Source organism: Oncorhynchus tshawytscha, linkage group LG25 (assembly GCF_018296145.1).
Source record: "Oncorhynchus tshawytscha isolate Ot180627B linkage group LG25, Otsh_v2.0, whole genome shotgun sequence".
Lineage (NCBI taxonomy): Eukaryota > Metazoa > Chordata > Actinopteri > Salmoniformes > Salmonidae > Oncorhynchus > Oncorhynchus tshawytscha.
In genome coordinates, this window is record NC_056453.1 from 26,717,135 (window position 1) to 26,778,082 (window position 60,948).

General features: G+C 43.1%; 3 protein-coding genes across 3 annotated transcripts; 1 reads left to right on the plus strand and 2 right to left on the minus strand.

Annotated features, from left to right (window-relative positions):
• Nucleotides 1-13,704: 13,704 nt before the first annotated feature.
• acta1b (actin alpha 1, skeletal muscle b) lies at nt 13,705-15,804 on the minus strand. The gene is made up of 6 exons (XM_024388142.2): nt 15,674-15,804; nt 15,187-15,511; nt 14,899-15,060; nt 14,571-14,762; nt 14,291-14,472; nt 13,705-14,159 (listed from the first exon to the last, which is right to left on the minus strand). The coding sequence occupies exons 1-6, from the start codon at nt 15,800-15,802 to the stop codon at nt 14,016-14,018; spliced, it is 1,134 nt and encodes a 377-aa protein (XP_024243910.1). The 5' UTR covers nt 15,803-15,804; the 3' UTR covers nt 13,705-14,015.
• Nucleotides 15,805-30,491: 14,687 nt separating this feature from the next.
• Nucleotides 30,492-38,091, minus strand: abcb10 (ATP-binding cassette, sub-family B (MDR/TAP), member 10). Its single transcript, XM_024388143.2, has 13 exons — nt 37,126-38,091; nt 36,690-36,890; nt 36,335-36,537; nt 35,616-35,750; nt 35,303-35,449; nt 34,938-35,073; nt 34,675-34,770; nt 34,324-34,533; nt 34,139-34,218; nt 33,846-34,026; nt 33,574-33,617; nt 33,443-33,477; nt 30,492-33,267 (listed from the first exon to the last, which is right to left on the minus strand). Exons 1-13 carry the CDS (start codon nt 37,556-37,558, stop codon nt 33,015-33,017), a joined length of 2,154 nt encoding a protein of 717 aa, XP_024243911.1. The 5' UTR covers nt 37,559-38,091; the 3' UTR covers nt 30,492-33,014.
• A 781-nt stretch (nt 38,092-38,872) lies between these two features.
• On the plus strand, nt 38,873-60,219 carry urb2 (URB2 ribosome biogenesis homolog). The gene is made up of 10 exons (XM_024388144.2): nt 38,873-39,016; nt 39,717-39,856; nt 39,971-40,147; nt 40,753-44,092; nt 44,481-44,641; nt 44,966-45,076; nt 47,292-47,534; nt 54,622-54,718; nt 56,517-56,656; nt 57,716-60,219. The coding sequence occupies exons 2-10, from the start codon at nt 39,731-39,733 to the stop codon at nt 57,911-57,913; spliced, it is 4,593 nt and encodes a 1,530-aa protein (XP_024243912.1). The 5' UTR covers nt 38,873-39,016; nt 39,717-39,730; the 3' UTR covers nt 57,914-60,219.
• The last annotated feature ends 729 nt before the right edge of the window (nt 60,220-60,948 follow it).

Below are 60,948 nucleotides of genomic sequence, written 5' to 3' on the forward strand. Positions count from 1 at the left end.
CTGTCCCCAGTCCACCTTGTCGTACTGCTGCTCGTTTCAACTGTTCACCGGACATGCTACCGTGTCCCGGAACTGCTGTTTTACAACTCTCCCTCTCTCGCTCTCTCTACCGCACCTGCTGTCTCGACCTCTGAATGCTCGATGTTGAAACTTTAACTCCTGAGGTGCTGACCTGTTGCACCCTCAACAACCACTGTGATTATTAATTGACCCTGCTGGTCATCTATGAAAGTTTGAACATCTTGAAGAACGATTTGGCCTTAATGGCCAGGTACTCTTGAAATGCTTCTACATCTGCATTGCTTGCTGTTCGGGGTTTAAGACTGGGTTTCTGTAAAAGCCCTTTGAGACATCTGCTGATTTAAAAAGGGCTGTATAAATACATTTGATTGATTGATTGATTGATTGATTGATGGACCCACATTGTGGGTATTCTTGCTAGCCATCTCAGCCTGCCTTTCACCCCATCCATACATGGCAAATGGGTGCCTGTTTTCCTTGTCGGTTTCTTTGGGCTTCTGTAGCTGGCTCCTCGCCCTGGGGGACTTTCTGGACTGTTTGGCTTTAGTTTGAGCCTCTGGCTTCCTCCCTGGCTCAGAAGCAGTTCATCCTTTTCTAAGCTTCTCTTCCTCTGACTCTGCGCAGCCTCCGTCCACAGCACCCTGAACATCTAGGAAGGGATGAGGAATACTTAAGAGTTCTATAATTTAATTAGTATACCTTGTGATTTTTATATGTGCAAGTGTTGTAGAAACTGTCAACAGACAGTGAGGCCTGATCACAGACAACGACGAGACAGCCTATAGGGAGGAGGTCAGAGACCTGGCCTTGTGGTGCCAGAATAACAACCTATCCCCCAACGTAGCCAAGACTAAGGAGATGATTGTGGACTATAGGAAAAGGAGGACCAAGCACACCCCCATTCTCATCGACTGGGCTGTAGTGGAGCAGGTTGAGTGCTTCAAGTTCCTCGGTGTCCACATCAACAACAAACTAGCATGGTCCAAACACACCAAGACATTCGTGAAGAGGGCACGACAAAGCCTAGTTTCCCCTCAGGAAACTAAAAAGATTTTGCATGGGTCCTGAGATCCTCAAAAGGTTCTATAGCTGCATAGAAGAGCATCCTGACTGGTGGCATCACTGCCTGGTACGGCAATTGCTCAGCCTCTGACCACAAGGCACTACAGAGGGTAGTGCGTACGGCCCAGTACATCACTGGTTAAGCTGCCTGCCATCCAGGACCTCTACACCAGGCGGTGTCAGAGGAAGGCCCTAAAAATTGTCAAAGACCCCAGCCACCCCAGTCATAGAATGTTCTCTCGCATGGCAAGCGGTACCGGAGTGCCAAGTCTAGGACAAAAAGGCTTCTCAACAGTTTTTACCCCAGAGCCATAAGATTCCTGAACAGGTAATCAAATGGCTACCCGGACTATTTGCATTGTGTGCCTCCCCCCAACCCCTCTTTTTACGCTGCTGCTACTCTCTGTTTATTATATATGCATAGTCACTTTATACATTCATGTACATACTACCTCAATTTGTCATGAACCGGACCTGACATCCATTCCCTGCCGGATCGTTAGCCATGAACAGTATGTTGTGCCATAGTATCAGCCTCAAGTTGGATAGAATTTGTTTTGTTGTTTTTTACGTATTGCTTGCCTTAAACTTACCTCCGTTTGTTCTGTCTTCAGTTACTCACCCGGATCATTTACCCCATTCCCGCCTGGTCGTCGGAGGATTCCGCTTCCCCATTGGATCCACCTATTTACTCCCATCAACTCACCACCGCTGCCCGCTACGCCACCTGGATATATCTACCCATTCACATTCACTTGTAAATAAATACTCACCTTCTTCCTACTCTCATTGTCCTGGTCTGCTTCTGGGTTCGATTTTGAAGAAACGTGACAGAACGATCCGGCCAAGGATGAACCCAGCGGACCTGGATTCCGTTTGCCATGCCATTACCCAGCAGGGGAAGACATTGGGACAACACAAGACGGCGCTACAGGAGATAGCGGGTGCAATGCAGAACTTATCTGCTAGCTTGACACAAATCCAGGATCAGCTCAGGTTGCTGGCGATTCATTCACCACCTGTTTCACCAATCTCACCTGCCGTGTCTGATGCGGTTTCCTTCCGTGAACCCAAGGTACCGACGCCTGATAAATATGAAGAGGATTTGGGAAGATGCCGTTCGTTTCTTATGCAGTGTGGGTTAGTGTTTGATCTGCAGCCCCATTCTTACGCCACTGACAAGGCTAGGATAGCCTTTGTTATTGAACTGCTGAGTGGAAGAGCTCTGGAATGGGCTTCAGCCGTTTGGGAACGACAGGAGACCTGCATGGCTTCATACCAGGAATTCACGGGAGAGATGAGAAGGCTTTTTGACCATCCAGTCCGAGGTAAGGACGCAGCTAAACGTTTGTTCACTCTTCGCCAAGGAGCTCGCAGTGTGGCAGACTTTATGATCGAGTTCAGGACATTGTCTGTGGAGAGTGGTTGGAATGAGGAGTCACTACAAGCAGCTTTTTACCAGGGGTTGTCGGAGCAACTCAAGGACGAGCTAATATCCTATCCAGAGCCTAGTGACCTAGACAGCTTGGTCACTTTATCTATTCGGGTAGATAATAGAGTCCGAGAGAGAAGGAGGGAGAAGCAGTGGGGCCCATCCAATCAATCAGCAACTCGGTTACCATTCGGTTCAGGAAGTGAACCAGAACGTATTGATCGTTATTCCCCACACGGGATTAGTGGAGGGGTCTTGCCACCAGATCCTGAACCAATGCAAGTGGGGCGACACGTTCTAACTAAGGAAGAGCGCCAACGTAGACGTGAGACCAACAGCTGTCTCTACTGTGGTAGCTCAGGACATTACATCTCTGCTTGTCCACAGCGCTCGTTAAACTGCCCGGCTCGCTAGTTTTGGGAGGAATTTTAGCGAGCCAGTTTCAACCTCTCAAGAATCCTGTCAGACCCCGTTTTCCTGCGACCCTTATGAATAAGGATCAGAGCTTAGAGATGAACGCTTTTATCGATTCAGGTGCCGATGGCAGCTTTATTGATGCCGACTTGGTGGAACAGCTGGGGCTTTCCAAGGAGCAATTGCCGGAAGCCATTGAAGCAACCACTCTGAACGGCAGTAGTCTGGCACGGATCACTATGAGGACTGAACCGGTTAAGATGTTGTTGTCGGGGAATCATTCAGAGTTTATCTCCTTCTTCATTCTGTCCTCGCCCCATGTTCCTCTGGTTCTTGGTTACCCCTGGCTGAAGGAACACAATCCCTCGTTTGATTGGGTGACGGGTAAGGTAACTAGTTGGAGCATTGATTGTCATGCTAACTGTCTTAGGACTGCCTGTTCTCCTGCCGTTTCCAGTCAGGTCAGTGACTCTGCTCCTCCTGATTCGTCCCTGGTTCCAGAAACATATCACGAGTTGGGTGAAGTATTCAGTAAACAGAAGGCTCAGTCCCTTCCTCCCCACCGACCTTATGACTGTGCGATTAATCTGTTTCCTGGAGCCGCCTTTCCCAAGGGACGGTTATACAGTATCTCTCGACCTGAACGTGAGGCCTTGGAGACCTACATCAAGGAGTCTCTAGCTGCAAGTCTCATTCGGCCCTCGTCATCATCTCTGGGAGCAGGATTTTTTTTTGTGAGCAAGAAGGATGGCTCTCTTCGACCGTGTATTGATTATCGGGGTTTGAATGATATTACGGTCAAGAACAAGTATCCCCTGCCCTTGATGAGCTCGGCTTTCGATTCTTTACAGGGTGCTACGGTTTTTACGAAGCTTGATTTACGTAATGCTTATCATTTGGTTCGGATCAAAGAGGGGGACGAGTGGTTGACTGGGTTCAATACTCCGATGGGACATTTCGAGTACCAGGTGATGCCGTTTGGACTGACCAACGCTCCTGCTGTGTTCCAAAGTATGGTGAATGATGTTCTGAGAGATGTGATTGGTATTTTTGTGTTCGTTTACCTGGATGATATCCTCATCTTCTCGAAGGAGCTTTCTAGCCACGTTCAGCATGTCAAGCAGGTCCTGCTGCGGTTATTGGAGAACCGTCTGTTCGTGAAGGCTGAGAAGTGCGATTTTCAAGCCCACACGACGTCCTTCCTCGGGTACATCATCTCCAGGGGAGAGATCAAGATGGACCAAGAGAAGGTTCGGGCAGTTCGGGATTGGGTCCAGCCCGGTACGAGATTGCAGCTCCAGAGATTCCTGGGGTTTGCGAATTTTTATCGGGGGTTTATCCGTGATTACAGCCGGGTGGCCGCCCCTTTAACTGTACTGACGTCTTGCACCAGAAAGTTCTGTTGGTCTCCTGAGGCAGACCGAGCATTTCTAGATTTGAAGAGCCGATTCACCAACGCCCCGATTCTCTCTCAACCTGACACTTCCCGTCAGTTCGTTGTGGAGGTGGATGCGTCTGATGTGGGGGTGGGCGCCATCCTGTCCCAGCGTAGCTCCACTGACGGTAAACTCCATCCCTGCGCCTTCTACTCTTGTCGTCTTTCTCCAGCTGAAAGAAACTACGATGTGGGTAACCTGGAGCTTCTCGCTGTGAAGCTTGCCTTGGAGGAGTGGTGTCACTGGTTGGAGGGAGCGGAGCAACCGTTTGTGGTCTGGACTGACCACAAGAATCTGGCTTACGTGCAATCGGATAAACGTCTCAACGCCCGTCAGGCCCGGTGGGCTTTGTTTTTTGGACGCTTCAATTTTTCCCTGACGTTCCGACCTGGGTCGAAGAACGGCAAGGCGGACGCCCTGTCCCGGATGTTCTCCAAGACGGAGGAGAGTGGGGCCAAGACTGAGACGATTCTTCCCCCAGAACGTTGTCGTGGGAGCCGTTACATGGAGGATTGAGGAGGAGGTGATGGCGGCTCTTCGGACACAGCCCGGGCCCGATAACGGTCCACCCGGTCGGTTGTTCGTGCCTGAGTCGGTTCGTTCTGCTGTCCTTCAGTGGTCCCACGCCAGCAAGATAGCTTGTCACCCTGGTGTTGCTCGGACTATGGCATTACTGCGCAGACGATTTTGGTGGCCTGCCATGGGAGAAGATACCCGGAGGTTTGTTGCCGCTTGTCCTGTTTGTGCGCAGAATAAGAGTACCAATCGGGCCAGCTCTGGGCTTCTTCACCCCCTACCTATTCCCCGGCGACCTTGGTCGCATCTGGCCCTGGATTTTGTCACGGGGTTGCCCTCTTCTGTTGGTAACACGGTTATTCTGACCATTGTGGATAGATTCAGCAAGTTTGCCCACTTTGTTCCCCTCTCCAAGCTGCCTTCTGCCACTGAGACGTCCGAGATCCTGGTTAGGGAGGTGTTCAGTGTCCACGGGTTGCCCTGTGACATTGTTTCTGACCGTGGTCCTCAGTTAACCTCTGCTGTCTGGAAATCCTTCTGTTTGGCCATTGGAGCTACAGTCAGTCTCACATCTGGATTTTACCCCCAATCTAATGGTCAGGCGGAGAGAGCCAACCAGAAGATGGAGTCCACGCTGCGCTGTCTTGTTTCCTCTGATCCCACCTCTTGGTCCTCTCAATTACCCTGGGTCGAGTATGCTCATAATACTCTCCCTTCATCTGCCACTGGGATGTCTCCCTTCCAGTGCCTGTACGGTTACCAACCTCCCTTGTTTCCTTCTCAGGAGCGGGATCTCTCGGTTCCTTCTGTCCAGACCCACATTCGTCGTTGCCACCGCACCTGGCATCGGGCCAGGAAGGCCCTCCTTAAGGTTTCTGAGCGGTATCAGATCCAGGCGAATCGTCGCCGTATTCGAATCGTCGCCCCCGCTTATACCGTTGAAGATAGGGTTTGGTTGGCTACACGGGATCTTCCTCTACGGACTGAGTCGAGGAAACTGTCACCGAAGTTCATTGGTCCGTTTGTAGTGGAGAGGATCATTAATCCTGTTGTGGTCCGACTCAAGTTGCCTGCTACACTAAGAGTACATCCCACCTTTCATGTCTCCTGCCTCAAGCCGGTTCTCCTCAGTCCTCTGTTGCCCCCTCCTCCTCGTCCTCCTCCTCCTCGGATGATCGGTGGTGGTCCTGTCTACACGGTGCGCCGCATCATGGACTCCAGACGGCGGGGTCGAGGGTTCCAGTATTTAGTGGATTGGGAAGGATATGGTCCTGAGGAGAGGAGTTGGATTCCTCGGCGTCAGATCCTTGACGATGACCTGCTTCGTGACTTTTACCGCCTCCACCCTGGCGCTCCATGAACAGTATGTTGTGCCATAGTATCAGCCTCAAGTTGGATAGAATTTGTTTTGTTGTTTTTTACGTATTGCTTGCCTTAAACTTACCTCCGTTTGTTCTGTCTTCAGTTACTCACCCGGATCATTTACCCCATTCCCGCCTGGTCGTCGGAGGATTCCGCTTCCCCATTGGATCCACCTATTTACTCCCATCAACTCACCACCGCTGCCCGCTACGCCACCTGGATATATCTACCCATTCACATTCACTTGTAAAGAAATACTCACCTTCTTCCTACTCTCCTTGTCCTGGTCTGCTTCTGGGTTTGATTTTGAAGAAACGTGACACAATTGGGCCAACCAAACAGTGCTCCCGCACATTGGCTAACCCGCCAACCCCTCTTTTACGCTACTGCTACTCTCTGTTCATCATATATGCATAGTGACTTTAACCATATCTACATGTACATACTACCTCAATCAGCCTGACTAACCGGTGTCTGTATGTAGCCTCGCTACTTTTATAGCCTCGCAACGGTATATAGCCTGTCTTTTTACTGTTTTATTTCTTTACTTACCTATTGTTCACCTAACACCTTTTTTGCACTATTGGTTAGAGCCTGTAAGTAAGCATTTCACTGTAAAGTCTACACCTGTTGTATTTGGCACACGTGACAAATACACTTTGATTTGATTTGAGAGGGATACAAAGATTGATATAATGTAATGTTAACTTATCAAATAACATAACAGTTTTATAGTATAAATATTTGTTATTTTATTAACTTTATTTGACCAGGGACGGTGTACAACAAAAACATAAGTCTCAGCAGGGCTGGTCCTTGCCATTCTGCCGAAATAGGGAAACCAAAAAATGCACCCGCAAAACTAGAATAAGAAAAATTATATTGAATTTAAGTTTCATTTAGGTTCTGAATGAAAGCTGAAAAGGTATTTTCTGTATGTTTAAAATACATCTTTTCCAGGACATTGAAAAGGCATCTTTTCCGGACATTGAAATCAGCTTATTTTCCGGATGTTGAAATCAGCTTATTTTTTTGTTCTGGATGAAAGTTTAAAATACTTATTTTCCAGATGTTGAAAATAATTATATTTTCCAGATGTTGAAAATAATTATATTTTACAGATGTTGAGATATGTTTTTCCCTGGTGTTGAAATCAGTCAAATTTTTGGTTCTGAATGGAAATAAGTAATTTATAGTCTATGCTGGGCCAAATTAAGGCCGGTCTGGACCACACCAAATCTGAACTAAACCTAGACGTCCGGACCAAAAACCAATGTCTGTGAATATGGAAATCACCCAAAAAATATGTTGAAAAGGCGTCGACGTCGGCCCGTGCTTACTAAGGTCTAGCCTACAGTGTTGCCTGAAATAGAATTTTAGGAATGCCTATCCATGTGGTAAGCCTACTGTAAACACCAAAAAAAGATGTCCAGATGACATTGGCTCGTACTTACTGGGGTGTAGCCTTCCATGTCGGCCAGCAATGGAATATTATGAATGCCCATCCATGTGGTAGGCCCACCTTTTGTAAAACAGGCAGTTGCTATTGCTTTATTAGTCCTGATTCCTGTGACTAATCGATTTGTCTATTTAAGCGCTGAATATCAGGCACCCAACTTTATCAGGAGTTATCTCAAGCCTATTTGCAATGTGTTTACTTTACACAGCGAGAAATGCAGAAGTATTTTCTTTTTCACTATGATCAGATTGTCAAAAAATGTACAGATACAAACTTGAAACCACTGATCATGACAATGGGGTGAAACTCCTGGACAACAATTGTGATTTCTTTCTTTATTTGTATTTAACATTTATTTAACTTGACAAGTCAGTTAAGAACAAATTATTATTTACAGTGACGGCCTACCAAAAGGCCTCCTGCTGGGATAAAAAATGCAGTAGATATCTCAGATTGGGGGGAGTGAGGCCTAAGAGGGTTTTATAAATAAGCATCAACCAGTGGGTCTTGCGATGGGTATACAGAGATGACCAGTTTACAGAGGAGTATAGAGTGCAGTGATGTATCCTATAAGGAGCATTGGTTGCAAATCTGATGGCCCGAATGGTAAAGAACATCTCGCCACTCGAGAGCACCCTTACCTGCCGATCTATAAATTATGTCTCCGTAATCTAGCATGGGTAGAATGGTCATCTGAATCAGGGTTAGTTTGGCAGCTGGGTGAAAGTGGAGCGATTACGATAGTGGAAACCAAGTCTAGATTTAACTTTAGCCTGCAGCTTTGATATGTGCTAAGAGAAGGACAGTGTCCTGTCTAGCCATATTCCCAAGTACTTGAATGAGGTGACTACCTCAAGCTCTAAACCCTCAGAGGTAGTAATCACACCTGTGGGGAGAGGGGCATTCTTCTTACCAAACTACATGACCTTTGTTTTGGAGGTGTTCAGAACAAGGTTAAGGGGAGTGAAAGCTTGCTGGACACTAAGAAAGGTTTGTTGTAGAGCATTTAACACAAAATACTGGGAGGGGCCAGTTGAGTATAAGACTGTATCATCTGCATACAAATGGATGAGAGAGCTTCCTATTTCCTGAGCTATGTTGCTGATGTAAATTGAGAAGAGTGTGGGGCCTATGATTGCGCCTTGGGGTACTCCTTTGGTGACAGGCATGACCATTCCATATTGTCCATTTTACTTTGACCTGTCCTGGTTTTTATGAAATGTTGTTTGTTAACATGACAGCTCATTTTTGGGGGGATTGAGTGCCGTTTAGGTTAGGCTATTTGATGGAGAAACCTACATGATTAAAAAGTGTCTGTCTCATTACATTGTCATTATCTACAGCCTGTAGGCTACAGAAAATGCCAGATACTCTTTCTACCATATCCTATATCTGGCAGAGCGCTGCAGAGATGTCTCTCCAACAGCATCCTGGAGGGGCGTGTTGGGAAAAGACAAGCAAAATATTTTGCTCCTCCTGCATTTGACAAAGTGGGCACTGCTTATCATCAGAGCTCACCTAAAAAGCCCATATGCCACTGGTTGAGAGACATTGTCAATAAATGTTGTCTTAAACAAAATATAACGGCAGAGAAAAGTTTTTTTTCTTTTTTTCTTTTCTTTTTTTAGAAACTCACATTTATTTTTAAAAATGTGCCTCTCGCCAACGTAAAAAATAGTAAATAGTAATGTACAGTGAGTTTTTAATTATATATTTTATTTTTTTGATTTATAATACAAAAATCAACAACCTACATCGCGACATCAAACATGTCTAACAAAACAAAAACACAGGTATTAACAACAAAATACTAAAACATACAAAAAATATATCTAGGATTTTTGCCCATTCTTCAAGGCAAAACTGCTCCAGCTCCTTCAAGTTGGATGGTTTCCGCTGGTGTACAGCAATCTTTAAGTCATACCACAGATTCTCAGTTGGATTGAGGTCTGGGCTTTGACTAGGCCATTCCAAGACATTTCAATGTTTCCCTTTAAACCACTTGAGTGTTGCTTTAGCAGTATGCTTAGAGTCATTGTCTTGAGGGAAGGTGAACCTCCATCCCAGTCTCAAATCTCTGGAAGACTGAAACAGGTTTCCCTCAAGAATTCCCTGTATTTAGCGCAATCCATCATTCATCCATTCTGACCAGTTTCCCAGTCCCTGCCGATTAAAAACATCTCCACAGCATGATGCTGCCACCACAATGCTTCACTGTGGGGATAGGGTTCTCAGGGTGATGAGAGGTTTTGGGTTTGTGCCAGACATAGCGTTTTCCTTGATGGTCAAAAAGCTCAATTTTAGACTCATCTGATCAGAGTACCTTCTTCCATATGTTTGGGGAGTCTCCCTCATGCCTTTAAGTAAACACCAAACGTGTTTGTTTATTTTTTTCTTTTAGTAATGGCTTTTTTCTGACCACTCTTCCGTAAAGCCCAGCTCTATGGAGTATACGGCTTAAAGTGGTCCAATGGACAGATACTCCAATCTCTTTGATACTGGTCATAGAGACCAAAGATAACCCTGAAGGAGCTGCAAAGAGATACTCCAATCTCTTTGCAGCTCCTTCAGGGTTATCTTTGGTCTCTTTGTTGTCTCTCTGATTAATGACCTCCTTGCCTGGTCTGTGAGTTTTGGTGGGCGGCCCTCTTTTGGCAGGTTTGTTGTAGTGCCATATTCTTTCCATTTTTTAATAATGGATTTAATGGTGCTCTGTGGGATGTTCAAAGTTTCTGATATTTTTTTATAACCCAACCCTGATCTGTACTTCTCCACAACTTTGTCCCTGACCTGTTTGGAGCGCTCCTTGGTCTTCATGATGGCACTTGCTTGGTGGTGCCCCTTGCTTAGTGGTGTTGCAGATTCTGGGGCCTTTCAGAACAGGTATATCTATACTGAGATCATGTGACAGATCATGTCTTTATCTTTATCTTGGCCACCAGGTCGCAGTTGCAAATGAGAACTTGTTCTCAACTAGCCTACCTGGTTAAATAAAGGTGAAATAAAAACAATAATAAAAAATGTGACACTTAGATTCCACACAGGTGGACTTTATTTAACTAATTATGTGACTTCTGATGGTAATTGGTTGCACCAGATCTTATTTAGGGGCTTCATAGCAAAGGGGGTGAATACATATGCACGCACCAATTTTACATTTAAAAACATTTATTAAGTTATTTTTTTCACTTCACCAATTTTGACTATTTTGCGTATGTCCATTACATGAAATCCAAATAAAAATCAATTTAAATTACAGGTTGTAAATGCAACAAAATACGAAAAACGCCAAGGGCAATGAATACTTTGCAAGGCACTGTACTACTGTGCGCCTCCCATAGTCTGTTCTGGACTTATGAAGGATTGTGACGAGACCTCTGGTCTTGTGGTGCATGTGTGTCCGTGCTGTGTGCTAGTAGTTTAAACAGACACCTCGGTCCATTTTGCATGTCAACATGATGAAGTCAATCTCTCCTCCTCTTTGAGCCATGAGAGATTTACATGCATATTATGAATGTTAGCTCTCCATGTATATCTAAGGGCCAGCTGTTCTGCCCTGTTCTGAGCCAATTGCAATTTTCCAAGGTCTTTCTTTGTGTTACCTGACCACACGACTGAACAGTAGTCCGGGTGCGACAAAACCAGAGCCTGTAGGACCTTCCTTGTTGATAGTGTTGTTAAAAAGGCAGAGTAGTGCTTTATTATGGACGGACTATTCCCCATCTTGGCTACTGTTGTATGATCATGTTTTGACTATGACAGTATACAATTCAGGGTTACTCCAAGCAATTTACTCACCTCAACTTGCTGCTCAATTTCCACATTATTTAATACAAGATCTAGATGAGGTTTAGGGTTTAGTGAATGATTTGTCCCAAATACAATGCTTTTAGTTTTGGAAATATTTAGTACTAACTTATTCCTTGCCACCCATTCTGAAACTAACTGCTGGTCTTTGTTAAGTGTTGCAGTGATTTCACTCGCTGTAGTAGCTGCCTTGTATAGTGTTGAGTCACCCGCATACATCAATAGACATACTGGCTTTACTCAAGGCCAGTGGCATCTCATTAGTAAAGATTGAAAAAAGTAAGGGGCCTAGACAGTTGTCATGGGGAATTCCTGATTCTACCTGGATTATGTTGGAGAGGATTCCATTAAAGAACACCCTCTGTGTTCTGTTACAGGTAACTCTTTATCTACATTATAGCAGGGGGTGTAAAGCCAAAACAAATATATTTTTCCAGCAGCAGACTATGATGACAATGTCAAAAGCCTCACTGAAGTCTAACAAAATAGCTCCCACAATCTTTTTATCATCAATTTCTCTCAGCCAATCATCAGCAATTTGTGTAAGTGCTGTGCTTGTTGAGTGTCCTTCCCTTATAAGCATGCTGAAAGTCTGTTGTCAATTTGTTTAACACAATTTTTTCCAAAAGTTTACTAAGAGTTGGTAACAGGCTGATTGGTAGGCTATTTGAGCCAGTAAAGGGGGCTTTACTATTCTTGGGTAGCAGAATAACTTTTGCTTCCCTCCAAGCCTACACACTCTCTAGTTGGCTTAGATTGAAGATATGGAAAATAGGAGTGGAAATATTCTCCGCTATTATCCTCAGTAATTTCCCACACAAGTTATCAGACCCCGGTGACTTGTCATTGTTGATAGTCAACAATATTTTAAAAACTTCTTCCACACTCGCTTTACGAAATTCTATATTTATAATGCTTGTCTTTCATAATTTGATCAGATATACTTGGATGTGTAGTGTTGATTGATTATTAAATGATTATTAAACTGTTATGACATGAGTATTATTGTAACATGATGCTGTCATAGGCCTACTATTTAAGTGATAGCATATCAATCTTCATATTCTATTGTCAGAATATACTATGTAAGACAATTAAACGAATATGTAGCCTAATGTCTACACTGCAATGAATGCAAAATGTGGAAGAGAACCAGATTATGCAGTGTAGCCTATATCCGATTTTAATCTGCATAGAACTAGAGAATGTGTGTCTGAAAATGTATTGCAAATCGCAGGTTTGAACATTCTGTCTTATACTTACAGCATATATATTTACTGGCTCGGTTTTCACGGAAGCAAAACACAACAGATGGTGTTTCGTGTGCAGTAATCCTAGGCTGGCTACATTTTAACCCCGCCCATAGTTGAGATGCATTTAAAAGTACATTTCCTCCTAACAGGTGTTTGAAAGGAACTTAAATATTTTGTCTTGCTCATTAACCTTCTGAATTTCACACATACACAATCCATGTCTCAATTGTCTCAATGCTGAAAAATCCTCATATAACCTGCCCCCTCCCCCCCTTCATCTACACTGATTGAAGTTGATTTAACAGAAGACATCAATAAGGGATTATAGCGTTCACCTAGATTCACCTGGTCAGTCTATGTCATGGAAAGAGCAAGTATTCCTAATGTTTTGTACATTCAGATGGTAAATGTAAATGTTGGTTAGAATACAATAATCTGTTTGTTAAAATGTATGTCAGAAGAATGCTCCAACCCTGCTCTAACAAGATCCTGGTGAGCAGCTACTATTACCCTAGACTCAGTGTGCAAGGTGGTTATTTGCCCATGCAATACATTCTATACAAGGCTTCTTCAGGCTGTCCATGGAATATGAGATTGGTATCAAATGTCAAATCTGTGTTGTTGCGAAGTTTAAAGTAGACATGAAGGAGCAAGCATGGCACATTCCAGCGAAGTCATGCCCGACAGTCACCTTTCACTCTCGCCATGCCAAATCAAGAGTCAAATCTCTTGTAGTAGACTCGACGCAAATCAGGATGCACTATAGCAGGAGCCTATTATAATTCTGCATTTGTGTAAATTGATGGCAATGTTTGAATGGTTTGATAAATCCTTTGCATTTACTATAGAGTATTATCTCTAACGTTATCCTACAGTACCATACCATATTCAGCATGGAAATCCTCAACATACCATGCATTCGAGTGACCACGACTATTAGACTGAAGGCCTATTGGTTTATTGTGTGATGATCATGTTATGTGCTTTACAACATAGGCCTACATATTGCGGCATTATGATTATAAAACAGACATATATGAAAATACCAAATAATGGACTTTAATAACTTAGTATTTATGTACATTTACATTCACATGTTGAATAATAACATGTCATGTCTCGTTCTTGTTGATGCTGGTTCACATTTGCAGATTTTCTTTCCAGATAACACATGGTTACAAAAACATTCCAGTGACAACACTGTGTTGTTCCTCTTGGGGATCCAGAGCAAACAGACGCAGGAGATGATACATTTAGAAGCACTTGCGGTGGACAATGCTGGGGCCTGCCTCGTCGTATTCCTGCTTGGTGATCCACATAGCCTGGAAAGTGGACAGGGAAGCCAGGATGGAGCCACCGATCCAGACGGAGTATTTACGCTCAGGTGGGGCAATGATCTATAGAGAAAGAAGTTGAGTATGAGTAAAAACCATGACATATTTTTATGAAGGTTTTATTGTTGACAAATAAATGTTTATTGGAAGGTATAAATACGAATAGTGTTATTGGGTTGTCATGTATGTCATACCTTGATCTTCATGGTGCTGGGAGCCAAGGCGGTGATCTCCTTTTGCATACGGTCAGCAATACCAGGGTACATGGTGGTACCACCGGACAGGACATTGTTGGCATACAGGTCCTTACGGATGTCAATGTCGCACTTCATGATGCTGTTGTAGGCGGTCTCGTGAATACCCGCAGACTCCATACCTATTCGGATTATAACGTATTAGAAACAGCATGTCTCTATTTTGACCAATATAATAGGCGTATAAATTATCATTACTCGTTATATGATTATTACATACCAATGAATGAAGGCTGGAAGAGGGTCTCTGGGCAACGGAAACGCTCGTTACCGATGGTGATGACCTGACCATCGGGAAGCTCATAGCTCTTCTCAAGGGAGGAGGAGGAGGCGGCGGTGGCCATCTCGTTCTCGAAGTCCAGAGCCACATAGCACAGCTTCTCCTTGATGTCACGCACGATCTCACGCTCGGCTGTAATGAATAACTATTTTGCTCAGAAGATGGGACAAATCATTGCAATTACGCACATCTTGTGCGTTTTAGCGCATTTTTACAGATTATGCATGGTATTTTCATGGTGAGTCAAACAAGGCAAACAAAATCTCACCGGTTGTGACAAAAGAGTAGCCACGCTCGGTGAGGATTTTCATGAGGTAGTCAGTCAGATCGCGACCAGCCAAATCCAGACGCATTATGGCGTGGGGAAGAGCATAACCCTCATAGATGGGTACGTTGTGGGTCACACCATCACCGGAGTCCAGCACAATACCTTTAACACAAACAAAAACGTAAATATTCAGTCGACATAACTCATAGTATAGACACATGGTAGGCCACACGTAGCCGACACGTTGTTTTAGGTTAATTGTTTATGAGTAAACGCTGCATTCCTTACCAGTGGTACGACCAGAGGCGTACAGAGACAGCACAGCCTGGATCGCAACATACATGGCGGGGACGTTGAATGTCTCAAACATGATCTGAGTCATCTTTTCACGGTTAGCCTTGGGGTTCAGGGGGGCCTCAGTGAGCAGAGTGGGATGCTCCTCAGGGGCCACACGCAGCTCGTTGTAGAAGGTGTGGTGCCAGATCTTCTCCATATCGTCCCAGTTAGTGATGATACCGTGCTCGATGGGGTACTTAAGAGTAAGGATACCTCTCTTGCTCTGAGCTTCATCTCCTACGTAGGAGTCCTTCTGACCCATACCGACCATGACACCCTGGAGGAAAGACGAGACTCATTGGCCTATATGGTGGCATAGCCTAATCCTAGTCAAAACATGACATGGGAACGCATAGATAGATAATGGATAATAAAGGATTTACGGGGCAAATTGCGTAATATGGGCCTGTTGCAGGCGTATTCGGAGTGCAGATCATACCTGGTGACGAGGGCGACCAACGATGGAGGGGAAGACAGCCCTGGGGGCGTCATCACCGGCGAACCCAGCCTTCACAAGGCCGGAGCCGTTGTCGCACACCAGAGCTGTAGTCTCGTCGTCGTCACACATCTTGAGTTCTTAATAATACACATACACAAATAACTGTCATATTTCTCCAGAGTGCACGCACACATGCCGGAGCTGTGAAACACATTAGAACAACCTAACTCACGATGCACACCTAAACGTTGTCTAACACTAAATATTGTACAAGCCACGGATGACAGTTTAACACACAAGCCTGGTTGAGTGAGAAAATCATTGCATTTACTCAAAAGGTTGTTGCAAGTTCATTCGCTACTATGTCGAAATTATATTTATTGAATTGAGTTTAGGCACAAGTCATTGGTAAGATGTACGCATTGATATTGTCACCTGTTGAATACCCTACTGGTTATATTATGCATGGTACACACTCATTTGTTGTATGAGTGAAATTATCTATCCAATTAAAATGCATTGTTTCTGAACTCCATGAAACCACTCTAATTTCTTTCAATAACACAATGTCAAGGGGCTGTTAAATCGTTAGGTAGCCAAGCCCAGGCAATTTGGCTAGTTGTTTGTTTAAATTAAGTCTACAAACAAGGCCAAGGGTTTATCAAGTAATTTTACAGAAAGGAACATTTGTATTTTCTCTCTTCTACTCTTCCGCAATTTGTTTAATTTCTGTAGCCTATACAATAAATCCATGCGTAATTGGCATGCGCAATTCCTTCAGGTGAAGAGACTGTAACATCACTATCTGTGTATTTTATCATATTAATTGGCTCCGCAGATGTAAAATAAAAAGAAGGGTACATCCTTTGATATCAGTCCATGAATAGTAGATCCAGTCTTTGAGGTTTGGGTTGATTCCATTTTTCTTACCTTTGGTGGTGTCTGTCTCAGATTAAGCTCAGAAGGCGGAAAGCAACTGCTGCTGGATCGAGCTTTAGTGGCACTTCAAACCTTATATACTCACCGCGTTCGGCCTATTTCCCTTACCCACCATTGAGAATGTCTACGTGTTCCATTGGACATTTTTCCAGCGTCATCCATATTAGGTTCTTCGGTGTGACGGGGGAAACTTCGCAGGCAGGCCAAAGGGCTCCCCGGTTTAAAAGTGAGCAGGGCTCTCCATGTATGGGACTGTGGTCCAGATTCGAGGCCACGGCGCCAGGGCCGTATATGGAGAGTCTATGATTTGTAAGACACCCTCGTGGCACAGCAAACTACAACTGCATACAGGATCCCGGTTGGAAAGCCCTTATCGAGGAGCGCAACTGTATAGCCATATAGGAACGACAACACGAAGGAAAGAAGGTAGTTTAAATTATTGTTCTGTCATACTACTGCAGGTTGATTACAAACATAGTAATGTTCATTTGAGCTTGGATTTGCAGTTACACAGCCGTGTTAACAATGGATTGGTCTGTAATTTTTTGCCATTGTGCTCTGTAATCGTTGCTGCTTGGGGTTTTAGGGTTTACTCAGTTTAGAGCTCTAGAACCCGGTGCATACCTACTGTGGGGTAGCTGTAGGTTATCCAAACAATAACAAATGCCGCATTGATTCAGGCATAGCATAGGCTACCTTTAATACAACTATTTGCATGGTGCTAATTACATGCAAAGTAAAACATTTTGAAATGTTTATTTTGTGACGAGACCCAATAAAGATTGCATTACTATTATTATTAGCCTACATCATTATGCATCCATAGACTGACCTCTTTTCTATCATCTTATGGCCAGCATCCGACAGGTTCTCTGAAACAGCTGATAACAGCTAGCCTTATAGGCTATTTATTGTTGGTATTGTCACAGGCTATATTTAAAATTCGTTTTTTTTTTTTTAACATACAAGTTCCAGTTGGTCAAATACATTGAGAATGGGACTTTTTACTTCTCATATACTTTAGACGTTTCAACACATAGTGGCCAGGTCATATGCTCACAGCAACACCCAAGTCAAATAATTTGTTGACAGAGACAACAGGAGCCCAGGGTTAACTCAGTGTTGTCATGAGGACCATGTCTCAAACGTTCAGATGTGTATCCTGAACATATGACATAATAAGCTATCCAAGAACCTCATATACAACCTTCTAATGCTGTGTTCAAAGAATATGAAAAGCTGCAAAGCATTTTTTCCCCATTGAAATTCATTGTAAATCACAGTTATTCCATGAACTCAAAATACAGTACATAAAGCATTTATTTTAGTAGGTCTACATTTGAGGCTTGCTTGGTTTGACAGGGTCTGTTGCCCAGCTGCTGCCACTCCACTGTCTGCCCCAGCAGGTGATGTCTGTGGGGTACGTGTCAGTTTGGTAGGAGGGGAGGAAGCAAGAGGGACAACTGCCACTATGCCTCCCCCTGTCACCAAGGGAAAATAAGCAGCTTATTCATTCAGAAGACCACTTCAGCCTGGGCTGGAGAACCCTACACTCTTAGAACCCTTTTTGGTTCTATATATATGTTTTTTCTATACTTTGTTTCATATATTATGGCACACTTAAAGGTTCTATCTATATAGAACCCCAATTAACCTTTTTCTTGAAAAGCCTAGAACCTTTAGGGGTGGCATTTATGAAGCAAGTAATAGAAACCTTTTTAGAACCTTTTTTCTAAGAGTGTAATAGGACAAGAATAGACTAAGGCTGGGATTTAATCCGATCGCCTCATGAGCTCAACTGTCGTACCCCATCAGAACCCAAAATATAAGCTTGGTTTACTCCAATGGTTGAAAACAATGTAACTATAAACAAACAGCCTCAAAACATGGTTAAAACTATACTTTTGATATCATGGATGGTCAGTCCTTGCATCCATTGCTCTTTCTATGAATTTGAGTTTTTACATTTCTCCAAGCCCATCCCTCAGCGTTTTACAAAAACAGAGGCGGGTTTCCCACTTTGTTATTGTTTCAATTAAGGATTCTAGCTTTAATGAGGTTCAGAGGCCTCTTCTAGACACATGCATTCCTCTGTTTTCATGACAGATAGGCTACACGCCATCACTGGCGTAATGTAGTTTCTCTGGACCCCCACAAGGTCAGAGTTCACTCTCCTCTCCTACCACCTTCCCTAAAATAAAACAAAATCTGTCAGCCAGACAGCCACTCACCAAGTTTAGACTACTGATTTGTGTCCATGGTGCTGAAATTGTGGTATGTCTATACAGCTGCCTATCAAATCGATGATAGCCTTTCTGTGGTGCCAGGGAATGTAGCCTATGGCTTTGCTTTAGCTAATGGATAAATGTTGTCTATTAACAAAAAATACAATTGTCCTGTATAGCCTACCTGAACCTGCATGACATGAGCACTGTGCCCAGGTTAATGAGGTCATATTGTTGACAAACAATACCTCAAAAAAAGTAAATTAATCCTTTCAACTGAATAATAATTCATAATAGATCAAAAATGTATTTCTCTACTTAAACATACATTTCATATCAATATTCATATAATCCATGTTTTTCTCATAATAGTAGAAACAAGTGTCATTAATCACCCATGGACTGGTTCATATTTACAGTGCATTCGGAAAGTACTCAGACCCCTTCCCCTTTTCCACATTTTGTTATGTTACAGCCATATTCTAAAATTGATAAGACAATAAAAATCTGCCTCAATCTACACACAATACCCCATAATGACAAAGTGAAAACAGGTTTTAGAAATTTTAGCACATAAAAATAAATAACATATTTACATAAATATTCAGACTCTTTGCTATGAGACTCGAATTTGAGCTCAGGTGCATTCTGTTTACATTGATCATCCTTGAGATGTTTCTAAAACTTGATTGGAGCCCACCTGTGGTAAATTCAATCGATTGGCCATGGTTTATATAAGGTCTACTATATAAGGTCCCACAGTTGACAGTGCAAGTCAGAGCAAAAACCAAGCCATGAGGTCGAAGTAATTGTCCAGCGCTCCGAGACAGGTGTCGAGGCACAGATCTGGGAAAGGATACCAAAAAATGCCTGCAACATTGAAGGTCCCCAAGAACACAGTGGCCTCCATCATTCTTAAATGGAAGAAGTTTGGAACCACCAAGACTATTCCTAGAGCTGGCCGCCCGTCCAAACTGAGGAATCAAGGGAGAAGGGCCTTGGTCAGGCAAGTGACCAAGAACCCGATGGTCACTCTGACAGAGCTCCAGAGTTCCTCTGTGGAGATGGGAGAAACACACAGCCAAGACAACGCAGGAGTGGCTTTGGGACAAGCCTCTGAATGTCCTTGAGTTGCCCAGACTTGAACCCGATCGAACATCTCTGGAGAGACCTGAAAATGGCTGTGCAGCAGCACTCCCCATCCAACCTGACAGAGCTTGAGATAATCTGCAGAGAATAATGTGAGAAACTCCCCAAATACAGGTGTGCCAAGCTTGTAGAGTCATACCGAAGAAGACTCAAGGCTGTAATCACTACCAAAGGTGCTTCGACAAAGTATTGAGTAGTAAAGGGTCTGAATAGTTATGTGAATGTATTGTCATTTGCAAAAATGTCTAAAAAACGGTTTTTGCTTTGTCATTAAGGGAAAATTGATGAGGGAATAGATTTTTTAAAATACATTTTTGAATAAGGCTGTAACATAACAAAATGTGGAAAAGGTCAAGGGGTCTGAATACTTTCCGAATGCACTTTATGCATCATATGCACGTGACCAATAGGGCCTGACCTATAGCATATCATAATCACATCAATAAGTTGGTTATAGCAAACTCCGAAAACCATAACACATTTGAAAGTATAATGGTGCAGAGGATGTGACAAATTAACTCCAAATGGGGAATGTTTACTGGTTGCTCATGGGGCAAAGGGGAAGTCCAATGTGTGGAAGACATTTGACTTAGTTGTGGAAGATTACAATATAATTTTTTTTCTGACCTTTTGGAACTGTGTAAACAACACTTACTAAATTATAACTGTACCAGAGAGTCTAATCTAACTTTTAAAAATTGAAAGCCTTTATTCCCGCAAAGACTAAAAACAGTTGCATGGATTTGTGAATGCAATTCCTGACATGTTGCAGTAGATGTATTGTTTAGGCTAATTATTCGAGGCTCCCTTTCTTATTTAATTTTAAAACAAAAAAAGCTTAATGGCATTTCAAAGCATGAATGACTTGTATGCTGTGTGATGACATGCACGAATGAATGATTGATTTATTGACACTGTAGCCTTTAGGCTATATTGAAATATAGGCCTAAATTACAGTATTAAGACAGCTGAACAGGATGCACTCTTAGGCCTACAGCTCGATGGTGGTAAAACAAGACTACTATGCTAAGCCTATGAATGATAATGACATGACTTATTATTATACTGATGATCATAATCATAATTGTAATAATAACAATAAGAAGGAGTGTATAGGAGCAAGAGCTGAGTGGGCAGCTTATTATGTGTGATAAACAGGTGCTTTTATTTCTGACTGTTTGGAACAGTGTAAAAAACAATAAATAAATTATAAGTAATACCAGAGAGCCTTTATTACAGCATAGCAAAGATTCAAAACAGCTGAAATTGGGAAATTGCTCATCCAACATGGTTGCAGTTGCGAGAGGCATAGAGCCAGTGGTGGCCCCTCATTCATGTTTTGAGCCCCACATTTTTAACAAAAAATTATGATAATATATGTATTTTTTGGGGGGGGGGCTTGCCTGTTTTGCATGTTATTTTGGCATTAATATGTGTCACATATCAGTTTGCAAACAATGTAAAAAAATATATATATATATCATTCAGTTATTAATAAAGCTGCATACACACATGGTCTCTTTTTTGTTTACTTGAGTAAGGCAGCTCCAAAATGCAGGTGTTTCAGCCTAGCTCAGTGCTTTCTGTGGTGGTGGCTCATTGTTCTGTCACTCATGGGGATAGTACGTCATCGCCAAGTTTAAGTCCTTAGTAAGGGTAAACATCGAACATTTCAGCCCTTTGGGTCCTGCCATAGAGTTATATTACAAGTGCCCTTCCAAGAAGGCTCAAGGCTGTTAGCCAGCCTGCCAGCTTAGTGGAGTCTGCCACTAGCACAGTCACTGTAGTCAGCTCAGCTATCCCCATTGAGACCGTGTCTGTGCCTCGACCTAGGTTGGGCAAGACTAAACATGGCAGTGTTCGCCTTAGCAATCTCACTAGGATAAAGACCTCCTCCCTTCCTGCCATTATTGAAAGAGATCATGATACCTCACATCTCAAAATAGTGCTACTTAATGTTAGATCCCTTACTTCAAAGGCAGTTATAGTCAATGAACTAATCACTGATCATAATCTTGATGTGATTGGCCTGACTGAAACATGGCTTAAGCCTGATGAATTTACTGTGTTAAATGAGGCCTCACCTCCTGGCTACACTAGTGACCATATCCCCCGTGCATCCCGCAAAGGCGGAGGTGTCGCTAACATTATTGATAGCAAATTTAAATTTACAAAAAAATATATGACGTTTTTGGCTTTTGAGCTTCTAGTCATGAAATCTATGCAGCCTACTCAATCACTTTTTATAGCTACTGTTTACAGGCCTCCTGGGCCATATACAGCGTTCCTCATTGAGTTCCCTGAATTCCTATCGGACCTTGTAGTCATAGCAGATAATATTCTAATTTTTGGTGACTTTAATATTCACATGGAAAAGTCCACAGACCCACTCCAAAAGGCTTTCGGAGCCATCATCGACTCAGTGGGTTTTGTCCAACATGTCTCTGGACCCACTCACTGTCACAGTCATACTCTGGACCTAGTTTTGTCCCATGGAATAAGTGTTGAGGATCTTAATGTTTTTCCTCATAATCCTGGACTATCGGACCACCATTTTATTACGTTTGCAATTGCAACAAATAATCTGCTCAGACCCCAACCAAGGAGCATCAAAAGTCGTGCTATAAATTCAAAGACAACGCAGAGATTCCTTGATGCCCTTCCAGACTCCCTCTGCCTACCCAAGGACGTCAGAGGACAAATATCAGTTAACCACCTAACTGAGGAACTCAATTTAACCTTGCGCAATACCCTAGATGCAGTTGCACCCCTAAAAACTAAAAACATTTCTCATAAGAAACTAGCTCCCTGGTATACAGAAAATACCCGAGCTCTGAAGCAAGCTTCCAGAAAATTGGAACGGAAATGGCGCCACACCGAACTGGAAGTCTTCCGACTAGCTTGGAAAGACAGTACCGTGCAGTATCGACGAGCCCTCACTGCTGCTCGATCATCCTATTTTTCCAACTTAATTGAGGAAAATAAGAACAATCCAAAATGTATTTTTGATACTGTCGCAAAGCTAACTAAAAGTGAGGATGGCTTTCACTTCAAAAGTAATACATTCATGAACTTCTTTGAGGAAAAGATCATGATTATTAGAAAGCAAATTATGGACTCCTCTTTAAGTCTGTGTATTCCTTCAAAGCTCAGTTGTCCTGAGTCTGCACAACTCTGCCAGGACATAGGATCAAGAGAGACACTCAAGTGTTTTAGTACTATATCTCTTGACACAATGATGAAAATAATCATGGCCTCTAAACCTTCAAGCTGCATACTGGACCCTATTCCAACTAAACTACTGAGAGCTGCTTCCTGTGCTTGGCCCTCCTATGTTGAACATAATAAACGGCTCTCTATCCACCGGATGTGTACCAAACTCACTAAAAGTGGCAGTAATAAAGCCTCTCTTGAAAAAGCCAAACCTTGACCCAGAAAATAAAAAAAACTATCGGCCTATATCGAAACCTTCCATTCCTCTCAAAACTTTTAGAAAATCTGTTGCGCAGCAACTCACTGCCTTCCTGAAGACAAACAATGTATACGAAATGCTTCAGTCTGGTTTTAGACCCCATCATAGCACTGAGACTGCACTTGTGAAGGTGGTAAATTACCTTTTAATGGCATCAGACCGAGGCTCTGCATCTGTCCTCGTGCTCCTAGACCTTAGTGCTGCTTTTGCTACCATCGATCAACACATTCTTTTGGAGAGATTGGAAACCCAAATTGGTCTACACGGACAAGCTCTGGCCTGGTTTAGATCTTATCTGTCAGAAAGATATCAGTTTGTCTCTGTGAATGGTTTGTCCTCTGAGAAATCAACTGTACATTTCAGACTTTCCTCAAGGTTCCGTTTTAGGACCACTATTGTTTTCACTATATACACTGCTCAAAAAAATAAAGGGAACACTTAAACAACACAATGTAACTCCAAGTCAATCACACTTCTGTGAAATCAAACTGTCCACTTAGGAAGCAACACTGATTGACAATACATTTCACATGCTGTTGTGCAAATGGAATAGACAACAGGTGGAAATTATAGGCAATTAGCAAGACACCCCCAATAAAGGAGTGGTTCTACAGGTGGTGACCACAGACCACTTCTCAGTTCCTATGCTTCGTGGCTGATGTTTTGGTCACTTTTGAATGCTGGCGGTGCTTTCACTCTAGTGGTAGCATGAGACAGAGTCTACAACCCACACAAGTGGCTCAGGTAGTGCAGCTCATCCAGGATGGCACATCAATGCGAGCTGTGGCAAGAAGGTTTGCTGTGTCTGTCAGCGTAGTGTCCAGAGCATGGAGGCGCTACCAGGAGACAGGCCAGTACATCACGAGACGTGGAGGAGGCCGTAGGAGGGCAACAACCCAGCAGAAGGACCGCTACCTCCGCCTTTGTGCAAGGAGGAGCAGGAGGAGCACTGCCAGAGCCCTGCAAAATGACCTCCAGCAGGCCACAAATGTACATGTGTCTGCCCAAACGGTCAGAAACACTCCACGAGGGTGGTATGAGGGCCCGACGTCCACAGGTGGGGGTTGTGCTTACAGCCCAACACCGTGCAGGACGTTTGGCATTTGCCAGAGAACACCAAGATTGGCAAATTCGCCACTGGCGCCCTGTGCTCTTCACAGATGAAAGCAGGTTCACACTGAGCACATGTGACAGACGTGACAGAGTCTGATTGAGTGTAGTCTGGCCCAGGAGTGTGAAGGTGAACGGAAAGGCTCTGGAGCAACGAACCGCCCTTGCTGTCTCTGCCTGGTCGGTTCCCCTCTTTCCACTGGAATTCTCTGCCTCTAACCCTATTACAGGGGCTGAGTCACTGGCTTACTGGTGCTCTTTCATGCCGTCTCTAGGAGGGGTGCATCACTTGAGTGGGTTCAGTCACTGATGTGATCTTCCTGTCTGGGTTGGCGCCCCCCCTTGGGTTGTGCCGTGGCGGAGATCTTGGTGGGCTATACTCGGCCTTGTCTCAGGATGGTAAGTTGGTGGTTGAAGATATCCCTCTAGTGGTGTGGGGGCTGTGCTTTGGCAAAGTGGGTGGGGTTATATCCTTCCTGTTTGGCCCTGTCTGGGGGTATCATCGGATGGGGCCACAGTGTCTCCTGACCCCTCCTGTCTCAGCCTCCAGTATTTATGCTGCAGTAGTTTATGTGTCGGTGGGCTAGGGTCAGTTTGTTATATCTGGAGTACTTCTCCTGTCTTATCCGGTGTCCTGTGTGAATTTAAGTATGCTCTCTCTAATTCTCTCTTTCTCTCTTTCTTTCTCTCTCTCGGAGGACCTGAGCCCCAGGACCATGCCTCTGGACTACCTGGCATGATGACTCCTTGCTGTCCCCAGTCCACCTGGCCGTGCTGCTGCTCCAGTTTCAACTGTTCTGCCTGCGGCTATGGAATCCTGACCTGTTCACCGGATGTGCTACCTGTCCCAGACCTGCTGTTTTCAACTCCCTAGAGACAGCAGGAGTGGTAGAGATACTCTTAATGATCGGCTATGAAAAGCCAACTGACATTTACTCCTGAGGTGCTGACTTGCTGCACTCTCGACAACTACTGTGATTATTATTATTTGACCTTGCTGGTCATTTATGAACATTTGAACATCTTGGCCATGTTCTGTTATAATCTCCACCCAGCACAGCCAGAAGAGGACTGGCCACCGCTCATAGCCTTGTTCCTCTCTAGGTTTCTTCCTAGGTTTTGGCCTTTCTAGGGAGTTTTACCTAGCCACCGTGCTTCTACACCTGCATTGCTTGCTGTTTGGGGTTTTAGGCTGGGTTTCTGTACAGCACTTTGAGATATCAGCTGATGTACGAAGGGCTATATAAATACATTTGATTTGATTTGATTGGCCACAGATAAAATGACCTCAAATCACGTTATATGTACAGTAGCTTTGATTGGACTGATCATGTCAACATCTTACTTTCTTAGCTAGCAGTCATCATCATGAATCAAGTCGACAATCTACTGGCAAATCCTTTTTAATCCTTGTCATATGAATAGAAATTATAGCTAAAATGTATCGGTGCTCATCGGTCATTGGACATAAAGATTACACAACAAATTCAACAATGAGTCGTTTGGAAGGAATCAGTGGCTAACTGCAAGCATTACAAAGCAACCACTAATGTTAGCCTGCTATTCAATGGAGTGGCTGTGTTTTTTTCCAGAGTTCCCACCACAAATCCAGAGATTGCCAGACTTTGATGCCAAAGTTTGATGCCAAAATTTGCCCACAAAGGCCCGCTGCACCACCTTCACAAGGTGAGTCCAAAAATATATTGTATGTTGCTGCATAAATTATGTAATATGCAACAGAGATATGTATATTGTAGCTAAGAAGGTAATACGGTATTGTAAACACATTGTTCATGGCCTGGTGTGTGCTTGTTAGCAAACTTTTTTTGTACAGCTTTGACAGTGCTACTGATAGTAGTGGGGGCGCTTGGCTTGCACGTGCAAATTCAGCACACACAACATTCTATAATAGAATTGTGTCATTTGATGTGTCAAATGAAAAGCTTATTTAACATGTCAAATAGTGTTATATGACGTGTATGTTTTTTGACACGCAAAGACCCAAACGGCATTCAACGTGCTTCACCCAAACAATTCAATCTATTTTCACCTCTTCATTTTGCCTACTGTTCTAACTTGGGGGTGCACATGTAGCCTATAACCTGTTTTAGAGAAATGTAATCATTGAATATTGGAAGAGCTTTCATTGTCTGTTTATATGCCCCCTTTATTTATCCTATGGTTCTGACTTGTTGTACAAGGAGAACACTGTAAGAACGGCCCATGTTCTGAATTCTGTCGCTGTACATTTCAAAAGTGCTGAACAAATAGTTATATGGACTATGTCTGTCGTCGCTCGCTCATTAATGTCTTAATCGAAATTATGGATAGCCTCTTATCCGCTTGTCATCCCCTTATGCCATAGCTTGTACATCTCAGTTGTCAGTAGAAACCACATTTGTTTAAACAAGTCAGCAATATCAGCTACACTACCGGTCAAAAGTTTTAGAACACCTACTCATCCAAGGGTTTTTCTTTCTTTTTGCTATTTTCTACATTGTAGAATAATAGTGAAGACATCAAAACTATGAAATAACACATATGGAACCAAAAAAAGTGTTAAACAAATCTAAATATATTTATTATTTGAGATTCTTCAAATAGCCACCCTTTGCCTTGATGACAGCTTTGCACACTCTTGGCATTTTCTCAACCAGCTACACCTGGAGTCTGATTCACCCCCAGCACTTGCTGTTCCAGTCACAAAAATACCAGTTTGTGGACCTACTACAGAACGTGAGTGTGTTTATGTGATGATGCACAATTGTGGCCAGAGGCCCCGTCTGACAAACATCTTGTCAAAAAGGGTCAAAACAGATCAGAGATTTTGTATTCCCTCAAAGTGGGGACCCAGTCCCTCTGAGATTTAGTGACAACTATGAAACATGTATGAAAAATTGAGAAGAAATGACACTGACATAGCTTGTGTATTCAAGTATATCTGATGCAGTTTTTTGTTTTTGTTGTCGCATTTTTGGAAAAAGAGACTAATTTGAGCACTGATGGTTTTCGTTCGTGCGTTCGTGGAAGAATACGGGACCATTTTGAAAGCACATGAGCATTGTACTGAGCATTTACAAAACATGGAGAGTTGGCGCCATCTTGCGGAAAGATTGAAAACAGGCACAACCATTAATGCAATCAACCAGAGTGGCTGCAAGGTGGATCGTATCCTGACAAAGCCTGTGTGAAGAAGTGCTGCCTTGGTTGCTCTGGGTGTTGTCTACTTCAAAGGTACTAGAGGGCTGGGGTTCAAGTCCTTATTTCATCTCCTGAGTTGTCACCTTTAACCTATCGGCTCTTATTTGCGTGTGTGTGTAGGTAGATGGATAACTCAGTTCAGTCAAAGTAGAGGGATGGAGGACTTCCTGCCAGATGGGGAGGCACTCACCCACATTGTCATGGTGTGATGACACAGAACCATTCACCAGTGAAACTGGGCTGCACAGTAAATACAGCCTGTGAAGGTGGCCCACACACTGCCTTCCTTGAGTGCAGCTACTCCACAGACCTGCTGCCTCTGCTCGTTGACCAGGGTGAGTACTCCTTCATCCTACCTTATCCTGTATTTATCTGTTTGCATCTGCCAATCTGTTTGCATCTGCCAGGTGGACCTGTCCCAAAACATCCTATAGGCTACAGTTAAACTCTTTCCATAATGTTTTGAGGATGGCAATTAAGGAGAATGAGAGGCTCAATTAAAGATGTTACAGAACTGCTGTATTTGAATCACCACTCCCTTCTGCCCTGTTCCCTGATGTTGCTATGGCAATCAAGTTGTTTTTAACCATCCCTGTAACTGTCGCTTCTGCGGAGAGATGGTTTTCTAAACTAAAACTCATAAAGAGCTACCTAAGAACGAAGCATTAGGGTCTCGGTCTGATATGTGCTTTTGAACACCTGAGTATGCTCCACTCTGCACTGGCACCATCGTAGCCTTAACCACGGCATTTCTTCACCAAAATCCACTTACTTTCCATCAGTTCAATTAGGCCATTTCATTTTCAAGGCCTGAGCAGTGGCGATTTTAGCATGAAGATTTTGGTGGGGCAAACTCCCCCCAAATGTTTTGATGCAAGCTAGCAAAGCCACTACACAACACAACACTAAACAATACATTAATTGCACTATAACGGTGACAAATGGTGCCCACAAACTGTGCCCACAAACTACATAAATCTGACCCAACAGCAGAGCTTTCTTTTCAGCACCATGGAGTGAATCCTTACATCTGGCTATGAATGGAGCCTTGTCTGGCAGCGAAACGGTTAATTCAGCCTCATTTACTGCCTTTTTTAAAAACATAGCTGATATGGCTGACTTGCTTAAACAAATGTGGATTCTACTGACATTTGAGATGTTTGTCAGTTGATAAGAGGCAATCCGTAATTTCGATTAAGACTAATGAGCGAGCTAGGATGGATGTAGTCAATATAACTATTTGTTCAGCACTTTTGAAATGTACAGGTACAGAATTCATAACATGGACCGTTCTTACAGTAATCTCCCTGTACACAAGTCAGAACCGTAGGATAAATACTTTACTTGGCTTCTCGCGCTCTATTGACTCCTTGTGGCAGGCCGGGTGCCGGCGGGCTGACTTCGGTTGTCAGCTGAACAGTGTTGCTTCTGACACATTGGTGCAGCTGGCTTCTGGGTTAAGCAGGTGAGTGTTAAAGAGTGCGGTTTGGTGGGTCACGTTTCGGAGGATGCATGACTCAACCTTTGCTTCTCCCAAGCCCGTTGGGGAGTTGCAGCGATGAGACAAGATCATAATTGAAATTGGGAGAAAAAAGGGGGAAAAGGGGTAAAATATATATTTTTTTAAACAAGGTGACTGTTCAAAATGTATTTTCCCAGTCGGGGCTCATTTTTTCCCTGAGTTCCCAGTTGTCTTGAACTCACTGACATCTGAGATTTCCCAGTTCCAAGTTTCCAGTTGTTTTGAACACAGCAGAAGTCATGCTGGATTGACAGCATGGCCAATGTATTCAACCTTGTCTGGCCCATGGTGTTGCATGTGAATGTTTATCCTTGGAAAAGAGACCCTTAAACCCAGACTTGGACCACACACCCTCTCCACTGAGTAGCAGGCTAGTGATGGCTTTGCAACACTTGCAGTTAGCCACTGATTCCTTCCAAACCACTCATTGTTGAATTTGCAATTTCCAACTTGTTGTGTTATGTCCAATGGCTGATGAGCACCGATACGTTTTATCTATAATTTCTCTTCATATGACAAGGATTGAACAGGATTTGCCAGTAGATTGTTGACTTGATTCTTGAAGATGACTGCTTGTCTAGCTTGCTAGCTAAGATTTTGAAAGTATGATGTTGACATGATCAGTCCAATCAAAGCTACGGTAGATATGTGATTTGATGCCAAGAAATAAGTACTTAGCTTCATAGTACATATTGACATTAAAAAGCTTGATGACAGACTTTTTGAAGGGTTACTACCTTTCGGGGGCAGCGCAGGTGTCCAGTACGCAACGCCAGTGCATGTCATGGGCTCTGAACTGATCTATTTGATCACTGAAAGAGGTGACAAAGGTGTATGAATAGAATGGATGAGGATGGTCCAGATTTGTCTCGACTGAACATTTTGAATTTCATTCATTTGATATAACTTTTCTAAACACACACAGATTGGAGAGAAAAAAAAACAATAGGTTAATTAGTACCCTCTTTTGGTCATTTTGGTTACCCAGAAGTAAAATTCTCTTGTGAAAGTTTGTCATTTACTCTTTTTTTTCTTGCTGTTTCATCTGTCCACGAGAGATTAGGTTAGATTAAATATTTTCTGAGAAGATATATGACTGAGTCTGAGATAATATAAAAAACATTTTACAGTTAATGTAACTTTTCCTACATAGTAAGGTTCTGTATTAATGGGTTTATATTTGAAAAGGAAATCACAGAATATTATTAAAATCGTTTATTTTTCACAAAGGCCTAATAATTTAGCACACAAAATCATTAAAATATTATATTTGAATACATTATTACAACATGCTGATTTTACCAAGGAGCCTTCTGTAGAGAACATTTATATAGGACTTACACACAAACACATTGGTATGGCATTGGTTGAAGCTCAAAGTTATTTAAAATCTCCCTACCATTCTTGTTCTTGCCTTTCTATTGCACAAGGATGACTACTGAATCCAAGATTAAAATGTGAGGAGCAAAATAGCACAAAACAGAGCAGTGAATGTTTCTTTGCAGTACAATCCAGGCACAGTACATCCAGTGTCACAGGTAAGTGAGAAATCTATTCATCAGTGTCAGATAAGAAAATAAATGTTATTTGATACTGTGAGCGTATAATGCCACATTTTAAAGATCTACATATCCCATTAGTATAAAGGATTTTGCTGAACTCTAAATCCAAATACTAAAAAGTCTGCAAGGTCTTTCAGTCATACATACTGTCAACATAACATGGATTTGGTCAAATTCTACCTATTGAATGTTAGATTGTTCAGAAATGTACAATTGGTACCAGTGGAACACCCAAAAGCATCTTTGAAGATTCATTTTGTGATTGTATTTTATGTAAATCAAATATCCAGCATACTATCCATCAATGAAATAATAGCCAGTGGTGAAATAGGTAATAAGCGGAACATTTGCATGGATATGCACATCATTTTCATAACTGATCAGTGGTGGTTTGTTTGCTTTATCAACTGCAATGTAAGATATTTGATTATTGTCCACATTTATGCCAATGTTGCTTGTATATCAGTGCTCTGTATGTTTGCCATTGTCTTTGAAATAGGCCTACATAATTGACAATGCTAGCTTCACGTTTTGGATAACTTGTAACAAATAAATGCACCCTGTGGCAAGTTTATTAGGTACACCCATCTGGTACCGAGTCGGACACCCCTTTGCCTCCAGAACAGTCTGAATTCTTCAGGGCATGGAAACATTGCTCAATTGTTATCAATGGAATTAACATTCCCCACACCACCCCAATCATCCTCTACTGTTGTCATCAGGCAGGATGGGCCATGGACTCACGCTGCTTATGCCAAATCCTGACATGACGCAACAGCAATCAAGATTCGTCGGACCAGGCAATGTTTTTTTTTTTTTTACTTCTCAATTGTCCAGTGTTGGTGATTGCGTGCCCACTGGAGCCGCTTCTTGTTTTTAGCTGATAGGAGTGGAACCTGGTGTGGTCGTCTGCTGCAATAGCCCATCCGTGACAAGGACGGATGAGTTGTGAGTTCCGAGATGTCGTTGTGCGCCATTAGTTGCCTATTTGTGGTCCGCCTGTAAGCTTGCACTATTCTTGCCATTCTCAATCGACCTCTCATCAACAAGCTGTTTTCGCCTACAGGACTGCTGCTGATTGGATGTTTTTTTGTTTGTCTCACGTCTCGGTAAACCCTAGACACGGTTGTGCGTGAAAAGCCCAGGAGGCAGACAGTTTCTAAGATACTGGAACCTGCATGCCTGGCACCGACGATCAAACCATGCTCAAAGTCGCTTAGGTCAATCGTTTCACCCATTCTAACCTTCAATCGAACAATAACTGAATGCCTCGATGACTGTCCGTCTGCTTTATATTGCAAGCCACATGACTCACTATCTAAAGGCACGACCCAATTTTGTGAACGGGTTGGCGTACCTAAGAAACTTGCCACTGAGTGTATATTTGTTTCAGTCTGGTAAGTAGTTATTTAATACAAAAGACAGCTTTTGCTTTCTTGAAAAGGTATAGTGACTCAGTTATAATATTTACTTCACATAGGCCGTACTTCAAAGTTTTGGTGTCATTCATATTTTCTGCATATCCTAACCTCAAAAATGCACTATGCAGAACTCCCACCGCCATTTCCTGGTAGCTGAAACTAATAGTTTGCCTAATTTCAGTTTGTGTGACAAAACTAGGAAGCACAGTGTAGAGAATCATTGTACCATCTAAACCACTGTGAAATATATTTTTCAGAATCAAAGATATTTCCAGCTTTTTAAAGCTGGTGTACAAAACCGAAAGTAAAAGACGTCAAAACGAAACTTAACAGGAAGCATAGAAATAGCGCACATAGAACAGATTTACCCCTTCTTAGACTTGCTTTCAATGAGTGACTGATCTATAATATTTCTATGCAAATTTGGTCAGGTCACCCAAAAAGTTACATATTGCAGCTTGAAGAATGATACTCAATAAGTTGGGTGTCCTCAAGAAGAGAATCCAAACCTACTGGCTGTCTCAAAATGAATCCCCGTCAGCACTACGAGATGGCTCTGCAATATTAAAATCATCCATGTTCCAGTTGATATTCAAATGCTCCCTTGCAAATAGCTTAAACTGATTCACACACACACACCACTGACAGACTGAGGAGTGTAGCAGAGCGCAGCGTGATTAGCACGTCACCACACAGCTAAAGGCAGTTTCTCTACATTTAAGGCCCCTCCCCAGCTCTTTTCAACGCAACGCTTGCTTTTGCCCCTCTTGAAGGAAGGCTTGTTTCTCCATCAGCTTCCTGAAGAGGCCTTGGCGGTTGCCCAGGAGCTGTGCGTGCTGCCCACACTCCACCACACGCCGCTGGTCGAGCACAGCCACGGCGTCAGCGTTCTGGATGGTGGAGAGGCGGTGGGCGATGATCAGCACTGTGCGCCCATCCATGAGCCGCTCTAGAGCCTCCTGGACCAGGAACTCATTCTCTGCATCCAGGGCACTGAGGAAGAGGGGGATGGAAAAGAGAGGGCAAAAGTGAGAGGTCCATGAGTTATAGCTCACATGTCATTGGGTTGTTTGACCCTGCTTCACCCAGCTGATTGACCTTGCTTAACTGTCCAAAACGGAGGAAGAGCGACTCATGTAAAATGTGATTAGACCATGCAATGTCTTACCTTGTAGCCTCATCAAGTAGAAGTATCTTGGGGTTCTGAGAGAAGGGAGAGAATGCATACATTACAACATTTGCCCATTTGACTAAAACATCAAATTTTTGATGCATGTAATCGGGTGTAATTAAAAATACCTTAAGCAGAGCCCTTGCAATAGCAATTCTCTGTTTCTGACCACCTGTTGGTTAAAGCAAAACTAGTCATTACATTAAAGCTGTTAAAGAAGCGATGGTTGTAGTTATGAACAATAACTCTGTAGTCAGATCATTCCGGTTTGAGGACTGCCCAGTGAAGTCCAACACCATAACAATTAAAAAACGTTTATTGAAAAATAAAAACACCTATCAACTACGTAATCACATCACAAAATCAAAGAAAATTCCTGATACGCATGTATTTGTCTCACCTGAGAGAAGAACACCCTTCTCTCCCACCACAGTGTCAAAGCCTTTTGGGAAACCTCGGACAAACTCATAAGCGTTGGCGATCTGTGCAGCCCGGTGGATTTCCTGAACTGTGACCGTGCCAGAGTCGGGCGCTCCATAGGCAATGTTCTCAGCGATGGAACAGGAGAAGAGTACGGGCTCCTGCAGACCCACAGAGGGAGAATACCACAGGGTTAGACCACATGTCAAAGCCCTGCTTAGCCACAACAATGGGAACATATTGCCTACTAATAATCGTCATGTGACCATTTACCTGACTAACAGTTCCAATGTGACTCCTCAGCCAATAAGGATTCAAATCTCTCACATCATGCCCGTCGATAGTGATCACACCTATACAGCAAAAAAGGATCTCTATATCAGAAGACTGTTGATGAAATGGAAGACATACAGTGGTATGAAGCTGCTGTAAGAGATGACACCAACTGTAGTCCTCACCTGCAACTGGGTCGTAGAGCCTGAGCAGCAGGGAGACCAGAGTGGATTTGCCCGATCCGCTGGGCCCTACCACGGCCATGACGGAGCCAGCAGGCACAGAGAGACTCAGGTCCTGGAAGATGGGGGCGTCTTTGCGGGTTGGGTAGGCAAAGGAGACATTCTGGAACTCCAGTTGACCCTTAAGCTGCTCCGGCCTCAGTACAATACCCTCTTCAGAGAAATGAGGAGGGACATGGACGTGTACGTTTACATGCCAGTTTAGATGCAGTGTGATGCCAAGTGTGATGTAATTAAGGTGTTTTGCACAATGCTTTCTCAGTGTGGTCTAGAATGGCAGGGCTTGATGCTGACCATTGAGGGGGAACTCGGGCTTCCTGTCCAGTAGCTCCCAAAGCCGTGCCCCTGCGCCAAAGCCCTTCATCAGTTCAGAGTAGAACGAGCTCATACCTGTTCAACGAAACAGACATTTAAACAGCTGCCCAGACAGACTAGGGGATAGAGAGAATCAGTTTCTTATTAAAATGGAAATTCTAACAGTGTGATTTGTTCATTGATTAATGAGCGGGGGTTTTCCTCAGAATGCATAGGCAATAAGACAATTATATACGCCCTACCTGCAATGCTAATGCCCACCCAGAAGGCGTACATGAGGAAGGAAGAGAGCTCTCCCACAGTCATGTGTTCACTGGCCATCAATAGCCCTCCCTTATACAGCACTGACAGGATGATGATGTTGCCACTGAGTCCAGTCTAAAAGAGACTCATACAAAACCAGTTACAACCCAATGACCCCCGAAGAAACACACAGGTCATTAAAGCAGAAGCTTCCACCACAGATCACACAACTCTGTGGTTCCAGTCTTTCAAAAGGCCAAAAGGGCTTGACTACATTTCAACTGCCGTTGATTGAGAAAATGTTAACAACCACTCCATTTCTCTTTAAGGAACATTGGGCAACATTGAATTGTTGGATGCTCACCGCGCCAAAGAAGCCAGCCCTCAAAACGGCTTCCTGTTTGGCAAGGTGGAGAACATAGTTGGCCTTCTCCGTATACTTGGCCACCTCTGTCAGCTCCTTACCAAACGCCCGAACTGTCCTCATGTTGCTAATGCGTTCTTCTGCCAACTACAAGACAATACAGTATCAGTCTGATCAATTGGTTTCAATAAAATTTTTTAAAAATGATTAAAAGACCTGGTGTCTATGTATACTCTGCTTGGAGAATAATCTACAGCGCAACACTGCTTCAGTAATGACTAATGCTGTGCAGTTAGAACGGGTCTCGTCTTACCTGTGTGGCCTCAGCCAGAGAGTCCTGTGTACGTTTGGATATGGAGCGCAGGTATCTCCCATATATGACAGCTAGGCCAGCCATAGGAGGCACAATCAGCAGCACAAAGGCTGCTAAACTTGGTGACACGTAAAACTGTTGGCAGAGAGCGAGAGGGAGATGCCAGGAAATGTGTGGAGGCAATTCAGCCCAAGTCTTTTAAGCCTGCTCGGTTACCTTTTTATAAAGGGATTTTGAACCTGTAAAGCAACTAATGACCGGAGAGGATGTGTTAACATATTTATCATGAATGTATTCAACTGTACTATATTTACTATGATAAATGAGTTATGGATATTTTGCTACGGGGTCATCCGTTTTAGAAATGACATCCTAGGAATATATACTAACCAAGGAGGAAACTCAAGGAATTAACTCGATAAATTCTAAATATACTTGTTGTAACATGAAGAACTTGGGTCAAACCAGATCCTATGTGGAGAGACCAGAACAATGACAAAGAAAAATGACAGTAACCAGAATAATGGTACCGCTAAGGAAAGCTGTACATGAAAGGATGAAAAATCACATCTTCCTAATGACAAACCAGTTTCACCTCTGAATACAACTTGCATTCCCATGTGACTCAAAATCTTAGAACTGATCCTTGTACAGAGTAGAATGGACTTTAACACCCTAAAAACACTTTACAAACAAATGTGGAGAGGGCTGTTTCTCACCATCATGCTGACCCCAGCTGTTGCCTGGGCGACAGCGCGGAGCCCGTCAGAAAGGTTGTCTGTGACGGAGCGGCCGATGAGTGCCGTGTCTGCAGATAGGCGGTTAATGAGTTCCCCGGTACGGGTCTTATCAAAGAAACCTACCTCCTGCCTCAGAATCGAGGAGAATAGGAATACACGTAGATTTCTCACAATCTGTTGACCTGCAAGAGTCACATATTTTTGAAATGTTCGATTAGTTCCTCTGTATGGCATCAAAGTCACGATAGTAATAACCCAAAAAAATCCAGAGATGGACATCTGTTTAATATGTAAACCCACTCTGCATGCACTGAGAGCAAACGGTGACGCTCACCTGAGATTTGCATGAGGTAGACACGGGCAGCATTAGCGGCACCCCCACAAAGGAATACCCCTGAAAGCATGATACACAGAGAGCGGAGGGAGGCACTGAAGTCCTCTGAAGAGCTGGTGTAGATAGTGTCAATGACTTGGCCCAGGAAGAAGGGTGCCGACATTGTGACAGCGCTGGAGACCATTAGGAAGCCCACAGCCGCTGAGGAGGATGGTATAGAAAACAAAATATAAGAATCAAAACAAGTAACATTACTGTATTATTGTTTAAAAAGGGAAACTTTCATGACAACAAATAGGGCCCAAGTAAGGAATAAACTATGTCATTTAGTCAACCCTACACAGGTACAAGTTGGTGATAACATTATTTCAGTGCCACGTTGGTCATTTTCGAAGATATCCCTATCCCTGTGGTGACCTTAAATGACATGGCCTACCTGACAGTCGCAAGCGCTCAGGGTGGGCAAGTTGTAAAATCCTTTTGACATCCTCAGTGGGTATCCGAGTTGGAGATTGTTTTGTTTCCGTTGACTGCAGATCTTTGCTGTCAACTTCTTGTTGTGTTGCTTGTTTTGAGTCTGTCGAAGAGCTGTAGTTGGCAAAGTGTACAGTTGCTGTCCATGAGTTCCTCAACAAATGGGGGGGTATGGTGAACTGTCTAAGTGGTACACAGGGCACAAGAGAGTTGCATCTCCTCGGGTGTGAAAGCGAAGAGCGTGCCACAGGTTCGAACCTTTTCCCACTCACCTCTCGTTGTCCCCTGGACGTCTGGCATTCTAACCAAAATAGTTTATGTACACGGGAGTGAACCTCGCGCTTCAAAATATTCACGCCTGGACATTTTGACAATTGCAACAGCAACAGTCCCATTCTGCAAGACAGCTAGTGAGCGACTCAGACACATAAAAGCAAGAAAAACAAACTCAAGTGCGTTGGCTTGCCAGCTACCTACCAAATGACCAAAACATAGCAAGAAAGTGCGAACGAGCATGTTCCATTTCACATACGAGGAGGCCAGCGAATTCCTACATAAAAACACGGTTAGGTCAACGTCCTCCTTCGTGTCCAGCCAACACTAACGACAAATGATAATGTCTATTACATCGTGGGTTCCTGGCGGTTATTCATCATTATCTGTTCGTGACAGCCACATTTAGGCGAAGTTGTCTTTATCGCGCTGGGAGCGCCCTGTCACAACAATATGTCTGTCGATAGGAGTGACATGTCGACACAATCTGCAGGCGACAAGGCAGCCTAACGGTAACCGACTGTCAGAAGTACACACTACTCTACGAACAGAAAAACCTCTCTGTTCAATAGAAAAGGTGACCCCCGGAAAATAACCTAGCTGCTTCTTGTTAAAGTCCCTGACGGAAATCAATGGCCGACGATATAAGAAAAACTTTGAAAGACATTGCTAAGCGACCTCGATTAATCGATGTCATCTTCAACACAAACATATAAACTCAGCAAAAAAATAAACGTCCTCTCACTGTCAACTGCGTTTATTTTCAGCAAACTTAACATGTGTAAATATTTGTATGAACATAACCATATTCAACAACTGAGACATAAACTGAACAAGTTCCACAGACATGTAACTAACATTGATGGAATAATGTGTCCCTCAACAAAGAGGAGGAGGAGGGGGGGGGGAGTCAAAATCAAAATTAACAGTCATTATCTGGTATGGCCACCAGCTGCATTAAGTATGGCAGTGCATCTTCTCCTCATGGACTGCACCAGACTTGCCAGTGCTTGCTGTGAGATGTTACCCCACTCTTCCACCAAGGCACCTGCAAGTTCCAGGACATTTCTGGGGGGAATGGCCCTAGCCCTCACCCTCCGATCCAACAGGTCCCAGATGTGCTCAATGGGAATGAGATCCGGGCTATTCGCTGGCCATAGCAGAACACTGACATTTCTGTCTTGCAGGAAATCATGCACAGAACGAGCAGTAAGGCTGGTGACATTGTCATGCTTGGAGGGTCATGTCAGGATGAGCCTGCCGGAAGGGTACCACATGAGGGCGGCAGGGTAGCCTAGTGGTTAGAGCGTTGGATTAGTAACCGGAAGGTTGCAAGTTCAAACCCCCGAGCTGACAAGGTATAAATCTGTCGTTCTGCCCCTGAACAGGCAGTTACTATGCCGTCATTGAAAATAAGAGTTTGCTCTTAACTGACTTGCCTAGTTAAATTAAGGTTACGTTTTTAAAAAAAGTGAGCAATCATCAGCACTCGATTGTTTTTGTCTGGATACTTGGCGTTCAAAGGGTAAAGGTTAAAGTTTGTCTGTGAAAACACCGGAACACGTGTTGGTGTTAAAATAGTAAGTAATATCTAACATCATTTGCTAACAAAATCGGTTTATAATTCATAATTGTATTAAAATTAGAGTGTTTTCTTAGTTAAAAGTACAGCTGAAAGACCCATGATTAGCTTAACTTGATTTAGCTTAGCCGTGCATGCTAGCCGTTGATCGTGTAGATTCTCGCTTGTTCTTTCTAGCGTCTCCTTCGATTTTGTTACAACCTCATGACACACTAAATATGAATGACTTTCACTTGTATTATTTACTTCTTTCTACTTGACATGTCATGTTTTGACAGATGTTAGCATTGCAGAAACAACCTTGGCGAGTTAGTAACTAAAGCTAGTACCAAATATTTGTATATCTGTACTAGAACAGTAATAGCTCATCATGTAGTAGTACTATGTCAATGCTACTTGCTATAAAAACAAATCTGATTACACGTTTGTTTGACCAGTGCACTCCAGGCATGGTACATTTAGCATTTCACTGCAAGGTCTACCTACACCTGTTGTATATGGTGCATGTGACATACAAATGTATTTAATTTTGATTTCACAATCATGTGGATTCTTGCTGTTTCAAGTCCATTCACCAGCTTGCTCCATTATACTAAGCAGTCAGAATTGAACTTTAAGTAAACGTCTCCCTCTACTGGCCAAATAAGGTAAGTCCTTTAGTCTGAGAACTGTATTGACTCAGGTCAGTTTCTCCACAGGCCAGGCTTAGGATATGGCTGCCATGTACTCTGGTATTCACTTGAAGCTCAAAAACCCCAAGACACCCTGGGTGGACAAACTGAAGCTTGCCCGTTTTGCATGGATTTCATCACAGTGCTTACTTCCTAACAAAGAACAGGTAACACATATGCCCATCAGATATTAGGTGAATTATACCAGCATGTTTATCCTATTGTCTCTGTAAACCTTATTTGTTTTATATTGAAGTGCTGTGTCCTATATCTCCTTACAGGTACTCTTTGATTGGATAAGTCATGCATTGACAGGCTTTTACAGTAAGAAAGTGGAGTTGCCACAGGTGGTGGTGGAAGGCTTGTGGATCTACCTAGATGATATTTTGCACAGCAAAAAGCTACATAGTGTGTTGAGCCAAGGAAAAACCATCAGCCTTCGTTTGGCAATAGCACAAGTAAGTTGGTCATAAGTGCCGATGATCAGTATGTAATCGCTACACTTTTAGCAGCTTAAGTTAGTTTGATGCTTTTCAAGATAAGGACATTGATGGTACAGCATATCACCCTGCATCTCACTGCTGGCTAGCTTCTGAAGCTAAGCAGGGTTGGTCCCTGGATGGGAGACGAGATGCTGCTGGAAGTGGTGTTGGAGGGCCAGTAGGAGGCACCTGTTCCTCTGGTCTAAAAAAATATCCCAATGCCCCAGGGCAGTGATTGGGGACATTGCCCTGTGTAGGCTGCCGTCTTTCGGATGGGATGTTAAATGGGTGTCCAGACTCTGGTCACTTAAGATCCCATGGCGCTTATTGAAGGAGTAGGGGTGTTAACCCCGGTGTCCTGGCTAAATTCCCAATCTGACCCTCATACCATAACGGTCACCTAATCATCACCAGCTTACAATTGGTTCATTCATCCCCCTCCTCTCCCCTGTAACTATTCCCCAGGTCATTACTGTAAATGAATGTGTTCTCTGTCAACTTACCTGGTAAAATAATTGTAAAAAAAAGTACACCTGTTTTATTGAATGTATTGATTTTTGACAGGTGATTTTTCTTTCCAGGTTATAATTGAAAGGATTCAGGAGTTTAGCTCAGGGACCTCCTCAGCGTCTGTCTCTACCGTGTTGAGCTGCTGTCAGGGCATCCTTTCCTCCTCAGTCCTCTCTGTCACATTCACCACTAAGTACGAGCTACTGGTGGAGCTGTTGGCCAAGCTGTGTACCCTGGGCTGCTCCAAGCTCAGTCAGCAGCAAGCCACAGACCCCCTGACACCCCAGGTGTTTGAGGTCCTCCTCCTTACCCTGAGTAGTTACCTCGCGGTCCAAAAGCAGCAGGCCAATGCCAACCGCGTGTTTGCCCAAGTCACAACACACCTGCTCCAGCACCTCCTCCTGCTCAGACACCTATTGACTTCCAGGGCCTGGATGGCCGAGGACGACTCCCGTGTCCGCCAGCACCTGAGTAGGGACATCCGTGGGAAAGTAGACACCATCCTGCAGTCTGCTCTCTTCCTGCCAGACCACCTCCAGGCCTATAAGGAGGAGCTCCTCTCAAAGGAGGAGCCAGGGATGAAGAAGGGAACAGCGGGGAAGAGCCTACTCTCCCCAGTCAACTCGATACTCTCACAGCTTTGTGCACAAGGGTACTGTGACACTGATCTCCATTTTGCGGTCAGGTCGAGTTCCCTCCCACTGCTCTTCAAATTCTCTCTGGATGCCTACTGTAAAGGAGGAGATAATAAAGTACTCTGCTTTCACATGTTAACACAGTTAATCGCTGCCTTGGATTTCACAAATGAGGTGACTCTCAAAGACCTGTTTGATGGTGAAAACTGGAGCTTAGCTCTGCTGGCTTTGGAGAACCTCTTGAATTTATGCTTGACGGCAGACATTTACAATGTGGTGGCCGACAGGATAAAGTACGAGGAGGTTCAGTTGATTTTCTACAGGAAGGTGGTGAGGCTGTTGTTCGACAATGCCCAGCCCAGCATATCAGCATGGTACCGCTGTCTAAAAGCCCTGCTCAGTCTCAACCACCTGATCATAGAGCCGGACCTGGACGAGCTGCTGTCGGCAGGATGGATTGATTCCGACTGCACAGAGCCACGGGTTAGGAAGGCACGCGAGGCCCTCATCTCCTCTGTTCTCCAGATCTACGCCAAGCTGAGGCAGCTCCCCAAGCTCTTCGAGGAGCTCCTGGCTGTCATCTGCCGCCCAGCAATGGATGAGCTCCGACAGCCCGTTCTCCCAGAGGCAGTGCATAGGACGCTCAGCACATGCCTTCTGGACAACCCCACCAGCCAGACTTTGGAAATATGCTGCCTCATTTTAGAGAATGTAACAAGCTATGTACTCCCGGATCTGGAAGGAAACGAAGACATGTCCCTGAAGTTGTTCTCCTTGAGTGTGCTCTTGTACTCTGTGTTGTTCAGCCTGAAAACTTTGGACAACAGCACACCAGTTCCTGTTGTGAGGCAAACCCAGGCTCTGATGGAGAAGATGCTCCAGGTGGTGAAGCCAGTGCTGCAGCTGGCTGAAGGCCAGGCCCCAGACGTCCCTGGGTGTCAGAAAGTCCAAGATGCAGGCCTTCTGCTAAAGTACACTTGGGTGGAGGTGGACACCCTCTTTCAGATTCACTGTACGAAATACACATCTCCAGCGGACCCAGCTAGCGTTAACATACTAGACGACATAGGTATTCTCCTCTCTGGTGTGATGGCGACAGGTGAAGATCAGGCCTCTCCCATCGGCCAGCACTGTAGCCCCATGACTCACCTCCTGCAAAAACTGCTCACTCTCCAACAAATGAAGAAAGTTATCCTAAGCAATGAGCTCTTGGCACAGACTAGAGCTTCAGATGTCCTCCGCAGAGCAGCCCAGTACATTGTGGGGAGAGGAGATCCTCAACTCTGCCAGCAGAGTGACCAGCTATGGGACCGTCAGGTCAGTAGTGTGGATGCCAGCACGTACCCAGTGGCACATTGGTACCTCGTTACCACAAACCTACCCATGATCTCGCCATTCCTCACTGAGGACGAAGTGTGTCATATAGCTGATGTTCTCCTCAGCTCCCTACTTCAGAAGACACCAGATGACACCACTGAGAGGCTGTCTGTCTCTCTCATTTCCAAAGATCTGCTTGAGAGCCTTGTTCTTGTCGAGTTACCCACTATTTACTCTGCTGTTGTCAGATGTGTCACTCAAAGGATTGTGGGGATTCTCAGTGGCATCCCAGACATGGCCTCTGTCTGTCCTGCACTCATGAAGTTGGGTGAAGTAAGCTGTTTGACAGCTGGAGACAAAGGAAGTGCAGTAACTCAGTCAGATGGCGATGTCACTGAAACCCATTCTGCTTTGAAGAGACTGGAGTCCATAGCCCAACACATACTGAACTCTAGTACGACCGGAACCTCTATAACCCTATCTCAAAGTCAAGCCGATAACCTTTTAAGCTTACTTCAAGTCACCAATGCTCTTAACCCAGATGGAATGTCCTCTGAAGACTTTTCAGGGCTCTTTTTACTCTTATTCCTCATGGTCACAGACACACAGCTACATAATGATGTGAAGCCTGCCGTAACAATACATCTGCTGAACCAGCTCTTCAGTCTCATGGGGTTGCTTCTGGCAGGGAATAATTCCCATCATGTTTTAAAGATTGTGCATGGGAGTAGCCTCTTGGAGGCATCTTTGACAGCTCTCTTTTCACACAGCAATAAGGGCCTCTTTCAAACCGTGGACAGCTCTGCTTGGCTGACTTTCCTAAAAACCGTCCAGGATTTCATCCAGTCCCTGATCCTATTGATAATCCACAGAAAGAGCAGTGTCCGCCTTAACCTGGAGAAATTCACCACCTATTTGGTCAATAGCGAGGTTGCCGTTATGGCTTTGTCTTCTCTCCCAGGAAACATTGAAACAGGGGGCCTGTTCGCCGTACAGCTCCTGCTGGCGTCTATGAACACACTGTGCCAGGCCATGACATCCAGCCTCAGGACAACCAAGCAGCTAGATGAGACCCTGAGTCAATTACTGGGGAAGACCACTGCTGTCATGGGCCCTGCCATCCAGGCCAGCCTGAGGGCTCAGACAGGCAGTCTACTAGGCCAGGCCTTCTCTGTGAATGTGGTGACCGGGATGGTGAGGAGCGAGCTGGCCTGTGCTTGCCACCAAGATGAGCCTAGCGAGGGCATCACACAGGAGAGTCTAAGCCACATGGGCATGTACAGGAGCTTCAGCCAGCAGATTCTCAGAGAGCTGTGCCCATCCCAGCGCCCCATGGACTTCCTGGTCTCATCGCTCCACTTCCTCTCAGCGTACTATGCTGCTGCAGAGATGACCAAAGCCCTTGGCCAGGAGGAGCTCTTTGTGGCAATTCTGCAGAATGTCCACAAACTGCTTGCAGGTACGTGCTCTTATTCCACAACAATGAATGTTTTTTTTTATCAGACTTGGTACAGTGTATTCTGAGATGCTCACCTGTGTGTGTGCGTTGTGTGATTTCCTACTGCTCGTAATATCTGTAAAATAGCGCTCAAGTAAATGTCAAAGTACATTTCCTGTACCATTGCTGACAGACATTGATAACTAAAACAGACATAATTAAGCATTTACACAGAATTTCTCTTGAACACAAAATAATAATACATATAATTTTTTTTTTATTATTATTCAAAAGAATTGTACATTTAGAAACCATCTCATTTCCCAGTAATGGATAAATATAATGATAGCGTTATGGATTGATACTTCACGCCTATTATTTAATGTTAACCATAACTCTCCTGTGTTAGCCCCATGGCTGTCAGTATCAGAGGTGAGGTCCTTGGAGGAGCCAGTAAAGGAGCTTCTGGACCAGCTGCTGGTCAGGAGTACCCCAGAACAGTTCCACCTTCTCCTGCTGCTGCTCCGAGACGGACTGGATACCTCCAAGTTCAGGAGCGGCTGTCATAGGGTAGGTGATATATTTACTGCAAGTGTTACTGTACAAGTTGTGATATTACTAGCTACTGTAAAATGATGCTATCTGAGTTACAAGCTACTGTATTTGGTGTCCTGAATACTTAAACACTGAAGTCTGGATAACATTTCCTATATGGGCTACTAAATTGTATTTAACACCACCTTTAAAACCTAGCCTTATATTTTTCCTACTAAATAATTCAGCACAGGAATCCCTCAATTTTCCCTCTTCTCAGTTCTCCTCTACAGAGATTTTCCCTAAAATGGTTATGTGGGCTTTGTTGACACACTACAAAGAGCACACTGTATTTTACAGGAAGTCCTTTCAACTGTGACGATAACGAAGCTGCTTGCCAGCGGCCTGCTTCCAGAAACCTGCTTAAAGGCGTTCTGGCTCATTGCACCTCAGATCATATCTGCCTTAGTAGTAAGTATTCACTGTGACAGTTGATGTGCTGATTTGGATAAACAAGGATTGTTTATCCAAATCAATTGATGCCACTGAAAAATATTATTTGAGCTAGAATCACTCAACATCCAGTTATGGTGAAGGTACAATGTGTCCTTCTCACTTAAAAACCTGCGTCTTTCTCACTTAAAAACCTGCGTCTTTCTCACTTAAAAACCTGCGTCTTTCTCACTTAAAAACCTGCGTCCTTCTCACTTAAAAACCTGCGTCCTTCTCACTTAAAAACCTGCGTCTTTCTCACTTAAAAACCTGCGTCCTTCTCACTTAAAAACCTGCGTCCTTCTCACTTAAAAACCTGCGTCCTTCTCACTTAAAAACCTGCGTCTTTCTCACTTAAAAACCTGCGTCCTTCTCACTTAAAAACCTGTGTCCTTCTCACTTAAAAACCTGCGTCCTTCTCACTTAAAAACCTGCGTCCTTCTCACTTAAAAACCTGCGTCTTTCTCACTTAAAAACCTGCGTCTTTCTCACTTAAAAACCTGCGTCTTTCTCACTTAAAAACCTGCGTCTTTCTCACTTAAGAACCTGCGTCTTTCTCACTTAAGAACCTGCGTCTTTCTCACTTAAAAACCTGCGTCTTTCTCACTTAAAAACCTGCGTCTTTCTCACTTAAAAACCTGCGTCTTTCTCACTTAAAAACCTGCGTCTTTCTCACTTAAAAACCTGCGTCTTTCTCACTTAACCTGCGTCTTTCTCACTTAAAAACCTGCGTCCTTCTCACTTAAAAACCTGTGTCCTTCTCACTTAAAAACCTGCGTCCTTCTCACTTAAAAACCTGCGTCCTTCTCACTTAAAAACCTGCGTCTTTCTCACTTAAAAACCTGCGTCTTTCTCACTTAAAAACCTGCGTCTTTCTCACTTAAAAACCTGCGTCTTTCTCACTTAAGAACCTGCGTCTTTCTCACTTGAACCTGCGTCTTTCTCACTTAAAAACCTGCGTCTTTCTCACTTAAAAACCTGCGTCTTTCTCACTTAAAAACCTGCGTCTTTCTCACTTAAAAACCTGCGTCTTTCTCACTTAAAAACCTGCGTCCTTCTCACTTAAAAACCTGCGTCTTTCTCACTTAAAAACCTGCGTCTTTCTCACTTAAAAACCTGCGTCTTTCTCACTTAAAAACCTGCGTCTTTCTCACTTAACCTACGTCTTTCTCACTTAACCTGCGTCTTTCTCACTTAACCTGCGTCTTTCTCACATAACCTGCGTCCTTCTCACTTAAAAACCTGCGTCCTTCTCACTTAAAAACCTGGGTCTTTCTCACTTAAAAACATGCGTCCTTCTCACTTAAAAACCTGCGTCCTTCTCACTTAAAAACATGCGTCCTTCTCACTTAAAAACATGCGTCCTTCTCACTTAAAAACCTGCGTCCTTCTCACTTAAAAACCTGCGTCTTTCTCACTTAAAAACCTGCGTCTTTCTCACTTAAAAACCTGCGTCTTTCTCACTTAAAAACCTGCGTCTTTCTCACTTAAAAACCTGCGTCCATGCTTCAAGAGGGACAAAACAAAGCATTGGCTTTGGCATAGACTTATCATCGACTTAAAGGGTAAATGTGTTTCCTATCTAACGTAGAAACCCCCTTTGGGCATTGCAGAGAGCACTGTAATTAGAACCACATTCTGGCTGTCTGTTACAAAGCATGTCACGCTTCTCCTCCGCTGTGCACTGTCTCCTGGGTCTTGGATCTGATACGGGGGAAGAATTTATTTAGCTGGGGAAAGCCAATTTTGGGCTGCAGCAGTAAGTGTCTCTCCCTCCCTGTTACTGTCCCATTTAATCGAGCTGAATCTGGTTTCATTTATCAATATTGCCCCTTCTCACCTCATTGCAACTCTGCAGGAATAACTAACGTTAGGTTTTACAACACAACTACAATCCCTCACTGTGTTCACAACACAAACAGGAATGTTGCCTCATACCTTAATTGGTCTACAGTATATCAGTTTTTTTCTGTTCTCTCTATGGCTTACTTAGCCCTATTGCCAAATCCAAATTTAAACTTTCATTGCTTAATTAACACATTTATTTACTTGTTGTCATCAACCATAGTAAAACATTGAGACATCACATTTTGAGAACCCATACAGGATGTAGTACTTCACTCCTTGCTAGTTTCTCTCTTTCATTATATTCATCTCTGGTTCAACTCCCACAGTCCTCTCTGCTCTCTCTCAGTTTCTAGTGAAGGAGGCTGGCAAGGAGCCAACCCTGACTGCTGCTCTGACCGTGCCAGTGTTGGACACTCTGACAGCCATGCTCCGTCAGGGGGAGTGGATGCTCTCCAACCCCCACCACGTGACCATGGTGCTGGGGGCCCTGCAGTTTGTCCCCCTTGAGCACCTGACGATGGAAGTCTACCACGCTACCTTCGAGGCCATTCACGAGGCTCTGTTTGCAGTCATCCAGTGTCACCCGCAGGTTAGTGGCCTGGATTCGATAAATGTGTTTTTAGCAACGCACATGCACCGTCCACCGGAGGATCTGTCTTTTTCAGCCATCTATTTCCTGTGCTTAAGGAGTGCAAAATCCACTTGTCACTTTAATTCCATTTTGATTGATTGCTTTCCTTTTAATACTGTGACTTTCATAGTTTTGCTTGTTCCTGTTGTTTTTTTTCCCCTCCCGTTAATGTTACAACCGAGGAAACGTATGTAATGACTGAAATGGTCTTAATAGAATACATGGTCTTTCTGTTGAATCTATAAGAACGCTAAAGCTTCTCAGGGATTTAACATACCGTCTCAAGACTTACACCGAACCCAAACCGGCCTCGCACATGCCACCGTGCGCAAATTGATTTTGTCCCCCCACACCAAACGCGATCAAGACACGCAGGTTAAAAGGCTGACCACGCGAAGGTAAGTTGCTAGGTCGCATTAAACTGATCTTATAAAAAAAACAGTCAATCTTAACAAAACTAGTGATTAACTACACATGGTTCATGATATTACTAGGTTAACTAGCTTGTCCGGCGTTGCATATAATCAATGCTGTGCCTGTTAATTTATCATCGAATCACAGCCTACTTCGCCAAACCGGAGATGATTTAACAAAAGCTCATTCGTGAAAAAAGCACAATCGTTGCACGAATGTACCTAACCATAAACGTCAATGCCTTAAAATCAATACACAGAGGTATATTTTTTTTTAAACCTGCATATTTAGTTTACGGAAATTCATGTTAGCGGGTAATATTACAGTTGAAGTCGGAAGTTTACATTTACTCCAACCTAAGTATATGTAAACACTCATTTTTCAACCACTCCACAAATTTCTTGTTAACAAACTATAGTTTTGGCATGTTGGTTAGGATATCGACTTTGTGCATGACAAGTAATTTTTCCAACAACTGTTTACAGACAGGTTATTTCACTTATAATTCACTGTATCACAATTCCAGGGGGTCAGAAGTTTACATACACTAAGTTGACTGTGCCTTTAAACAGCTTGGAAAGTTCCAGGAAATGATGTCATGGCTTTAGAAGGTTCTGATAGGCTAACTGACATCATTTGAGTCAATTGGAGGTGTTTCTGTGGATGTATTTCAAGGCCTACCTTCAAACTCAGTGCCTCTTTGCTTGACATCATGGGAAAATCAAAAGAAATCAGCCAAGACCTCAGAAATAGATTGTAGACCTCCACAAGTCTGGTTCATACTTGGTAGCAATTTCAAAACGCAGAAGGTACCACATTCATCTGTACAAACAATAGTACCCATGTATAAACACCATGGGACCACGCTGTCGTCATACCGCTCAGGAAGGAGATGCGTTCTGTCTCCTAGATATAAATGCACTTTGATGCGAAAAGTGCAAATCAATCCCAGAACAGCAGCAAAGGACCTTGTGAAGATGCTGGAGGAAACAGGTACAAAAGTATCTATATCCACAGTAAAACGAGTCCTATAGCGACATAACCTGAAAGGCCGCTCAGCAAGGAAGAAGCCACTGCTCCAAAACCGCCAGAAAGCCAGACTACAGTTTGCAACTGCACATGGGGACAAAGATCATACTTTTTGGAGAAATGTCCTCTGGTCTGATGAAACAAAAATAGAACTGTTTGGCCATAATGACCATCGTTATGTTTGGCGGAAAAAGGGGAAGTCGTGTAAGCTGAAGAACACCATCCCAACCGTGAAGCACGGGGGTTGCAGCATCATGTTGTGAGGGTGCTTTGCTGCAGGAGGGACTGGTGTACTCCACAAAATAGATGGCATCATGAGGATGGAAAATTATGTGGATATATTGGAGCAACATCTCAAGACCTCAGTCAGGAAGTTAAAGCTTGGTCACAAATGGTTCTTCCAAATGGACAATGACCCCAAGCATACTTCCAAGGTTGTGGCAAAAATGGCTTAAGAACAACAAAGTCAAGGTATTGTAGTGGCCATCACAAATCCCTGACCTCAAATCTATAGAAATTTGTGGGCAGAACTGAAAAAGTGTGTGTGAGCAATGAGGCCTACCAATCTGACTCAGTTACACCAGCTCTGTCAGGAGGAATGGGCCAAAATTCACCCAACTTATTGTGGGAACCTAGTGGAAGGCTACCCAAAACATTTGACCCAAGTTAAACAATTTCAAGGCAATGCTACAAAATACTAATTGAGTGCATGTAAACTTCTGACCCACTGGGAATGTGATGACAGGAATAAAAGCTGAAATAAATCATTCTCTCTACTATTATTCTGACATTTCACATTCTTAAATTAAAGTGGTGATCCTAACTGACCTAAGACAGGAAATTTTTACTAAGATTAAATGTCAGGAATTATGAAAAACTGGGTATAAATGTATTCGGCTATAAATGTATTTGGCTATGTAAACTTCCGACTTCAACTGTGCGCGCGTGTGTGTACACACACATGCGCGCAGTTGCAGTCGGAAGTTTACATAGCCAAATACATTTATACACAGAGTACACACACACACACAGAGTACCATTTTGGACACCTACTCATTCAAGGGTTTTTCTTTTTTTGTACTATTTTCTACATTGTAAAATAATAGTGAGGACATCAACACTATGAAATAACACATGGAATCATGTAGTAACCAAAAAAGTTTTTTTTTTTTTTTAAATCACAATATATTTTATATTCTTCAAAGTAGCCACCCTTTGTCTTGATGACAGCTTTGCACACTCTTGGCATTCTCTCAACCAGATTCTTGAGGTAGTCACCAGGAATGCATTTCAGTTATCAGGTGTGCCTTGTTAAAAATAAATTTGTGGAATGTATTAATGTGTTTGATCCAATCAGTTGTGTTGTAACAAGGTAGGGGTGGTATACAGAATGTGGCCCTATTTGGTAAAAGACCAAGTCCATATTATGGCATGAACAGCTCAAATAAGTAAAGAGAAACAAGTGTCCATTACTTTAAGACATGAAGCTCTGTCAATACAGACATTTAGGAACCTCTGAAGTTTCTTCAAGTGCATCAAGTGATATGATAAAACTGGCTCTCATGAAGACCCAGAGTTAGTTACCTCTGTTGCAGAGGATAAGTTCCTTAGTTACCAGCCTCTGAAATTGCAGCCAAATTAAATGCTTCACAGAGTTCAAGTAACAGACATCTCAACATCAGCTGTTCATTGGAGACTGTGTGAATCAGGTCTTCATTGTCGAGTTGTTGCAAAGAAACCACCAATAAGAATAACAGACTTGCTTGGGCCTAGAAACATGAGCAATGGACATTAGACCAGTGGAAATTAGTCCTTTGGTCTGGAGTCCGAATTTGAGGTTTTTGGTTCCAACCGCCATGTCTTTGAGACACAGAGTAGGTGAACGTATGATCTCTGCATGTGTGGTTCCCACCGTGAAGCATGGAGGAGCTGGTGTGGGGGTGCTTTGCTGGTGACACTGGCAGTGATTCATTTAGAATTCAAGGCACACTTAACCAGCATGGATACCACAGCATTCTGCAGTGATACGCCATCCCATTTTTATATATATATATATATATATATATATATGAGGTCGGCCGATTTAATCGGAATGGCCGATTTCAAGTTTTCATAACAATCGGCATTTTTGGACACCGATCATGGCCGATTACATTGCACTCCACGAGGAGACTGCGTGACTGCTTGACTACCTGTTACGTGAGTGCAGCAAGAAGCCAAGATAAGTTGCTAGCTAGCATTAAACTTATAAAAAACAATCAATATTAACATAATCACTAGTTTATCTAGCCTGTCCTGCATTGCATATAATCGATGCGGTGCCTGTTAATCTATCATCGAATCACAGCCTACTTTGCCAAACGGCTGATGATTTAACAAGCGCATTCGCGAAAAAAACACTGTAGTTGCACCAATGTGTACCTAACCATAAACATCAATGCCTTTCTTTAAAATCAATACACAAGTATATACTATTGTTTGTACAAACCTGCATATTTAGTTAATATTGCCTGCTAACATGAATTTCTTAACTAGGGAAATTGTGTCACTTCTCTTGCATTCCGTGCAAGCAGAGTCAGGGTATATGCAGCAGTTTGGGCCGCCTGGTTCTTTGCGAACTGTGTGAAGACCATTTCTTCCTAACAAAGACCGTAATTAATTTGCCAGAATTGTACATAAATATGACATAACATTGAAGGTTGTGCAACGTAACAGCAATATTTAGACTTAGGGATTCCACCCGTTTAGATAAAATACGGAACGGTTCTGTGTTTCACTGAAAGAATAAATGTTTTGTTTTCGAAATTGTAATTTCCGGATTTGACCGTATTAAAGACCTACGGCTCGTATTTCTGTGTGTTATTATATTATAATTAAGTCTTATGATTTGATAGAGCAGTCTGACTGAGCGGTAGTAGGCAGCAGCAGGCTCGTAAGCATTCATTCAAACAGCACTTTCCTGCATTTGCCAGCAGCGCTTCGCTGTGCTTCAAGCATTGAGCTGTTTATGACTTCAAGCCTATCAACTCCAGAGATTAGGCTGTTGTAATGTGAAATGGCTAGCTAGTTAGCGGGGTGCGCGCTAACTCAATTGGTGACGTCACTCGCTCTGAGACCTTGAAGTAGTTGTTCCCCTTGCAGAGTCCCCCCGTGGTTTTTGTGGAGCGATGGGTAACGATGCTTCGATGGAGGCTGTTGTCGATGTGTCCCTGGTTCGAGCCCAGGTAGGGGCGAGGAGAGGGACGGAAGCTATACTCTGTTACACTGGCAATACTATAGTGCCTATAAGAACATCCAATAGTCAAAGGTATATGAAATACAAATGGTATAGAGAGAAATAGTCCTATAATAACTACAACCTAAAACTTCTTACCTGGGAATATTGAAGACACGTGTTAAAAGGAACCACCAGCTTTCATATGTTCTTGTGTTCTGAGCAAGGAACTTAAACGTTAGCTTTCTTACATGGCACATATTGCACTTTTACTTTCTTCTCCAACTGTTTTTGCATTATTTAAACCATATTGAACATGTTTCGTTATTTATCTGAGGCTAAGTTGATTTTATTGATGTATTATATTAAGCTAAAGTAAAAAGTGTTAATTCAGTATTGTTGTAGTTGTCATTATTACAAATATACAAATCGGCCTATTTAATCGGTATCGGCTTTTTTTTGGGTTCTCCAATAATCTGTGTCGGCAGTGAAAAATCATAATCGGTCGACCTCTAATATATAGATACATGCATACATATACACTACCTTTCAAAAGTTTATGGTCACTTTGAAATGTCCTTGTTTTTGAAAGAAAAGCTAATTTTATTGTCCATTAAAATACCTAATAATGAACCCTTTTGCCCTTAGAACAGCCTTAATTTGTCATGGACTCTACAAGGGGTCAAGTGTTCCACAGAGATGCTGGGCATATGCTTCCCGCAGTTGTGTCAAGTTGGCTGGATGTCCTTTGGGTGGTGGACCATTCTTGATACACACGGGCAACTGTTAAGTGTGAAAAACCCAACAGCTTTGCAGTTCTTGACACAATCATACCAGAGTGCCTGGCACCTGCTACCATACCCTGTTCACAAGGCACTCTTGTCTTGGCCATTCGCCCTCTGAATGGAGACGTGGGGTTGGGGAATGGGATTGGACGTTGTTTTCTTTTCTTGCTTATACTAAATACATTATTCTTACTGTTTTTCTTTTGAGTGGCAGCCTACTGGTACGATGTATAAACTTACAATTTGAAATGAATAATGTACCACCCCCCCAAAAAAAAGGGGGATGGTTGTAATTTAGAACGAAGATTGAGGATTTTTGATGAGACAAGGATATCCCTGCCGGCCAAGCCCTTCCCTAACCCGGTCGACGCTGGGCCAATTGTGCACCGCCCCATGGGCCGCCCATTCGCGGCCAGCTGCGACAGAGCCCGAACCCAGTATCTCTGGTGGCACAGCTAGCACTGCGATGCAGTGCCTTAGACCATTGCTCCACCCGGGAGGCACCCGTTTTCTTTATTTTAACACACACACAAAATACCTGATTACAATAAGAAAATATACAAGTGCATTTTTAAGGGGAAAAAAGTAATACCTGAATTCCCACAAAAATACCAGAATTTTCTATATTTGTCCATGCCAGCAAAAAAATATTCTGTTGTATAATTCAGTCAATATCTGGGGATTATAAAAATTGTACAAATATTCACCCGTTGTCCAATTGTTATACTTGCTAGTGTTTTATCATTTACCCAGGAAATCATATTGTGCATTCAGTGTCCACTGATCTACGGACTGACCCTTAGAAAGATTGTCTGGCAACTCAGGTTTATAAGAACAATTCTCACTGTACCAGAATTTGAATCATATGTCCAAATTCACAATAACATTATCCTAGGTGCAGTACTTTGACAACAACTATGCTGCAGGTTTTTTAGTCTCAATCCCGTTGGGCACCAGGTTACTGTAACATATGATGTTATCTGATACAAAAAATACCTATCCAGACGTTGAAAGATCTGAAATGCGTCAGCAATATCTGAGCAGAGGAACACAACCAGAATCTTTCCCTGGCTTGATTCAGCCTTTTACACAAGCGCCCAAGGGAGTGACTAGCTTACCCCTTCCCCATTCGCCTTATTCTCCGTCAACCTTGGATCCAGGCCAGCACCTAAGTTGGCCTGTTTCAATCTGACATTGAACATATTTTGAGGGTGGTAACCAGGGAAAATATCCCACTGCCTCCCGCTGTAGGCAATGAAGCAGTTTCTTTTCTCAGAGACAAACTTCAGAATCAATTTCTGGAAAGGGCTGTTGGTCTGTGCCAGAGGGGCGCTTAAGTGGAGGCAGATGTGCTCTGGAGAGGGGCACGTCTTTGGCGTGAACACTGGAGGGTGCATGGAAACTATTACCTCGCTGACTGATGACTCATAGGATTATCGCAGTGCCTGAGAATTGTGGGACAGTTTTTTTATTTTTTATCTCTTTCTCTCGTTTAGAGACTGATGGCACATGACTAAATCTAATCAAATCTGAATGTCTTGCAAATGCAATGTTGTCAAAGTTTAACTTTTTGTAACGTGGCCCTATTTTGGTATGTACCCAGGTGATGCTGAAAGCGGCACCGTCCTTCCTCAACTGTTTCTACCGCCTGGTGGTCTCCATCATGCATGAGGGGAGACAGAAGGGCGAGGCCGAGAGAGGTAAGGCCATCGGTTCATGCATTCAATAATTTATTCACTCACCCATCCACCACTTCATACAGTAATCTAAGTATTCTCCCATTAACTCATTACCTCAAGTGATAGGAATGACATTGGCGTTTACAGGAATTGGCTAAATGTTCTTCCAATAAATGATTTAGCAGTTTCTATTTTCCTGTTGGTTCCCATTTAAAGATGCGCAACCACCCATCTTCATGTGTATTAAATGTATTTTTCAGGATTTAATCAACACACCCTTTGATAAGTATGACACCGCCTGTTGTTTTAAAAGTTGACATAATATTCAGCCTGGGTTCCTCCCAAGGGAGTCCTCTGTAGATATGTGCTGTCAGTGTCAAACGACGCCAGCATACTGTCGCCAGGCTAACCTGTCCTGTTAATCGGGCAAGAGTATTTCATGGCATTGAAGTATGTTATAGGTGAGTCGTATCATGTTATACTATGTAAGAGGTGGTCGTGCCCACTCCACATTCCCAACCAGACTACACATGAAACTGGGCCTATTTTAATCTGCTGACCTTACCCTGTGGGAAGAGAGAAAGGAGAAGAATGGTTTATCCTTCAGTAATGTTACATTTCTGTTGCTGGTTGTATGCCCTGCTGGTCCCCGTGTACTGGATCAAAACCAACATGAGGGAAATACAAAAAAAAACAATCCCACTGAGGGTGACAGAACTGTCGAAGGAGACATGAAAAGCACAGTGCACAGCTGGAGTCCCAGCCAAGCTTGTGGATGAACACCTTGTTAAAACCCTGTAATCCTGTACTGCTAAATGCATCCCGTATGAGTTGAATCAGTGTTGAGGAGCTGTATTCAGCTATGTGATCAGCATATTCAGGAAACATTGTTTTCCTGTTTCTGAAAGAAACAACATAAGACCGCAACATGATTTCAACATCAGAGCTTACCTGACGTTATTGACGAACAGGAAATAATGACATACTCAATTATTCAACAGTAATTGTCTTCAGGTGGGGTTTATTTTTATCATAGATAACACATTCTTAATGAGAAGACTGTTTGTGTTGGTCTTCCATAGCCAAAGGAGGCCACCACATCTGGGCAGATCTCCCCTGTTCCAGACAGAGGAGGAAGGGTCAAGAAGGAAAAATGGAGTGGAGCAGCTCATTCGTTTTAACTAGCATGTCAGGCTCAGCGCGTCATGTAATTAGTTCCTGGCTGCCTCTGTGAAATATAGTAACCCTCACGGGATACATTTCATGGAGACTGGGTTGTTTGGCAATACCTGCCACCCAAACAATGGTGGCCATATTTCTCCTCTGTGGCTATAGCTATACTGTACTTCTAATGAGTCACGAGAGGAAAAAAGGGATGGATGAATTGTTCCAACCCGGCCTTTGTTGTCTAATGGGCTAAACTGTTTTATGCAGACTGTGAGCATAAACATTAGTCTATACACAATTAGAATGGTTAAATGGCTCTTGTTGCTCCATATTCTGCTCTTAGCTATCATGATTGAAATCTCAACTTATACAAAACCCTATTCTTATTGTACTGCTCTGTCACAATGCATTCACAATATATTAATTCTCAGCCCGCACCCTTGGGGTTTGATTCAAATGCTGTGCTTTTATCAGCAGTACAGCCCAAGTCTGTTTTAGGAGAACAGTGCACTCTGAACACACACTGCTGCATCACTCAGTCACCATTGTGTACAAGTTGTACCACTTCTGGAGTTCTGGCTGAAATGAATGTTTAGCCTTCAGCGTTTGGTGTGGTCTAGTTTTCAAAAAGCTTTGCTCTTCTATTCCCCAGCCCCTGAGATCGATGCGGAGGTGCTTTTGAAGTGTGCTCGTCTGGTGGAACGCATGTACTCCCACATCGCCACCACAGCCGAGGGCTTCACTATCCTCTCCTCCTTCATGGTAGCACAGTACGTCAGCGAGCTACAGAAGGTAAGATCTTCTCTCATCAAGGAAGATGGCCGTGACATTTCGTTCACAGTTTTAAAAGGCGATTAGGCTATTTTATTATACTTTTGCAGGTTGAAAACATGAATTTTCGTCCTTAAATGGCCTCCAGATCTTCCTTCTCTCCTTTATCATCCCTCACAAGCCCTTACATCTGAAGGAAATACACTATCTGCACATTGAATACCAGGATTTTAATTTGATCCATTGCTGTTTGTTATTGTGGAGTTAAACCATGCTTGGTATTGCATTTAGAGCTGCTAAGGCAATTCCTCTGGACTTCTCAGATTTGAAGGAAAGTCAAGTCAACATTTTCATTTCCGCCATAATCTTGTCCCAACCTGCGCCAACTTGTCCTCTAAAGGACTGTACTTACTGTAGACTCTGGTAGAGTATTTGTCTGTCTCATTATGTGATGCCTTCTGAGCATATCTGGCACTGTCTCAATGTGGAGAAACCACATTTTTTCCTAGGGTCTACGAGACTGCATTCACGTTACTTGACTGCGTGCCATAGTCAGCATTTTCCATGGAACAGGCAGAGAGAGGGAAGAAAATGTATGCCCTCTCCACTGTAAGTCGCTCTGGATAAGAGCGTCTGCTAAATGAAATGGCTAACATGTCATTTTGCAAACTCTAAGATGCATGAGGATTGATTTGTAATAGCAAACTCTTTGAGTAAGAATTAAACAAAGGATTGGTTACTGCAATAGTTCAACGCTACCATTGTTCTTTCAAGGTTAACTAAGCCAAGAAACCCACCTCAGTATGTGCCTTGGCATCTCTCTAAGACGTTTTGTTGAGGCACTGTCCAGTTTACAGCTGGCAGTACATTATGTTCCTACCAGGCTTTCAGAACTGCCTCAGCTGCGTTCACAAATAAAGGTGTAAGAAAGAGGCAAAACACTGATCAGCCATCTCACTCATCACACCAACATTATGATGTTTCTGAGTCTATTTTAATACCCCTTCCCCAGCCTCACTCTGTCAAATTGAAACCCTCACCTCCCTTCTTCTCCTTTCCACTCTCTTCCACGCCCTCAAGGTTACTCTGCAACCAGACATCAAGAGCCACCTGACAGAGGGAGTCTACAGGATCCTGGACCTCTGTGTTGAGCAGGACGTTAAGTTTTTGAACACCACCCTCCAGATGGGTGTCAGAGAGGTGTTCAACGATCTCTATGGCAGTTATACTCATTACCATAAAACCCAGCGGCAAGGAGAGGAGAAATACACAGCCTGACATTTCTCTCTTTCCAGAAATACTTTTTCTTTATAGCAGCCAAGTTTTTTTTTTCTTAAACAACTGTTTAAACATGTAAATTGTATTTTTATGTTTGTGTGTTGGTTTAGTAGTGGGACAAAAAAGGTAATTGACAACAAATGATGTCTCAAGTGTGTTTTTATTTTAATACCTTGTTTGGTCTTTCTTGTATTGATGGCTAATGTACTGTAACTTTAGACTATCCAATTTTCAAGATTTGATTTACAGTGCCTTCAGAGAGTATTCATACACCTTGACTTATTAAAAATTGTTACAGCCTGAATTCAAAATGGATTAAAATGTTTGTTTTTTTCGCTCACCAATCTACACACAATAAATACCCCATGATGACAAAGTGAAAACACGTTTTTCAAAAATAAATAAAGTATTCCCACCCCTGAGTCAATACATTAGAATCACCTTTGGCAGCGATTACAATTGCGAGTCTTTCTGGGAAAGTCTCTGAAGAGCTTTGCACGCCTTTATTGTACAATATTTGCACATTTATTCTTAACAACAATTCTTCAAGCTCTGATGTTGGTTGTTGTTCATTGCTAGGCAGCCATTTCCAAGTCCAGCCATAGATTTTCAAGTAGATTTTAGTCAAATCTGTAACTAGGCCACTCAAGAACATTAAATGTTGTCTTGGTAAGCAGTGTATATGTATATCCAGTGTATATTTGGCCTTGTGTTTTAGTTTATTGTCCTGCTGAAAGGTGAATTTGTCTCTGTGTCTGTTAGAAAGCAGACTGAACTAGGTTTTCCTCTAGGATTTGGCCTGCGCTTAGCTCTATTCGGTTTCTTTTTATCCAAAACCGTTCAGATGCTCCAGACTATTGTGTGAGAAGACCAATTTTCATGGTCTGAAAAACACTGCTCTAGCTCTGTCACCTATTACAGCAGATGCAGAAGTGTGACATAGGCGGATGCGGTGGATTGAAACGCATCCAACACTAATTACAATTCCACTTGGGTGCGACGTCAACTTAAAAAAATAAAAGAAATTAAGCACATTTTTACTCCTGAACTTGTTTAAGCATGATATAAAAGGGATGTAATAATTGTATACTTTTTTTTGTTTTCATTTGGAGACATTTCTAAAAAAGGAATTCCACTTTGACATTATGGGGTATTGTATGGGTAGACCAGTGACACAATCTCAATTTTAATCAACTTTCAATTTGGGTTGTAACAACAAGATATGGAAAAAGTCCAGGGGTGTGAATACTCTGTAGGCACTGTATGCTTTATCTGGGAACTCTGTTTCAGATGTGACGAAAAAGGATAAAAGTAAATGATTACTATACCATTACAAAGGCAAATTGGAAATGGTTTAACCCAACATATACAGCGTGTACAAAACATTAGGGACACCTTCCTAATATTGCGTTGCACTCCCTTCTGCCCTCAGAACAGCATCAATTTGTTGGTGTCGAAAGCGTTCCACAGGGATGCATGTTGACGCCGATGCTTCCCACAGCTGTCAGGTTGTCTGGATGTTCTTTGGGTGGTGGACCATTCGTGACACACACAGGAAACTGTTGAGCGTGAAAAACCTTAACCCTAATTGCTCCTATAAGTCGCTCTGGATAAGTGCCTTGCTCAAGGGCACAACGACAGACTTTCACCTTGTCGGCTCATGGCTTCGAACCAGTGACCTTTCGGTTACTGGCCCAATGCTCTTAAACACTAGGCTACCTACCACCCATACACATACAGTTTCAATTGTCTCAGGGCTTAAAATCCTTCCTTAACCTGTCTCTTCCCTTAAATCTACACTGCTTTTGAAGTGGATTTAACAAGTGACATAACAAGGGATCATAGACTGACCAGGTGAAAGCTATGTCATGGAAAGAGCAAATTTCCTCATGTTTTTTTACACTCATTGTATAGTGGAGGGGAATGTCATTGACTTTATCACATGCATTCCTCATGAAACATTGTGCCTGAAACTTTCCCTTGTGATTTGCCATACATTTGTTATTAACTACCAGATGAGAAAATCTTAGGAGAAATGTGTATTATATTTGGGGTTGGCTTTTGCAGACGAATACGGAACATCTTATAATTTTATAAATAATGAACAGTATGACAGATATGTTTTACAGGCGAAGGTCATTATGGAACTACAGTTTTTGAACGTTATCGTTTTCCATAAGGGCTCCTCAAGCGAGTATAAATCCTTCAGTAAAACTCAATATATTCATTTTGCAAGCGTTGTTTTCCTTTTCTCTTGTCTCAATAAGTATTTGTTCCCTCGTGTAATATATGGGACATTTCTCATGTGTGTGTGTGTGTTATCCACTACCATCCTTGAGTTTGAGCAGCCAGTCTTAAATGTTTCATTTTACATTTGAGTTATTAAGCAGATGCTCATATCCAGATTGATTTACAGTTAGTGCATTCATCTTAAGATAGCTAGGTGGGACAACCGCATATCACAAGCATAGAATGTAGACCTCCATAGTCAGAGCTAGAAAGGGGGGGGTCGAGGTGAGGAGGGTTATTTAAGATACTGTTTGAAGAGGTTGGGTTTCAGATGTTTTTGGAAGATTGACAGGGAGGAACTCTGCTGTCCTAGCTTCAGGGGGAAGCTGGTTCCACCATTGGGGTGCCAGGACAGAGAAGAGCTTGGACTGGGCTGAACGGGTAGGTGTGGGAGGACTAAAAGACCTGAGGTGGCAGAACGGAGTGCTCAGGTTTGGGTGTTGGGTTGGAGCATAGCCTGAAGGTAGGGAGGGAAATTCCTCTTTCTGTTCTGTAGGTAAGCACCATGGTCATGTAGTTTCCATTTGAATTACTCTTAAATCTCATAAACACATATTGTGAAGTAATTACATGAACATGGATTGTTTTAGTCTTAGACTGTTTGTTTATTTAGCTAAAGCTTTTACTTAGCCAGGTCAGATATCTGGCAGGACTGCCATTTCTCCCTGCGGTTTTCTGCAACTGTCATGATTTACAATGCCTGAATCTACCAACTTGCCTGGCAAGGTTTCCTATAAGATTCACTG

Bases quoted from the DNA above. Each gene is read 5' to 3' on its own strand.
- abcb10 (XM_024388143.2), bottom strand. From the start codon at position 37,558: ATGGGACTGTTGCTGTTGCAATTGTCAAAATGTCCAGGCGTGAATATT. The intron at 35,074-35,302 runs GTGAGCATCCAA...AGTCTCTTTTAG, and splicing joins GGGCTGGCTTCTTTGGCGCG to ACTGGACTCAGTGGCAACAT. The intron at 33,268-33,442 runs GTAAGACATTGC...CCTCTTCCTCAG, and splicing joins CTACTTGATGAGGCTACAAG to TGCCCTGGATGCAGAGAATG.
- urb2 (XM_024388144.2), top strand. From the start codon at position 39,731: ATGGCTGCCATGTACTCTGGTATTCACTTGAAGCTCAAAAACCCCAAG. The intron at 39,857-39,970 runs GTAACACATATG...ATCTCCTTACAG, and splicing joins TACTTCCTAACAAAGAACAG to GTACTCTTTGATTGGATAAG. The intron at 56,657-57,715 runs GTAAGATCTTCT...CACGCCCTCAAG, and splicing joins ACGTCAGCGAGCTACAGAAG to GTTACTCTGCAACCAGACAT.
- acta1b (XM_024388142.2), bottom strand. From the start codon at position 15,802: ATGTGTGACGACGACGAGACTACAGCTCTGGTGTGCGACAACGGCTCC. The intron at 14,473-14,570 runs GTATGTAATAAT...TAATCCGAATAG, and splicing joins CTTCCAGCCTTCATTCATTG to GTATGGAGTCTGCGGGTATT. The intron at 14,160-14,290 runs GTATGACATACA...CTTTCTCTATAG, and splicing joins CCAGCACCATGAAGATCAAG to ATCATTGCCCCACCTGAGCG.